The following is a 72089-nucleotide window of genomic DNA, read 5'->3' as shown; positions in this document are numbered from 1 at the left end:
TCTAATGGTATCCGTCTACCAGTATCTGACAATCCACGTGGATCCATTTGGAACACTTGGACTCGTCACTACCGGCAGATGTCTGGCGGCCTGTGTCGTTTGTTGGTGTGTTTCATTTACCATCCCCTGCGCCTTGATATCTATACCCTTTCCCGACGCGCATGCCAGCGCAGCGTTCAACGCGGTGAGGGGCCTGGTCCTGATTTTTACTGGACTGCTCTACTGCGGTATCTACAGAGCTGTGTCTCATTCATCCGATACGGAGCAGCGAAAGAAGGAAAACAAACATGTACTTAAGACATTTTGCATAATCTATGTTTCACTTCTCTTGCTCGGTGTAATGAATGCAGTGTTTTCAGTACTTGTGCTCAAAATTGGCGATAGCCGTGTAATTCTTTGCATGTACCACATCCTGACTGCATTAGTTTCTATCTCAACTATATCCAACACCCTTTTGTATTGGTGGCGTTTGAAGGAATTCAGACGTATTTTGCCAAAGTGCAAGCAAAAGAGAGGCATACATCCTCAACCGCTATGGGAATAAGCAGAGAAAAACAAACAAACCTTCACCTTTGCCTTTTTAAGTGCAATATCTGTCGCTTCTGGGGAAAAATATGTACATATGTCCTAAAAGCCATTGAGACTTTCTGATGAACATTATGTTTCTCCTCATTTTACTGTCAGCAATCTCATTGAGGAATTTGTACTAATTCAATTCAATTCAATTAAACTTTATTCAATTCAACTTTATTTTTATTTCCATTAAAAAAACAGGGAAAATATATACAATGCATTAACAGAACATATTTGCAATAGTTTCAAAAAGTTCATTAACAAAATACATGTGATCATGAGTAACAACATAATTGCATTTATAAGGTATATACATATACGTAGTACAAGAATGGGAATGGAAATGGAGGGTCCCTCTAAAAAGCCAAGCTTGTACAATATGGGACCCTCAGAAATACATAAGAGAACGAATAATGACTTCATGAAACTACAAACATATATGGTCAATAGCACAAACAGGGTATGCAATTGTGTAACAGGGGAAAATGCAAAAACTTGGTGAAAATGCTTTTTTTGCTGTTTGTTGTAGCTGAGTGTTCAAATTTTCATTTCATGTAAAGAAAGAGTCAAAATTTTGCATTAAACTGCGCATGAATTAGTGTTTTAATTAGGGGTGTCGAATTACATTGAAAAGACTAATATATTGAAAAAATTAATTAAAAAAAAGGAGAATTTTTTTTTCATCTGATGTTGCTGTTAGATATTCCTGATAAATATCCCTTTCATTCACCACCAGCACATAGCCATGCATGTCACAGAATATGAATAAATTTCATATTTTCACTTCTCGAAATGGATGATCAATTTTTTAGGCATTATTTTGAATTCAAATAAAACCACTTTTACATATTTTATCATATTTCACTTTTGCCAAAGAGTGAAGAAGCGAAACTTTCAGGAATAGGTAACAGACATATAGTGGCCAATATTACAAAGTTTTATGAAACTAGGGTTGGTACTTTGGAAAATATGATATTTTTCATCAAAAAAAATTATCTGTACAGTTTGACCTTGAATGTGTGTACAGTGTTTGGATCCATTCTCATATTTGTAAACACAGATAGAAGAATGAATATGAGATTTATGATGACTTGAGCTGATATCCAAGCTGTGACACTCAAACAATGACATATTAAGACAAAATACTATGTTTTTGCTTATGATATCTTTAGAAATTGAACAAGCATTGAAATATGAACGCTGAACACTTATCATATGACCTTCATGCAGTATAACATGGGCGTGGATCGGTCTTTTTTATCCTCGGCAATTTGTAAAAATATAAAAAAATAAGTTTTTATTGCTCAAATTTGCTAAAAGTTTCACACAATAGATTTCTACATATGTACAATTCATGGCTAAAAAAACAAGGATATTCAATAAGGGAAAAAGATTCTTTCAAGTAGTCAAATTAGGATATACCTCACTGAAAATACTGAAAAACGGCTGCACTTATTTTCCTCAGCATTTGAAAATGGCTCAAAACTCAAAACTGGCTGAACATTTATTGGCAAACAGCACACCATATTGTAGTGTGTCTTCAGTACTTTAAGGAAAAACAGAAAAATAAGCTGTTTCTCCATGTATAGCTGTACAGCATGGGTTAAAAGGTCACAATGTCACAAAAATAAGCCAGCATTACACTCCTACCAGGACGGGACTTCAGACCTCATAACTTTTTCCAGCTGAAAGATCCACTGTTTTTTATTGCATGCAAGCAATGCCAGGAAAAAATCCATTAATTTGATACCAAACACATAGGGGTAGACCTAAAATATGGACCTCAAATCCTGATTTTACGTAAGTTGTAAAACGCTTTTTTTTGACGCATTACGTGGGTTTTGGGGGACTTTTTGGTAATTAATCTTTAATAGTTAACAGTAAATGAGAAGAAATTAGCTATTGTCTTACCACATGTAATTACTGATGTCTTAGCATGCTGCATATGAATTTTTAAGTCAGTTGGTGCATTCTTTTAGAAGTTACAATTTTTTAAAGTGAGAAAGTCATGATTGCGTACCCTGATTGTGCTTATCACCACATATGAAACAAAATCAAAAGAACCAATGTCAACTGACATGAAATGAAGTAACAAAAAGGAACGAAACAAAAAAAAGAAAAACAAAGAGAAGAGAAAAAAAAAGGAAAAAAGGAAAAATGAAACTGCAACACACGCCGTCGTAGACACAAGCAAACTGAATTCCAGGATGTAGGAGTAATAAGACGCACCCTGGAATGACATTGCGAAGAATTGGGCATATATACCGGAAAGAATGCAAAAGAGCTGACATGATAAGGAGAGAATAGACACAATGATACACTGTTCAATAACAGTAACATCTGAGGAAGACTTATATTGTAATTGACAGATAATTTTACTCTAATAAAAACAAATAATTGATATGTAATTGATTAATGCATGTAAAAGAGAAAAAGATGATGACTTAATTGAGATAGTAAAACATACCTAATTCGGTTGTATATTATAGGATTTCAATAAAGATAATTTCAATTTATTCTTAAAAGAATTCAAAGTTCTTGCTGTAACAATATCGTTAGGAAGTGAGTTCCAATATTTTGGCCCATCGTAGATAAAGGTGTTCTGAGCCAGCAGAGTTCTTAAAAAGGGCAAATGAAATTCATTTTAACGCCTGGTTGGATGATTGTGAACGGAATGACTTCTTGGAAACATTGTTTAAAATATATTTGGAAGATTATTTTCATCATAGTTATACATAAATTATCCTAAATTATACAAATACAAATCCTTAATTTTCAATATTTTGTTTAAAAAAATAATGGGTCAGTATGAGACAGAAATGCAGTCTGACATATAATACGGGGAGACTTCTTTTGTAATAGAAGTAATTTATCTAAGAGTGTTTGATTTGTATTTCCGGACGCAAGAATATCATAATTCAAATATGGCAATATAAGAGATGAATATGATGTAATCAGGGACGACAAAGGAAGACAAAATCTGATCTTGTTAATTATACCAATATTTCGTGAAATGGTTTTACATATACTATCAATATGGAATTTCCATGAAAGCTTATTATCAACTGTTATTCCCAGAGATTTAATATGGGAAACGTATTCCATTGGAGTCCCATCAAAAACAATGTCGGCCGGCAGTGTCTCTATAGAGTTGCTAAAAACATATACAAGTATTTGTTTTTTGAAGATTAAGAGATAATTTATTTGCCTTTATCCATTGGGCGACATTTTCTACTTCAAAATTTATAGTGTTTACAAGAGTAAGAGGATTATTGTGCGAAAAAAAAGTAAATTTCAGTCATCCGCAAAAAGAATGAAGGAAAGAACATCTGATGACCTACAAAAAAAAAATATAAACAAGAAACAAAAGCGGACCTAATAAACTTCCCTGTGGGACCCCACATTTGATATCTAACATTTGTGAATTACAACCATTTAAAGAGACATATTGCTTCCTGTTCATGAGGTAGCTCCTGAGCCACTCCAAGGCCTTCCCACGCACTCCGTAATGCTGTAATTTATTAAGTAAAATATCATGATTAATGGTGTCGAAGGCCTTGGAGAAGTCCAGGAACAAACCTATTAGATGTGAAGATCTGTCAACAGCATGTGCCACTTTTTCCACAAAACTTAATAATGCATGTGTAGTGCTATGTTTTTCCCTAAATCCGAACTGAGAATTTGAAATTATATTACTAAATTTTAAAAAAGTAATTGTTCTTTAATTAACAATTTTTTCAAGAATTTTGGACAATGTACATAATAAAGAAATCGGTCGGTAATTATTGACAACTAATTTGTCACCTTTTTTAAACAAGGGAATGTATATGTGTATAGACTATAGAGTATCAATGTTTGGTGTCATATTCATTTCTATTCATAAAATGTTTCTTTGTTCTTTTTGAATGATAGATACAAATTACATGAAATATATCTATATGTATTGTAACAAAGTCATTTTGCGTGAATCTTATCGATGCCGCACTCCTGTAGAAAGTTGCTGTCTGTAATGAATATCGTGAATTTGGCAGTAGCAGTGATTACCGTGTATAACTCTATACTTATACCACATGTGGCATATACATTATGATTATAACTTCCATCTTAACTAGTTTCCCTTTAAGTTCGAGGTATTGAAAGGATTGTAGGCCCCCCATTTCTTTATTTATCTAATATGTTTAATATGTGTTCTGTATACACGATATATCTCTTCAGTACCTTAGAATTGCTCTGCAAGACAATCCTGTATTACATTAATAAATCAAAATGCAATTTTTCAATTCAAAATAATTTTTACCATTGGAATTTCAGAATTGCTTTACGTCTTACATAAAAGAATATATATTTATTAAAACCAGTAAAATATCACAAATGCCTGAAGGATCAATGAATTGTGATCCATTCATTACTCTCCACTACCCCCCCCCCCCCTCCCCGTAACTGCCCCTATTTTCACATCATACTCGATGCAGCAAAGTACATAGGCTAAAAGAAATGTTAAAAAGAATAGATGGACTGCAAGGATATATCAAAGTTAGGTATTTACTCTGCCTCTGTTTGTTTGACTATGGAAATGGTACTGATTTAGACATGAAAAGGTAGTCTATTAAACTGTAATGTGCCCCGACAAGAAAATATTGACCTCATGTATTCTGTACGTGGTGCACAAGGTTCAAAAAGAAGATTGTTTGCAGCATGTATCGTGCAACATGTCTTTTACACCCTTTGACTTAAATGCAGAAATTGACAAAATCTCTTCAATCATTCAATACAGTTTTGTTTGACATCCACTGAAGTGCCATGACCCCCAATGATTACAGATATACTTTTTTAAATTTACAATGGTATATTGTTCAGATAGCAAATGTTAACACTTCGATTGTACATATACAAGACTCATAGATACATAGATACACGTACACCTGGATACATGAATTTGGAACCTTGTACACCACGTAGAGAATATATGAGATCAATATTTTCTTGTCAAGACTCCTGAAGAAAGCGTAGGACGCCAAAAATTTGCTTGTTTGCTTACTGCAGTCTTGTTCCATTTGATCCCATGTTTGATGACACCACTGAAAATTAAATAATTCAATAAAATTGAAAGATCAAAATTGCGCAAAGATTGATGAAATACAAATCAAAATTACTCGAGCTTACATGTACACTAATCTGACATATGAATAAATAAAGGACAATACATATAGATTATACCATGTCAGTTTCATTTGTCGGAAGTGAAAAAATGAAAAATTATAAAATCGGCTTTTCGGAGAGGGTACAGTTTCATACACACACGTACTTTCTCAAAATAAGGAAGGAAAATATAGCCGACTTTATGCTATCGTTCAAAATGAACCTTCAGATTGCTCAGAAAGACGGTGACATCGAACCTCGACCATTAAAGGCACAAATGCACCTGTGGAGTTCTTTTGTGTATCCATGACAAATCTGACGGCTGTGCGAATAATCAAAGGCATGGCAGTAGGAACTCCATCTCTTGAATCTCCATGGTATGACGAACAATCGGAACAAACGTGAAAGCTTATTCAGTATAACAGGAAAGTAAACACTACGTACTTAAGACTTTGGAATTTATGTCATCTTCATTTAGCCCAAAGTAATCAAGTATATATACCGTGAAGACAATTAGGACCTACTAATATTGACTTTAAATAGAAGACAGTCTGAATGAGAGAGAGAGAGAGAGAGAGAGAGAGAGAGAGAGAGAGAGAGAACGGGATGATTCATAAACAGATTTGTCGTAAAACAACTATCAGTTTAGTTCGTCCTTGCAGGGCTTACATGTTTTGGTCCTTTAATGGAGGTTCAGGACGCTGAACTTTCATGAATTCATTCTTGACTTGATGTTCATTCTGTTGTATATTGACGGGGAAATCTTAAAATCAGGGAATATCCCTCTACTTCTTGAATAAGAAACCAAAAAAAAAAAAAAACGAAATACTTCAACTGATCATTTTTTTTTGATAATCTTGAAATTACCAATCAATCATGAACTCAACAGTGTCTTTAGCGGGCCAAACAGAGCTACCGAGTGATCACTTGACCGAGTCCTACTACTTCGACTGCTACAGCGTTACATATGAAGATTTTCGAATCTTTCAGTCTTTAGTTACAATCACAGCAGTTTGTTTGAACGCGTCGACACTTGCTCTCATTTCGATCAATAAGAGTTTGAGGACGCAACAAAACATTTTCCCTTTCAATATCGTGCTTGCTGACCTCTTGACGATAATTCTTCTTTCGCAGACACTTTTGTTGGACACTCCGTTTGTTGAGGTAAGTTTTTTCCACTTTTCCGTACCTGACATAAGGTTGCACATAATATTTTCTAGATTCCTAAAAGATCTGTCGAATGAATCAGTAGATTCGCCAGTTGAGGTTGAGCCTAATATCAAAGGAAAGACTGTATGACGTTGAGCCTGATATTAAAGGAAAGACTGTCTTCGAGTCCACTCTTCCAACATATATTATGAGGCCTATGTTTCACTATGCTGAGACCAGTGGCAAGAAGTATTAGCAATTACGCCATCTAATGTGGAAAATGGTTGTTATATGGGCTTTAGAATGTACTTACACCGCTGCTGAAATGGACGCACACTTACGCACACTTCCGAAAACCTTTGTCAAAGGTTTCATTTCATTTTCATTTCATTTCATTTCATATCATTTTATATCATTCTTCTCCTTTTCCCAACAGAACATCACACAGTATAGATTAGGAATCATATCACAATCGTATACATACAACTTGCAAATGATATCAAATGATACAATAATAACGTTACATATATATGCATGTATACTTGCAAAATAATACAAGGTTATGTTTCAGTTGGGAGAAAAAAAAAAGAACTGAGAGGTCCACTAAAAAGCAAGCTTGTAGAGTGTGAACCACTCAAGAAAAATCTAATGAAATACTTATTTGCATATGCGTAGCACAAGCATAATTTAAGACAAGACGGAACAAAATAGGAGACACACAGCAACATGACACGACTAGACAGAATAGAAGGAAAAAATGGAAGGAAGAAAGAGAATGCCTACACCCTGATCAAGGAAACGAAAGAGGGAATTGAAGAGGTGCTTCAAACAGCTGGTGGCTGCATACAGCCGTGCAGAGATTATGATGGCTATTTCATTATAATAAATTCAGAGATTAATTGGATGGATGGTTGGATGATGAACCCTGTGATTATTGGGACTTGATTAATAAAAACGAAACCTCAGCGAGGGTTTAACAGAAAGGATTTCATCTTCCGCTTAAAAGAATACAAAGAAGGAGAATTTTTTATTTCGCAACTTAATGAATTCCAGAATCTAGGGCCTGTGTATATAAATGTATTCTGAGCCGATAATGTTCTCAAAAGGGGTAAATGAAACTCAGTAGATTGCCTGGTGGGATAATTATAAAAAATTGATTCCTTGTAAACATTGAATTGAATATACAGGGAAGTGCATTTGCGTTGAAATTAAACATAAGCTGTCCAAGTTGAAAAAAAATACAAATCTTTAATTTTTAAAATCTTATATCTAGTGAATAATGGATCTGTATGGGAACGTGGCGGGACGCCAAAAATAACACGAAGTGCCCTTTTTTGTAATAACAGTAGTCTGTCTAATAAAGTTTGATGAACGCTACCCCATGCTAAAAGACCGTAATTAAGATAAGGTAAAATTAAAGAGGAATACAACGTCAGCAAAGAAGACAATGGAATATGAAACTTAAGTCTATTAATGACACTAATATTACGTGAAATTACTGTGCTAATGTTAATAATATGTGGCCTCCATGAAAGTTTATCGTCTTGTGTCATCCCAAGAAATTTTATATGAGATACGCGTTCTAATTGAGTGTCATAAAAAATAATCTCTTTACGTAAAACTTCTATAGAATTACTAAATAACATATATTTAGTTTTCAAAAGATTAAGAGATAATTTATTAGCTCTTATCCACTGGGTCACTTTTTTCAATTCGAAATTAACAATGTGCACGACTTTATCTGGATATTGATGTGAAAAGAAAATATTTGAATCATCAGCAAAAAGTATAAATGACAACACCTCGGATGATCTGCAAAAATCATTGATATAAATGATAAAAAGTAAAGGTCCTAATAAGCTACCCTGTGGGACGCCACTCTTAATAAATTCGAGACTTGAAACGTTCTCGTTGAGAGATACGTATTGTTTGCGGTTTTGCAGGTAGCTCCTGAACCACTCCAAGGCCTTCCCCGTTATTCCGTAATGAGACAACTTGTAAAGTAAAATTTCATGATTTATTGTATCGAAGGCCTTGGAGAAGTCCAGGAATACACCAATTAGATGAGAATGATTATCAATAGTATGCGCTGCGTGGTCGATAAACTTCAAAAGGGCATGAATGGTACTGTGTTTCTGACGAAACCCAAATTGAGAATTTGTAAAAACATTATGAAAAGTTAAAAAATTAATTGTTCTTTTAAATATCAATTTTTCCAAAATTTTAGATAAAGATGAAAGCAAAGAAATGGGCCTTTAATTACTCATATCAGAACCATCTCCTTTTTTGAATAAAGGGAAAACCTTAGCTATTTTCATAAAATCAGGAAAAACACCACATGATATAGATCTATTAAAGTACTGGTCAAATACTGGATTATTATTATCAAATACTGGTCAAAAAGTGGATAGAGGTGGAGCAATTCTCAAATGTCTGGTAAAAAATCACGGAATATATCTCACAAAGCCAGAATCAAAATAAAATTCATCGAGTGGTGTTCGTGGTTGATATGCTTAAAGTTCAATGCTCCCTTCCCATCAACCTCCCCCCCCCCCTTCTTTCGATGGGAACAGTCATGGGTTTCTGGTGTTGAGTGGGTTTTCATTTCTTTTTAACAGACATGGGGGAGTGTAATGAACCTAAGCAAAACTTTGGGTGCTACTTCACTTTCTAACGCTTATTGAAACAACAAAAACAAAAGTATCTTAGGCAATTTTCTTATGTTCATCCGATGGTAAGGTTCTTACGCCGTTAAAAATGCAAAAAATAACCCAATCAAGTCAATATTTTTGCAGGGATAAAAAAATGTTCCTTACTCTAGTAAATTTGATATGGTCTAAATCACATTTGCCTGTCCAATTTTTTTTTTGTTACAAAACTTTACCTAGATTTTGATTAAACATTATTAGATTATGCTGAAGGGAAGTTGATATGGTTTTGTCAAAACTGTTCTACAGATCCAAAATTTGTTGAGATATATTACCAAATAAAAATCTGCAAACGAGGTTATTTCAGCGTTTTGAATCGTGATGAGCAGTTGAATTTCCCTCACATTTCATTCTGCTAAAAACAAGCTACACAATAACTTCCTGAAAAAAAAAGATCAGCTTGAACATGAACATGAACACGAATCTGAATTAACAGGTGTGTGTTTGTTTGGTTAACGGTCATACCGTCAAACAGAATACAATGCATGTACACTGGAAATACCTCCGTAAGGATAGATTCATATCTTTTTATTTCAAAGTTTTACTATTTTGTCATTTTTTCTTGGTGTTAATATTGACAAGTCTTCTAAGTTGGAAGAATCTGATTGTAATGATATTATATCTCTTTCCTCCCACACAGGTTTGTGACAACTCGTGTCTCAGGGTTTTAAGTGTCATGACCAATACTCCAATCATCGCTTCATACATCAGCATCTTATTGGTATCGATCTACCAGTATCTGACAATCCACGTGGATCCCTTTGAGACACTTGGACTCGTCACTACCAGGAGATGTCTGGCGGCCTGCGTTGGTAGTTGGTGTGTTTCAGTCATCATCACATGCGTCACCGTACAGTTGCCCGACGCGTATGTCGCTATGGCGTTTAACGTGGTCAGAGTTCTGGTCCTGATCTTAACAGGACTACTCTACTGCGGCATCTACGCAGCCATTTCTCATTCGTCAGATACGGCCATGCGAAAGAAGGAAAACAAACACATACTAAAGACATTTTGCATAATCTATGTCACGCTCCTCTTGTTCTGTGTAGTGAATATCGTGTTGTCTGAAGTAGTACACTATAATCCCGATTACCGTTTTGCTCTGTGCACATTTCACGCGTTGCATATTATAGCTTCCATCACAACTGTAATCAATTCCCTGGTGTATTGGTGGCGTTTGAAGGAATTCCGACGTATCATACCAAAGTGCATGCAGAAGAGTACCATATATCCTCAAACAATATAGAAGCGAGTCACGAACAAACAACAACAACAGCATGAATTTACTCTTCTTCTTTGGTTTCCATGTCTGTTACTTGAGATTATTACGCCTATTGTATACGCCACTTACTGACTTAATAGATAATTGATTGTGGAGTAGTAATGAACGAAGCTCTGTCGACCGTTGACTGCATGCTGTTTTTTTATGTTTACTCTGTCTTTTGCCGGTAAGTTGTGTAAATACCCTGCCGACCATTATCGTTCTGGATGGTCTTAATGGAAGTGAAGTCAATTTCAGTTGGTGATGGTAATTCTAAGTGGTCAGGAGATATTGCGCTATATGTCTTTTACAGCCTTTGGCTTAATTGCAAAATTTGTCAAAACCTTTTTAATGCAGTTTTGTTTGAAAAGCCTTCCGAAGTGCTAGAGACCATAATAATGACGACAAAATTGTTTGTACAATTTCTTAAGATGGAAATTTGTATACGTAGTAATTGGTAAGCCTTTGTTACCAGTTAGAAATCATGCATTATGATTTTGTTTTGACGTTGATATCCGTGTATACTCTACAATATATTAGAACTATGGGATGTTCTGAAAAAATCTGAAGAGAGCAGTGTGTGGCTATACGTTCTCTTTAGTATTATTATGAAGCAATTAACGATTTTTCTCAGTGTGCCCAGCAGTTTGATTGTTTACATATACTTTCTGTATTAATTTTGAATCTAAATTCAAGCAATGTTTTAATCTACAATCCATTAAAATGAAATCAAGAAAACGGTACAAAGATACTTCTGAATTTATGTTTATTCATTTCATTATGTATGTGTGATAAACATATGGGAAAAATCAAAACCATAGATCCGCCGATAGTTACGAAACGTGTTATCCAATTTAAAGAAATTACTGAAAATCTTGTTTTGAACGAGCTTAAATTACTTGATCAAGACAAAGGATACGGTATTGATGAAATGCATCAAATTGCTGAAAGCATCCGCTAAATTGATTTCAAAACCATAAAAATTTTATCTTCAGCTGGGATAAACAAACCGGAAAATAACCAGTTGGTTTTGAAATGGCTAGAACATATCGGTACCAAGACAGATTCTTCTGACTTCCGGTCTACTTCGGTTTTGTCTCCTGTTAGCGAGATAAATGAACAGGGAATTCACAGCCTTTACAATCATTTGAAAGAACACAATTTGTGTGCACAATGTCATTCAGGTTTTCGACCACTGCATTCAACGCACATGAGTTTCCTTTTTCGTTTTCTTTTTTCCTTTGTCTTTTTTTTTATTTTGATTATTTTGTTATGCACAGTTGAGTATATTCCTGTCATGCCTGAGAAACTTCGCAGTGTACATTCATAATAGTGATTGTTGTTATTATTCTCATTACTATTAGTGTTATTATCATTATTATTATTATCATCGTCACCATCATCATCATCATTATGTAATGCAAATAACTGACTACAACGGATTGAGAAGAACAATAATTGATAAGAATAGTTTTGCTTGACAAGCTTACGTTAGTATTGAAAACGACAGGGAAAATGTAAACATCAATTGCTATTTATACAAAATTTAAATGTAATTTTGGTAAGCCTAAAGGTTAGCACTGAAATGTACACAAAAAAGGAGATGGAATAAACAGAATTGTCAACGTGGTTTTGAACGTGGATGGCGTGTGTTTGCTGTTGTTGGTACAATACGAAGTGAACTAGAATGAAACTAATAAAAAATATTTGTTCCTTTGTAACATCCTAAATCACCATAGCCAGGAACACCTATCCTTTGTGAATTGCTTTGAATTACTTTGAATCAATGATTTTTATTCTGGCCATCGATCAGCGACTAAATTGCTTCTAGAGAATCAGTCACACGTACACTCAGACGTGCGTGGGTCGATAGAAAGTGTGTTTTGTGATGTTATGAAAATTGCTGATTTCAACGGGTCGGGAAAAAAATAATCTGCGTCAAGTGCTGCAACGAATTCATGTTTAGAAAAGCAGGGCGAGATGTTTTTGAATGCGCAGTTAAGTCAATCCATGTATCCAGCTGGATAAACGTGTGGTCAATTGAGGGGTTCTTATCTTCAAACGTGCAGCAATGTGCTGGCAATATTTTAAGCGGAAGATGTGGGGTTGCGTCACTTAACGTAGAGTAACAAACAAAAGTTTTTTTTTTTTTCTATTTAACGATGAGCAAGCACAATTATGTGTTCAAAAGAAGATGCTGGGAAGAGAAGGAGGGATTGGATAGAGCTTTTAAAGATGGGAAATTATTTCCTTGTCACTTATTAGGGGGAGTGAAAGACAGAATGATTACTTGATTACTTATGACGAACATCCGAACAACGTAAATGTCCGTTAATTACCATAATCACGAAAGGACTGTCGTCACCACCGTTTTCCTTTTACCTATAATCTTCATTGTCTGACCGAGATACTTACTATAATGTACACCGAAGGCCATTACGACTAATTACATTAAGAGAGATCTAGATCAAAGAAGTCGGCTCAAATGACCGATTATAATGACAATAAATCATGCTATATTACATTTTCAGGTCCTCCTTTTCATCGAGATCTAGAAGGTCTAAAAAAAAAATAGAGAGCTGTGACCACTATAATCTGCGATACATTAATGATATCAATCGTTTCTTATAGTTGTGATCGTAATTTTTCTATACAACTATAGAGAAAAATAAATAATGAAAAATAACACAATTTGTGACCCATATATCCAGCAAATGTGGGGGAATTACAAAAATCTCACGAATACAGAGTTGATATAATAATCATGGTCAGGCGTGTGCATGGGTAACAAGAGCTTCTGAGGTAAATCTAGCAAGGAATACATGAATGAGGTGCGCGGTCTTCTCGTTTAATACAGTCAGAACAGCTCCTCTTGAATAATTGCATGTCTGTCCATGAGTGACTCATTCATGCATCTATAAACACATGGATTGGATTGAATTGAAAAGGTCTTTGTTGAAAATGTGACTGGCGACCAAAGGTCGTATTGCACAGATATACATCATCATACAAAAACATACATTGAAATACAAGAAATAATTTCATAACCATAAGTAAAAACATCATATTCAAAAAATGCATGCAAATAAAACTAATGTAACTTTACAAATATTATTACTTGAATATGGCGTACATCCGGATGAAGGTCTGGTCAATTAACCGCTTCTGTAATGTATTAGCACAATTTATGAATGTTTCTTCGGTCCAAGAATGGAGCATTTCATACACCTCTGAGTGTTCTCCTCCATTCAGTTCCCGAGTCAAGAATTCATTTATTAGCTGCTATTCATAGGAAAAACCTCCGGTAAGTTTTGTGGTTAAGCACGTATAACATCTGAACAAATTACAAAACCGGCCTATTGAAAAAGCTCATACCTTCAAGCCGGTAACAAAAATGAACTGAGCATATTTTAGTGGAAATTAGAACAAGATTGTTTCAGATCAAAATAGAATACAGCAACAAAAGAAATACTGTTGTTTCTATATTGATCATAGTAAAAGGAAGGATATGGTAATCAAGAAGATGACAGGAAGAGGAGAGGAGAGGAGAGGTGGAAGAGAACAGAAATCTGAATATTGAAAAAGAATATTTTCTGATTATGCTGGTGGTAAATGAAATAAGACAGTGCATACCATGGCAGAGTTACAGCTCGTTATTCCGAAGGTTCGTTATTCCGAAGGCTCTTTATTCCTAAGATTCGTTATTCCGAAGGTTCATTGTTCCGAATTTCATTTTCGGATTAACAAATCTTCGGAATAACGAACCTTCCGAATAACGCCACAAATTTTCGGATTAACGAACCTGTAGGTATAGGGAATTTGCGTGTTTCGGATTAACGACCCTTCGGAATAATGAACCTTCGGAATAGCGAACCTTCGGAATAACGAACAGCACCCCCATGCCCATGGCAAACATGCACACAACTCCACTAAGTGAAAGACAATAAACTGCAACGTGAGTGCCAACATTAGACACTTTAGACTTTGGCATTTGCATGGTCTCCATTGTCTGACCGAGACAACATCTAATTATGACTAATTGACTTTAAAATGGAGGAAGAAAACAGGAATGAAAAGGAGGGAGGAGAAAGAGAAAGAGGATGATTCATGATGTCTGCTTACAGTGGCAATTTACAAGATAATTCAAGTTGCGCTCCTCCTTGCTTAATTGAATTTCAAACAGTCTCCGAAAAGGTATAGCAGACTGCGTTGATGCTTAATTCTCTCGCATAAGAGTTCATCCTTATTCCATGTTTTCATCACTGATATGGATACTTTTTACCAGTTTTAGTAATCGCGATTTTCATGTTCATACAGTGCAATGAAAACATTTGAGAATAATTTCATGGATCGAAAAATGATACTTTTGGTTCCAAATGGAGTGTCACAGTGTTTGTAATTGAAATATGGCGCACTCGTAATACATATTAATGAGAGCTTATTAAAATCGGCAAATTATTCTGTCTGAAGGAAGAAAGCGACAACAAGATGATTATATAAACATATAATAAAAAACAAACAAATCGATGAACTGATGAGTGGATAGTTTCATAATCTTCACATCGGAAGACCATCATGAACTCGACGGTGTTCTTAGCAGGCCATACAGAGACTTTGAGTGGTAACCTAACCCAGTCCATCTTCTACTTCTGCTACAACGTGACGTATGAGAATTTTCGAATACTTCACTCCGTGGTTATGATCATGGCGGCGTGCGTAAGCACAGCAACACTGGTGGTCATTTTGTTTCATAAAGGTCTAAGGACACAACAAAATATCTTCCCTTTCAATATCGTGCTTGCTGACCTCTTGACGATTTTCTTGAATTCGTATGTGCTGGTGATGGACACGAAGTTTGTTGAGGTAAGTTCCCCCGCTGGTTCCATTAACTTGTTTCTTTTCTCTCTCTCTTGCGGAGGATGTGAAATATATTGTAAGCTACTTCAACGATATATATCGTGGTGAGGGAGCAGTCGAAAAACAAGGTTTCTAAATATAGAAAAGATATATTATATGACATGTGTTACCATGAGTCATAATGGCGCATGATTTTTTTTTTTTTTTAATAGAAACGTAAATGACGCTCTTCGGCAGTGAAAATCATCAACAACAAAGATGACATTGATTTCCAATACTGGGATTTCAATTACTGGAGTGAAGACGGTGAGAAAGCTCTTTTTTGCTGGATTTTGGTAATGTTCAAAACATTGACACATTATAGACCAAGTTCCGGTTGTCAGTGGGTCATTGGTGGCCTCATTTTGTCATCATCGCCTCCAATCAGAAACAGACATGACAAAGGGAAAGGAAATTTAATAGAATACAAAGACAACAAAATCACCACTATAATCATGTACTGCCACGGTATATGTGTGCAAGACGTGAGTTTGAAAAGTTTGTATTTTTCCCTCAAACTTAGGTATGTGGCGTCACATGTTTCAAGGTCGTAAGTCTTATCTCCGCTGCTCCCGCCATCGCTTCATATATCAACATCTTACTGGTATCCGTCTACCAGTATCTGACAATCCACGCGGATCCCTTTGGGACACTTGGACTCGTCACTACCGGAAGATGTCTGGGGGCCTGCGTTGGCTGTTGGTGTTTTTCATTCATCATCACATGCGCCTTTATACCCTTCCCACACGAGCATGCCACCGTAGCGTTTACCTCCGTTAATGTTCTGATCCTGATTTTTACCGGACTGCTCTACTGCGGCATTTACAGATCCGTGTCTCATTCATCCGATACGACGCTACGAAAGAAGGAAAACAAGCACATACTAAAGACATTTTGTATAATCTACTTCACACTTCTATTGCTCTGTTTAATGGATATCGTGATGTCAGTTATAACACTTTGTGTTCGTGATTTCCACATGGTCACGTGCACTGTCTACGTTTGGCACTTGGTTGCTACTTTCAGAACTTTATCCAATTCCCTCGTATATTGGTGGCGTTTGAAGGAATTCAGACGCATTTTGCCAAAGTGCAGGCAAAAAAGAGTCACGCATTCAACAGAACACATGTAGAAGCAAACAAGAAGCACAAAAACCTCTACCGCTTAAATGCTTATTCATATTTTGGGTTGTCCAATACTCCAGAAGCTATCACAATTTCTTTTGTTTCCATGCACCAAAGTCATTCGTATATATACTGTATAGCGAGTCATATTTCCTGAAGTAGCAGGAAATATAATTGTTTTAGTTGATCTTTAGATCGTTTTCCGATCAACGCTTCTGAAATTACTTTCAGCCTTTGAGCGAAAGTCAACACAAATGAATAAAGGTATAGGAGAGGTAAAATGTGTCTCGCGGTTTTTAATTGTGCATTTTGTAGATCCAGGTAATTATCCTTATACGTTGATGTGTTCATATTCAGGATATAGATGTTCATATGTTCACACTTAGGCGACGTGAACATAACCATATACATACTTTTTCACATCCCTTTTTTATATTGTTTATTCATGATTAAAGGAACGATCGGTGTCCTAAAAAATCATCAACGAAAGAGAGACCAATTTAAGCAAGAGGAAGTCTTTATGGGAGGGGTATTACCCCTTTCCCGGTGTAAATGTTCCAGAAATTGATTGTTAAACTGGTATTTTGTGGCACGTAAACATGATTCAACAAATGGGTGTTCACATAAAGGTCTCACTACAAACGCAGCAGATAGCTTTGAAGGGTTGGTTTAGTTTTAATTGAAATGGGGCGTTAGGGTTTTAACATTTTTGATAATGAGTTTAAGAGATAATGAGAAACCTAACATGAAAAATAAAAGAGCATATAATTCAAAGAGGAATTCAAAGTTTATTTGATGAAAATGGGTTTTTAAATGGCTGCGATATCAAAAACAAAGCAATTCTCAAAAGGTGGGACTCCTTATTATTACTCTCTAAAAAGGAGAGTGAAAAATCTTCACTCTCGAAAGAGTGAATAACAGACAAGAGTGCGGTTTCGAGTGAAATTGGAGTAAATTTTTAAATCACTCTAAAATCTTCGAGTCATCCCTGAGATCACTCCAAAACTAGTGAAAATTAACATTTTCACTAAAAATTCACTCCAATTTCACTCGAAACGCACTCTTTCCTGTTATTCTCTCCTTCAAGAATGAAGATTTCATGCTTTTCGTTTTTAGAGAGTATGATTGCTTTGTTTAACTTTTTTTTTTGGATATCTCAGAATCAAAATCTCAAAATCGGGTTTCATTAAGTAAACTTTGAATTCCTCTTAGATATTGGAAGCTCTTTAACATTTCATATAGTGGTTCTAAGTATCTCACAAAAGGTTAAAAGCTGAATCCTCATCTCAACTACTATATACCACACTTAAAGGGACGCAGTCCTCACGAAATTTAAAAAAATATGTTGTTGTTGGTACCTCCAATGAACTACTTTCATCAAAAACAAACTTTCAAATCACCAAACAGGCTCGTACATTTCGGTTTAAAAAGACTGTGTGACTCTGCAAATGAGCAAGTCTTGGCGGAGAGTCATACGTCATCGATGCACAACTCTTTCCAGCGGTGTTCTGCTCGTCATCCCTAGTTATTTATATATACATGTTTACTATTTATTTTTATACTAATTGTATATGTAAATAAGCTTGAAATATTTTGTTTGAAATAATAAAACCACATATTGTCACATTTCATGAAAAAATCAGATATGATCATTTTGAACACTTAAATTGGTTTTCTGAGTCACGGCTGTCAACTTGAGAGTAGGGCATCAATGACGTTGCACCTTTTGGCAGGCTCTTACACGATCGCTTGCATGAATTATTTTTTAAAAATCGCGTACGGAGACAATTTTTGATGTCCACGCGTATAAATTGGTGAAAGATTATATTTTTTACTCTTCATAATTATCAGTACAGTGAAAATCTCAGGACTGCTTCCCTTTAAGAGAACAGCACATTTGATTACTTCAGAAAAAACACGCTTATTTGAATTTGGGTTTTTTTTATCTAGAGGGAACTTGCCATAATAATATCCTCAACCCCCTGTTCCATCTCATGTGAAATTTGTTAATTACTGGTTGTCACGTTTCCACGACTGTTACTCTTTAGTCAAAAGCAAACATACTGCATACTTTCGTTTGCACACAAACTATTATTTCACTTGACGTGGTGAAAACACAACCCGTTAAATTTTATTGTCAGGTACAGGTTCGTTATTCAAAGGGTCATATTTCAATGGTTCGTAAATCCGAAAATAAAAAAGGGTTTCTTATTCCGAAGGTTCATTTGTTCGTAAATAAAATGAAAAGGGCTCGTTACCTCTCCAAAGCCCGAAAAATAATTATCACGCTGTATACTGAATATCCTAATCTTTGGTAAAGAAAATTAGAAACTGCCAAACATGTATTATATTCCTAATTTTCCTGCCAATTGTTTTTCTTTCAATGTAGCAAAATGCGCTCCAGCTAGAAGGTTGCAAGAGTAACAGAAGTGTAAATGACACATATAAAGTGTGTGTTCAAAGAGAATTATACGATGCAGATATACTTGATTTGGCTTCGATTATTCAAGAAACGGACACCGAAGGAGACAGTAAATCATGAAAGTCGTACGTGTAATCTTGGAAATTTCCACATGTTGAACTTCGAATGTTATTATTATAGGAAGAATAAAAACCTTGTTTGAATTACAAATAGCCTACTCGAGACTCCTTTATCTCCTTATGTGTGTGTGTGTGTGTGTGTGTGTGTGTGTGTGTGTGTGTGTGTGCTTGTGTAAAAAAAAAGAGCACATTGTATATATACAATTGGTACATAAACCAATTTTTTTTTTTTTTTTTTTTTTTTTTGTGGACCGGAACACTGACGTATGCGACTGCAAACGACTGAAAAATGTGAATAATAGTAGGTATAATATAAATATACACCCTCCCTCCACTTGAACGCTGCATGATCGATTAGTCATGTCTCCTTGTCCATTGAGATCACGAGTAACCAGTCTCCAACACATTGATAGCCCTCGTCACCCCTCCCGCACCCCTCTCGCACCCGGCCCTCCTGGCTTTGTCATGTTTTCTTCAAATGACTGTACCACAAAACCTCTCTGGAGAAGAATGGACAGAGCTTCGATCTTCTCGAGCTCCTCTCGCTAATCCGTAAACAGAAAAGACGTTCCAGTAGCATACCTCAGTGCACCGAACTGCTTCTGTAGTTTCATTGTTGCTATAGGCATAATACATTCAGGTAACGCGCAAGATCAAACTAAGCATGTAAGCGAAGGTTGTTCAGGGATGTTCTCATGCACAGAAAAACAAAATGCAACATGATTTGCTTCACTCTCTGATGAATGTCGGTATACAGGTGCATGAAAATTGTTCAAATGTGAACTCTGGCTGTTAGAAAGACTGATGGACATGGAATCTATTACACTTCGTTGATCTGACGGCATGATTGAGCATCAATCTCTTGGAGAAACCGGTATGTTCACTCACTTTCAAGCTATAAGCTTTGGATATTCATGTTTTACATTCGATAAAGTCACGATGTCAGGATCGATCATAATCGTAGTAACAAGAATTCTTGATCCAAATGAAGTTTAATTTCACGTATATGGATACATGTGGGTATCATAAGGATGATTCTGAACACAGGCTTTAAGCCTCCATTATTCAGATCCAGATTTGGTCTTTCTTGAAGTAGGCTTAGTTATGGCCAGGTGGAGTGGCTTCAAAATTGAACTTGATAGATTAGTGTCATAATTGATGGCTTCGTGTCATATAGAACATGATTCTATGTTCATATAATCACTATCAGTATAGTCTTGTATAAGCCTATTTACATGTATCATTGGATTTCTTCCTGTATAGTCATTTTAAACTACCATAACAGTTAGTCGCGAAGATGTTACGGCAATTTCATTGCCCCATAGCATCCGGCGAAGTGAAAGATGCATACAGAGTGTAGTGTAAAGGTGTGTACACTAATGTGCGCCTCATGCACTAACAAACAACCTTACACATGAGCATAATGAAACAACACGAGCGCTATAATGTTGTCAAACTGATTACAAAGTAGTAGGTTGTTAGTGTTGGACGTAAATACTGACAGGGTCGAAGTAACACAGTGTAGTCATTATTTTTTTTAAACGACATGGACTTTAGAGTTATACGACATCAGACACAACTTTTTTTTTCTCTCTCTCTCTCGACCCTGGTGATGGAATCCATGTAAAAATGATTGGTAATGTTGTGCAAAAAATATGTTGATCAGAAAGTAGCGAGGAAACGGTGTAGACAAAAGACCAGTTTTGAGAAACGGTTGTAATGAAAACAAGAATCAATGAGAAACACTAAGAATTAATTCTAATACTTCTTATTTTAATGAAAAAAGTGATCATAACAAAATAATGATAGCAAGAAAAAAAAAACTATAGCTATAAGAGTAGTCTAATACTATTGTGCTTCTATCGTCATCGTAATGAAAGATAATATCAAATATAGAGATGAAATCAAATAAAGACAATAGAATGTTTACTGATAGTAAGATCACCAGGAGGATTTAAGAATATCGGGTGCCAAAAGGTTAGGTACTAATAGATTGCAAAATGCAATGCGTAAAGTAGCTACATTAGTTTTCAAGGAGTCACCTTGGTAGGCTCTATACTTTTTTGAACCATTTCAGTCTTAAACAAATATCTCTCAGTTAGTCACGTTATATTGTTCTCTGCCTCAGTAATCGTATATGCGTGACACGAGGAAAGCTGTTTTAAATGACCTTACACAGACTGTTTTTCGAAACTTGTACTAAAAGGATTTTGGAAAAATTGATTCTAAACACAATATCCAGGGGCCAACCCAGGAATTCCGTAAAAAAAGGGGGGCGCAAAGTACGGTGCTAATTCCGGGTTTCATCAGCTGACAAGCAAAAAAAAAAGTCGTTTGGTTTTTTTTTAAATCTATGTTATTCAATCACGGGGTTAAAAGACCTCAATCAGCCAAGAGGCCGTTTTTCAGAGAGAGACCGTGAACAGAACATTTGACATAAACAGAACAAAGCAAAGATACAGAACAAAACAAAATCAATTCAAACATAGAGGTGTTACAAATATCAACAAAGAACAAAACGCAACATAACAAAACAAAGAATAATCCTTAACAGGAATTTTCTCTTACCACTTCTGGGGTTGCAAAAAAAAGGGCCATTACTGCTCATTTTCTGGCCAGCTTTCTCGCGCCACTTCCGGGTTTTCACAAAATTAAAGGTGGGCGCCTATTGCCCTTCCTTTATTTTTTTTTTCATTTTTTTCTTTTAATTAAAAGAAATAACAAAATAAAAGATGCACGCCCAGGCGCCCCCCCCCCCTTCCCCTCCCGATCCGCCACTGATTCCGAGCTCTTCCCGAAACGAGATCCATCGCTTTTTTCCTTCCTTAAGCTCTTAACAAAGTCTACGAAACAATCCTCTCCGAGGCTTTATCATAATAGCTGCTTAGGACTGAAGCCAGACTAGTTGCAGTCCCAAATCAGTGACAGGTCGTTTCTTAATTCTGACAGCTTCAGCTGAAAATGTACGCTCAATGTGGTCATCCTTAAATCCCATCCACACAATTCGACGAATTGCACACGAAGCTTAGTCAGTCGAGGGTACATTCTAGACCCAAAAAAAAAAGAAAAAAAAAGAAAAAAAAAACAAGAAAAAACCCGTTTGTGCGCTCTGAATGCCGATTGGTATAGAAAAGTCCTATAACAGATAGCGCTGTAGGCACTGTTTTCAAAGTCCCTGGCACAGAAACACAGAAAGGGTTAAAGGTCGTGAGAAACGGCGCCTTGCCACGAGAAACGCACACACAGTGTCACATCCATCCTGCTATTGATTCTCTGTAGTCATTTTTTGTTGGTTTTTGTTTTGTCTTGTTTTGTCTTTGTTTTTGTTTTTAGGTAGTGAGGTATATCACGCATGGGCATGAGTTTTATCTTAGGTGCATGCGTATGATCACTTAAAGCAGGAATATTATCAAGCCACAGTGCCTTTGTTCTCTCGTCTTCCGCCAGTGTAATGTAACGACTGGATCACTTTCTAATAGCCTACCGCCTACAAGAGGAGACTTTATACTATTATACCCATCCCTATATATGTATATTATATATGTGTGTGTGTTTGTGTGTGTGTGTGTGTGTGTGTGTGAATTTTAATGAATATGATTATAATAGTATATCGGAGGGGATTTAAAGTATGTGATAAATTCTTTAACCTATATCACACGATGGTACAGAAGAGGAGGGGTGGTGATGACTGATGAAGAAGGGCGACGTAAAGGAGAGGATGGGGGGGGGGGGGGGGGGGGAGGCGTACTCCATAGCTGCAGTACATAATATTATTTCTTTTAAAATGTTCCCCGGCAGATATGATTAGAAGAGCGAGCCATCCCGCGAGCTTCTAGTGACGTCAAGAAAGAAGAAGGCTTGACACCGCTCTTGCAACACGCAGATGGGCTAACGGCATACGATGGCTTATGGAGCCTTTCGAAACGGCGGGTTTCCGACCTATTACCCGCCAAATCAGACGGCAGTGACAGCTGACGTGCTTGTCGTCGGATTCATCTTCGCTTTCCTTATCAGCAGCTTTTCTGTCTTCATCATCCTACCGGGAATTAGAGGATGGAAGGTATGATCTTTTTTTCCCAGCTAATTGCGCATTTGGGGAACAAACAAACAAAAACAAAAATGACTCAGATACGATATATTTTGTTCGAACAATCTGGACCCTGCTAGGCCTATGTATGCAACGCATGCAGGATTGCCTGTCAACATAATCGTATGGCCAGAATTTACAAAAAGATATTTTAAATCAAATCCACGGGGATCATGGCACATTGAATCATACATATAAACTTTTGTTTTATATGTTATGAGTTGCAAATAATGTTATTCTTCTGCCATCTTCAGCTACCAAAGGCATTCCATTTATTACCAAGGATCAAATTAATCATCTTCCATTTTGTCCACTGTTGTTGCATATAGATTAGGAATGGATAAGTGTCACTCTCTGTCTCGAAGAACATGCTGAATATTAATGTCCAAAATTCCCAGGACTCGGAAGTTCTTTACCTTTATGTGTTTTTCGTGTTTCTTGTTTCTCCTGATTCTCATCGAACCAATTTAACGACAATACAACGACAATATCTTTAATAAATATAGCAATTCTCTACATTTATTGCAAAATTATTTTCTCTCTCATTCCAGCGTGTATTTGCTGCTCTTCGGATCATCATCAGCTTTTTCGTGGGATCTTCAATCATCAGTAAGTACATTCATTAAACATCGTGTAGTTGTCGCGCTAGGAAATTCATTTGGACGTAAAATGGCTATGTACCATTTTTTTTTTTTTTTTTGGGGGGGGGGGGTCGAATTGTCGACGAGCTCTTAGACTATTGTCACATCATATCCCAACCATAGCCATCAGGTATCAAAGTTGACATCTATATGGGTCAAAGGGGCACTGGGGAGAACACATAGCCCGATAAGGGTATAATTTTCATAATACATGTAGTATATTAATTGTTATTATCATCATTATCATCATTATTATCATTATTATAATTATTGTTATTATTATTATTATTATTATTATCATCATTATTATCATTACTACTACTACTATCATTATTATTATCGTTATTATATTGATAGAATGGCCATTATGTAGTAATGGTGTTATATGGCTCAAAACGGCAGTGATTGGAAAAAAACCACAATTTTTCGTCAATGCCGATTGAGTGATCACACTTCGCTCACCTTAAGGGCATTGATACCCGATGATGGGAGACTTGCGTGAATCAGACGGGGTTCGAGTGGGGTTTATGATTGTGTGTAGGACTCGATCTACTGCTGATGTGAAATGATGTCAAAATGCATTAAAACAACACATGGAGGTAGTAGCATATCTTCTTAAGACGCAAGTACTTTATCATGAGAAGCAGAAAGTCAGTTAGTCACCCAACCAAACCCTTCAAAAAAGGGATGCACACAAAGTGCACACAAATAAACAAGCAAATGATTTATTGTACCAACTTTGTTGGAAGGCCTATAGTTGTGTGCGAATTGACGCACAACTTACATACTGCCGCGTGTAGACCCTTTACTGTTCCTTAACAACAGGGCGTCAATCAATCAATCAATCAATCAATCAATCAATCAATCAATCAATCAATCAATCAATTATTAATGACAGTGGAGGCTCTGAGACTCAGAGAATTGGAGACTAGTGGCGTGAGTATTTCAATTTTGACCGCGCAGTTGATGGTCGATTCATGTTTTTGTGCTCATGATCACACGACATTTCTCGCAGACAATCACTTTTATTAGTGTTTGCAAGTAACATATCATAATTTGAGGTAGCCATACACGTGCACAAAAACCGGCTGATATTTATACTAATACTATCTGGTGAGACGTACACGGGTTGCAGTCATTGAGTTGACTTTTCTTTACCACCAGGAGATTGACAAAGCATGAGTAATGATAACGATAAGAATAACACTGACACTAGTATCTAATCGTTTATTTTGTAGTCTCTAATTACGGTCAGGACTGGGAGGTATCAGCCATCCACAACGCAACGACAGCCTACAGAGCCTGGAAAGCAGGCGAGATACACGCTGACATCGGGGTGAAAATCGGCTTGAGATCAGTAAACATTACCCTGAAAGGTAAAATAAAGTGATATTGTCTACTGTTTGTTGTATCGGACTATGTAGGTCTATATAGCACTGTCGTTCAACTTGGTGATCAGTATATGGATTTTAAGAAGGCGCGTAATACTAACAAGTTTCTATATTGTTTCATAATCGGGGAAACAATGAGAGAGGAAGAGTAATTAGTACGTCACTGAGTAATGTGATACTGTCACTTTCTGGCGACAAAACCAAAAACAAGCAAGCAAAGATTTGAAAAAAAGATGAATAAAGAAAAAAAAGATGAGGATATTGTTCCATTAAACATTATAGATTTTATAGATTATATAGATATATAATTTGAAAGTAAACGCAACTCTAGAAATAAAAGTCAAGTAGAACAAGTACAGTCCTGTGAATGTCGATAGGCAGATCAAACGCTTCGCATGAAACCGAAATTGAAACTGGTTGTGAGAACACAAGCACCATAACATTTGGAGCATTCAATTTCGCGGCCTACCGAGCACCTTAATAGTTTATGTGCAAAGGAATCGTGCTCTAAAATTCATTCTTCGTTTACAAACAACTATAGCGACTTACACCATAATTTTCACCACGTTCCATCCTCATTAATATTCGCAGGTGTGCCCGAATACCAAGATGGCGACTCACCGGCGGCAGGCGAGCGAGTAAACTACAACGAACGGTTTGACTTCAACGGACCGCAGGGCAGAAACGGCTTTGGACGCTACTGTAAGCTCTTTTCCAATTCTGGAATCAGACTTCAGCAGTAATACAAGAAGTAATAGCCCCTAATAACTCCAGTAACTGCAATGCTGTTGTCTGATTCATGTGCTGATCCAGCTATTCAGAAAGAAGACTAAAAGAAAAAAATACAATGTATGAAATGCATATTCATTACATTGTGAAGAAAAAAACATAAACAATAGGATCGTATAGCTACATTAGGCAATGTGTCAAATGTTCTGTTCGGATGTTATAGTATTACTTTCTTTACGAAATTAGCATTGCTCAGACGGTAATGAATTTAATCAAATAATCTTTAAATCACATCCATGATTGTCAAGAGTCTACTGTTTTTCTACCTTCTTACCCACTCAAAGGTTAGCCTACATTCAAGAATATGAACAGAAGTTCTTATTTCTGTGTTTCTTTCTTTGTTTTTACATTTGCCAATAATAACTTACAACTCGTTATTTTCGATCTTTGTTTATCTCTCGCCAGCCGGAAGAGTTAATCAGGAATTTCGTGACGCGCAGTACCGCGGATTACCATACCCAATACTGTGGATTGCCGAATATTTCACTTTGGACGGCGAGCTGATTCGGTGGGGGCGCTCTTATCGTCTAGCTGGATACTACACATCGATAATTGTTTGGTATGAAGCACATTCTAGTTTTTCTGTTTATTTTTGAAGTTTATACAAGTTTGATTTATTCATCCGAACAAGCAGAGCTATGAAGAAAGAATTATAGTTCATAACTTCTTACACATGATTAATTGGCATTATTTCATTTTTGTGACAATAATTCACTTCGTTTTTGTTTTTGTACTGTTTCTGCAACTTAAACGTGTTTGTATGTCATTGCTATAATTATACGATGTACTTTTTGGCTCTGCTCTTTCTTGTACAACATGTATATGTTTCTTAAATTTCTTTAAACTATCATACCTTTAAATACTTGGTCAGAAGGAAACTTTAGCTCACGGTTGGCTGCTCTCCTTCAGCTTATTACATATTTTAAACATTCTGTACTGACTGTAAAAACTTTGTACGTCGTCATAATTGTTTATCATTGTCATTGTTGGATGTTTTATGCTGAACAAATAATTTTGATTTAATTAATTCAATTCAGTTCACTTCGATTCAATTCAATACAACGAAATGCAAACACGGTTACAATTAATGATAAATTTGATCTAGTAGGCCTATTAAGAAACTTTGTCTTTGCTACACTCGAGGTCCTTGAATTGAAAGTGCTATAAAATAAGTTGTTAGACAGAAGTGAACCATATTACAACGGTTGATGCTGTGTTTAAAAAACAGCAACAACAAATGTTAAAAGCAAACTGCTACTACGCCTCCAATCCACGACGTCGATTGAATCACCTCAGGAGCATGTCATGTTTGCTTATATCAATTGCGCACAGGTTGTCCTTCCCGCTGTGGCTGATGGCGAACATCGTTCTAATGTGTGGCGTGATATCGACAGGTCTCTGGCTCCTATTCTTCACCGGGTCCTGCTTGTTGGGTGGAAACGTCTTATACGCCACCATCAGATACGGCTCGACACTCTCCATCCCCTTCTCGTCCGATCACGTGCTCACTTTCTCATTTGGCTGGTCCTTCTACCTGTGTCTAACCGGAGGTTCGTTTATCGTTTTACGGCTCTTTGATGATAGCGGTAATAACGGTGTATTAATGATAAAGAACATGATTGATTCAATCCCTGAAAATGGTTCATTAACGTATTGAATGAATAACATAGGTCCCTAGTACGTGTTGTTGGTTTCCAGTGTTAGACATACAACAACATATGCACTCTTAACTTCCAGATATTCGGATTTCTTCCTATACCTGTATTCCATCCATGAGTGGTCGTATGTACGAATAAGTCAGACTGAACTACCCCTCGCATCGATAAGAAATAAATGTATTGTGTATCTGTTTTACAAGTATCCAGTGGCGGATCCAGAGGGGGGGGGGGGCGCAATTAAGAGGCGCACGCCGCCCCCCCCCCCCTTTAATCATCGTTAAAAACAAGAGAAATAAAAAGAAAAAAATTAAATGACACCCGGAAGTGGCACCAGAAATATTAGTTCCCCCCCCCCCCATTTTCAGAATTCCTGGATCCGCCCCTGAGTATCTGTATATATCTTTCATTTATTGTACAGTATTGAATACATGTACTAACGGCGTTTTTTATGCAACCGCAGCGACACTTACTTGAATCGGATCAACTTATCCGATTCTTTATACTTTCTGCCAATTTGTTCAAGGCTACGACGAACAACACACATCTCCATTCGAATGCAACTTTTAAAGTACTGCCCCTCACCATATTGACACAAAAGTATCATGGTCATCATTGCAAAAGACATTAATTCATCTGCAGCTTCCTCTGGTGGATTAAGCATATTTATTATCGTTTTATTTTAAGCTAATGATTTCTAATTCGGTTATTGATTCATTCATATTCGGTAGCTCTTCGATCGAAGAATATGTGAAAATTGATTTTAATAGACAAGAGAAATTTTCAGACCTTTTGAAGGTTGTCTTTATTCAAATCTTATATTTTCTCATTGTTATTTTTAGGTCTCTTGGCGGCAATTGCTTCGAGCCTTGGTCTTCTCTTTGACTGCCTGTATCCGGCCGAAACGAGTATTTTCTTCGGGAACGATGAGGACTTTGAGGCCAAAGTCGAGTACTACCATGCGGAGTCAAAACGAGCTGTGTTGTTATCACGACAGCGATGGGTTTCGTCCCTCCAAAGGGTCATACTTCGACGTTCAAGGGAGGTGACCCCGGTGACGTTGGCCAGTAAACGACGTTTCACCATACAGAACATAAAACTGGACAACTCGGAGGTAATAATATACACGTACCTGGATTATGTGTATATGTATTTACAATGTATATCTATCTATTTATCTATATAATATATATATATATATATATATATATATATATATATATATATATATACATATACAATTTATATACATATATATATATATATATATATATATATATACAGTATACCTCTTCATACGGATCTCATGGTTAATACCTATACAGGTCTATGTACTAAACACTCACATACAGTACATTGACATAATAGTATGCGTGTGTGTGTGTGTGTGTGTGTGTGTGTGTATGTTTGTATATTGATCGACAATAACTTTTAGACTTTTAGTAATTTTTTTTTTCATTCTACAACTTCAATCATGAATAATACATGTATTAAATGAGCGTTTTGTTTTGTTTCGTTCAGTTTATGCATTATGTGGTTCAGTTATTCTTGACTCTTTGATTTTCTTCATGTGCAGAAATTGTTTATCAAGGACATAAAGGCCAGCAAGATTAGTTTTGGAGACGCTGTGATGATATCAACAAAGAATATGAAACGACGTGAAACGGTAAATACACGTAGGCCTACATGTACAAACAAACTTCATCTTTTTTAAGAAGTGTCAGAGACATATTCCCCCGAGTCATAAAAGAAGCTGCGGCCACTCAATCGAAATTTCCCTCCTTTATCTAATCGCACACTTCATTCTGTTCCCATAGCATCTTCACTAATCTAATTTACATGTCCAGAAATCCAGTTACAAGGAAGGTGTGGGGTTTTCCAGAACGGTGGTACACTTGTACAAACATACGGGATTATAGCACGAGATAACTATATTGAAACGCTCCTCCCGAGCGCTCTATTCATCTCCAGCCTGGAATAGACCTTTTTAAAAGCAGTATAGAAACAGCATTAGGTTCTGCAATTTGGTCCACCACGAAAATATTTCTGTCAAGACTTACGTAACGTTGTACGCATTATTAAGTACAAAATCAAGAAACAGATGCAATGCTGTATCTTTTTTCGCCGCAAGACCGTGTTAGTCTTAAAATACTCGCTAACTTCAAATGAAAGAGAAAAGACAAAGATCTAATGGATAAATCGAGGGTTCGCTTGAGATAAGGACCACTTTCACAAACTTTCGTCATTTATGTCTGCTCTATCATTTGATTCTTTCAGCTGCTGGAGGATCTTGAGCCCACTGCGATGCATATCTGACAGAGCATACAGCAAAATATGTAGCAGTGTTTGTTTCGAGTCCTACACATTGTACAGAGGATCTGTGCAGTATATCGAGGACTGTTCCTGTGCCACGTTCAACAGAGCAAACAAATCCACGACTAGGCTTGAGTATAGTCCGGTGAAGCAGAGGATCTAGGACTGGGTGCGTGTTGCATCAATCAGAGACGAGAATCTCGAACTGTTTGGCGTCTCCTACTGCAAAAATCATGAGATTTTGGTCGATACCAGCATTTCTTGTTCATATCAATTGATTTATTCATTTATTTTTGCAATCAGTGCCGACCGATCTCGTTCCACACAACAGAGTGTTTCAGGTGTTGGATGTACAATTGTTGCAGAAAAGCAGAAAGTACTTTTTCTGTCCCACGGATAACGGGATTGTTAAAGTCCCTCAGAGCAGAGGCGCTTACTTTGCACTTGTTTTTTATTCACTGGTAGACAAAATAGCGAGTTTATTGGGATAGTGCATCTCTTGTCCACTGCTTATATGAGGATTGAGTTTAGCATATTCCCCGTTTCAGAGAGCACGGAATGATAACCCTGGTTATTCTCTAATACATGTTCTATGTGACATTAATAGCCATGCTCGTTTTTATGTTCCATACGGAGCCGATAATGCCAAAGGGGTCAATTACAGTGTAATGTATCATAAATCTAGCAAGTCTCATACTCTGGGAGTGAAAGGATGCAATTTTGTGAGACCTTATCGTCAGAGTACTGTACTTCTGAAACGAGATAGCGACATGTGCAAACAGTTTGGTGTTAGGGGACGATCACATCCATTCAATTGTAACTTGTACATTCATTAGTCAGTTTGTCTTTTCAAGTCTATGGGATGTGTAATGTGATGTTTACCGATTTGCTACAAGTTGTACATGTATCCATGAATATTTGCCGGAAGTTTGTCTCCTTTGTAAATAGTGTAAACATTATTTTTTTTTTTTTGTATACAAATTTGTCTTGAAGTTTTACTTGCGGCATTTGAAGTGCAATACTGATGTTACCTTGATGGGGAGTTGTAAAACATTTCAAAGAGAGTGTGTCCTGCAGTTTGTGGGACTTTTAGGACATTTAATTGGTGCTCTGTTCTCTGTATTCAGCGGAAATTACGCTGGAAGTTAGTGTATTTTATTCTGTATCTTATTTAGCAACATTTGATTTGATCTTGTTCGTTTTAATCGGATCCCCCAGTTATAGTATGGTCTCAAAATATCTGTACTTATGCTTCCCCTAATCTGATTTTACCACGGGACCTGCGGCTCTATACAAGCTTGCTTTTACGCAGGCCCCATCATATTTTTCGCATTATGATCTCAGTTTAACTCGCATGTATACAGACCTTGTGTATACCAAGACAAACTTTTGAACATTCCGGTGAAGTTCTATTTTGAATTATGTTCTGTATAGATTTCGCATCAATTTACTTTATATTGTATATGTGAGAAATATGAAAATAAATTGAAATTGAAAAAATTGAAATAGTGCATGTATGTGGTTGCTGATACAATGTATGATTCATTCTGTGAATGAACATGTGATAAAATCGTAAATCGCACAAGCAAAAGGCAAACAGCACTAAGTTACATTCGTATCCATACTAACTTTATTGTGAGAAAAAAAAATGTTCCTGCTGTTGACAAAATAACAATTTTAACTCTTCTAGAACATACACTGTATTTGTATACATATGCAGCAGTGAAAAGGTGCAATTTTCACTTACCCTTTAGTGTATCTGGACTTACGATACCAATTTATATCAAGTCATATTTCTCTCCTCTCTTCAAAGTTATATACAGATTTGATACTGCAAACTTGATGTTGGTATTGTATTATTATTATTATGTGTTTATTTGTATGTATGTGTTCATGCAGGGCCTCCAAGAACAACAGTGTTTAACCCACTGACGGGGCCACCCTGTGAAAATAAAACATATAAATAAATTAAATAAATGAATAAATAAATAAATAAATAAACAAATGGAAAGATAAGAGGACAATCTAATGACCTCTTGGAAAAGAAGATGATCGATTAGTTCTGATGCATACCAGCATCTGCAAACTTCTCAGGAAGAGCATAAAATGAGAACGGGGAAAAAAACCCCAACTCCATAACTCAGTTTGTCTCCAAATTTACAAGAATAAAACACATTATGATCCAAAAAGAAGTACATTGCATTGATGAATTGCTACACGTGTACATCTCCTTATTTGCTTACCTTCTACATACCAGTATACTGTACTGTAAAACCAGAAATTTTCGTGTGCATCTGAATTTTTGCAACATCAAAATGCACATCAAAGTTCTTGTCTACACTATATGCATTGAAAGTCAGTGGCAATTTGTGAAAATGTCATGCTGCAAAAATGGCCGTTGGCTCCAATTCACAAAAATTACAAGCTACATTGTATGAATGTTTCCAGCTTTACAGTATATTGTACAGTATTCCTTGGAAGATCTGGATACAAGCCTGATCTCCTTAAGAGTCTAATCCAACATGTCCTGGAGTTCAAAGTAGGCAAGTTACTATGAGATGACCCAATGGGAACCTGGTATACCAGTTCCAAAGACAAAGTACATGTAGTTGTCATCTTGGATTATTAATGTCGACAAAGCTTATCTACCCACGTCCAGTGTCTAGTTCCTCCATTAGCACAAAAGGCATTCTGTATTTCACAGGTTGGGTATTCCTGTCTGCCTTCAATATACTCTAAGCATTGAGAATTTAGGGTTTCTGGGATGAACACTGAACTAAGGCTCTCTAAAGCTCAGTCGGTAGAGCACTGGGCTAGCAATCCGGAGGTCTTGGGTTTAGATCCCGATGGAATCCCATTTTCTTTGCTCAATTTTTCACTACTAAATGATATTAATACTTGTCACAGAAGCTATGATACATAATTCTCATCCCTGTTTTGAGCATATATACATAGCACCAAATCCACGACAGATAACAGTATGCACATCAGACAATACCCTTTTGATACACAACAGCTACACTGTCTGTAGAATCGTGGTGGAATACTAATCTTAAAAGGGTCAACATGTATCACTCTCAGTATGCTGCTTGGTGACAGAGTGTAACATCAGAATGTCATCAACAGCACCTACACAAGTGACATTGTATAACCATATGACATTGGTCATTACGCAGTGGTGTCATACAGCAACGCTGCACAGTGGCACTGGTCTGACAGTCCCTGACCAGTAAAAATCACTGTTGGACCAGTAACCTCTTCAGGAATGGACCAGTAAAAAATGGAAAAACTGGGTACCTACTGGTCCTACAGACAGGTCGGACCAGTAGAAAAATGGGTTAGTGTGCAGCCCTGCATACAGTTACAGGTGACTGTGTACCCAGAGATCAAGAGGAAAATCGCAAACACTATGGGCATGCCATGTGAAACTGTCCCCCAAGCAAACTCATATGTGGGAGCTGGTGGATTTTCAGCAATGGTCAATGACCCTGATTAAGTCTTGCATGGTCCTAATTCATCAGATGTAAACTCCTCCGGAGATCCATCTGATGTCACTGGTGAAAGCACACAACACATCACTATCTTTCGTCCTACATGTATGTTTTGTTCAGCAGATTACTAGAGCTGTCCGTTATGTCCTGTCCTGTCCAATATTCTGACACTTTCTTTCAATCACTTGGTGAGAATGACATCAAAGTTGTTCCAATGCCCAAGGATAACTTCACAGGACAAAGACCATACAGCAGGATAGCGCAGTTCTTCCCATAGTGATAACACCTGTCATACTGGGTAAACCTTTCTTTTCAACATAGTTCATCCTTCTTGCAACGTCACAGAAGGCAAGTGCCACATGGCATGACATGTCGATACGTATACCAGGTACACACATCTCAGTCCCTTTCAGCACTGTGATACAAGTGTTGTACTGTCAAGCTGGTCTGTACATGTATTACTTCCAGTCTGATGTTGAATGTCTCATGGCAAGCATTGTGTTGATGTCCCACATCAATGATCGCATCTGGTCCATGACTTGCCTGAGTTGGCGATTCTTTGCTTGCACTTGCTGGAAACAGAAGGCATAAAAATCATCCAGTATCAACATTGTGGAGATATTATGTCAATGTATTAAATTTACAATGACATCTATACAGACCTCACAAAACAAAAGCAGAAGAAGAAAGGACTAGTTAAAGCACAAAACTTACTATTTATCTGAGAGTGGTGTCTGAAGCATGAAATCGTTTAAGGATTCTCACATAAACAACACAAAACTAGAAGAGATGATTTGAGAAACAACTAAATTTATGAACAACACTTCATCCTGCACACGGCAGAATGCTGTTAACACACCTCTCTGCGCATGGCAGAATGTTGTTAACCCTATGCGAACTCCCACAGCCTAACGACAATCTCCCATGCGCAAAAAGACTTATCTTAATTATCAACAAGTACATGTATTTTCAAAAAAGGGAAAACAAATAATGCAGCCCTGAACAAGCAATTAAATCACAATGAAATGTAGCCAGAGTTCTTGGAATAAGGTCAATGTACCAAAACATGAAGTATGAATGTACTATACACAAGTGTATATGAACATGTCAATGATAATCTTCAGTGGATAAAGCCAGAACAACAAGATAACGTGAAACATCATGGACTCTCCATTATACAATGTAACTAGTCTTGTCTTGTCAGGGCCTGCAAAACGATATCTTGTACTATACAAGGAACTTTAAATTTAGAGCAAGATACAGGTAGATAAGTTTGTTAATTAGTGCTTGTAAATATCATCAGTGTTTATTTGTAAATCCACCCCACTGTACCTGCATTATTAGTCAAATGCAATGAAAATAAGAATTTGTGGAGTATCAATATGGGGCAACAAACAAAAATCATACACTGTAATTCAAGAACTCACCTGAATCAATTCAATCTTTTCTTCATTCATGTACTGCACCCTCTCACGAGAGCCAAGGGCTGTCAGGTCCTTGCTGTTTGGAGTGTCTTTCCACGTTATCAGATCCTGTAAGAACACAGCATGGCTTACGGACATTATGTAACTTCTCTGGTGTCCTTACAGAGTAACAGAACTTGCACAATAAACTTAAAATTGATTCAATGTGAGCTAAATGATATTATGTGAATAACTGACATATAAACATAAACAGCTGCCTTGTGAAGCCGCTGCCAATTTTAATTCACATCGACACAAATATACTGTATTTCATGGATATGATGTGCATGTATCAAATGCATGTTCTCTCTAACAAAATGAAAGTGATTAATTACTACTGAATAATCATTATCAATATGAAGTTAGGTACATACACAGTCAGGGTTAATGACAGAGTGGTGTCTATGGCTTGTCAAATCAACGGCGGAGTGTAACTGAGCTGAACTGGTGAGTACATTCAATTCAATGAGCATGATACGACAGGTTTTTGGTTTGTTTTCTTTGTTTGTTTTGGGGATTTTTTTTCTGACATTGAGACTATTTCAGCTGTAACTGGTGGGTAAATTCAGTCCAATGTGCATGATACGACAGGTTTTTTGTTTGTTTTGTTTGTTTGTTAGGGGGATTCTTTTTTTACATTGAGACTATTTATAAGCTGTAAATTTAAACAGCAATTTATCTCATTTTTACCCTGTCACAGCCTTAAAATGTCAGGGTTACTGAAGTATTCAAATTTATGAAACATTGGATTTCTAACTCGCACCACATTCAAAAGCCACAAGATGATGGGATACATCTGTATCACACTGTACCAAGGGAATCATTACTCACTTCACTGGGAGTGTGTGTTCCACTGGCAGTGTGTATGCCGCTAGAAATCTGAATGCACTTGTCGTAGAGGAGACGCAGTTTCTTGAAGTGAACCTCAATGTGTTTGGTGATATCTTGCAGTTTGGACACCTTTTCTTGGTGGCTCTGCTGGGTGTTGCTCCGGCCATTGGGCAGCTGGAAGAAATGAGAGAAACCAAAATCTCTCAGAGGATACACTGTATTAATTTTTAATCTGGAATACCTAATGGAATCTGCTGAAATGATTACATAGTCCATTCTGATTGGTTAGTTTCAAATAGATAGAAGAAAATGATTTTTACACATTAAACTAATAATAGATCATTCAAAGTGGGTACTCTCCTCCAGGAATATTGAGTCTTAGACTAATAACATTATAAATTATGCTAATGTACGGAATCTTCTCATTGGAAGAACCCTTGTATCTACGTCTGGGTTGCAAATCAAACTTTGTGGGGGAACAAAAGGGAATGAATGTACATTGGAATATACTCTTAACAGTACTACCCTCTTTGTTGTTGTGATATTCGGTAACATCTATCTTTTAACCTTTTTGATTTCAGATGTTTTGCACAAGTGAAAAAACACAAAATTAGAGAGTAGACCCTATTTCTCATGATGTATTAAAGGTTTGAACAGTAACTTCACTTCAAATTAAATCCCACCTACATATTGTAACATGAAGTCATTTCAATCACTTATTACACTATACATGCAATACATTGTGTGAAGAATACACATACCATGCATACAATGTACACTGTATTTTATTTCTAAATCAACTGTTCTGTGGAATGACATATCATGTCTTCTTTCACATTACTCCATCAGTACCTATATATTATATTTGCATATATTACAACTCCTGTAACATATTTTGTACTGTAGGCAGGAGGGGAAAAAACTCTACATGACTACCACATGAACTTAAAATGTCATGTCTCTCAACAGGGGCAGAAATTGTGAAACATACTGAGCATGCATTTTTATCATTACATTTCATTTCCACAACAATCATAATGAAATAAATTTGCCTGTATCTACATCATAATTTATATATTCTGTACCTGAACACCCTTGAGATTGCTGAACATGTCCTGCATTTCAGCCACTAGATCCTGGACAGTTTCCTGTCCCATGCGACAGAGGGTGGCAGCATTGACCTCCTTGGTTGAAGATCCTCCTAATGACTGTCCCACTCCAGACATGATTTCAGGCAGATGAAATCTGAACTTGCCTACAAAGGAAGAGCGAGGATATATAATTTGAATTATTGGTAATTGATCGATTGTATCAAGCTGAAGAAATTCAGTACTGTCTATACCTGCTTGTTAATATCCCAAGTGACCTGAAAGATAAATTTGCTCTGGTTAGGAAAAAACAAAACAAAACACCAAAATAAAAAAAATACATGAAAGGTCATGCATCGTACCAGCTGTCTGGCCAAAAAATGTTTCACATTCCAACTTCATCTTGTTGGCCCTCTGCTCTCACTTTCTACTTCTGACTTCATTCTTTTTTCCCAGAAATGGCAGTAATTTCTTTTTGCACCTTTATGTAGTTTCTTCTTCTTTTTCTTAGATCTTCTTCTTCTTCTTCTTCTTCTTGGCAGTTCACTTCTTTCAACTTAATTGAAGATTCTGCCTTGAACATCCTCTCATGAATGTGCACACTGTATATAGTGCCATGGTCATGGACACATGTACCTGTATCACTTACAAATTTCTTTAAAAAAAAATACATTGTAACACAACCAGGAGACCACAGCCAAGAAACAGAGTGAGAGCAGAAAAAGCTCTGTTTTTCTGCAACGCCATCAGAGGATTATCCTCTAAAACATTGAATCAACTTTATCCTTCTTGGTCTGCTGCTTCATTACTGCATCTCCTTGTCAAAAAGGGTATCTTAATTAGAGAGAGTCTGCAAATAAATTTACAACTTTTAGAAGTTTTACAAGCACCCATGCCATGGGCATGGTTACAACTACTTTGCACCAAACAAACAAATCATCTTAACTTCTTACTGTACCCATGCCCAAAATGTTAATTGTTAATGAATGAGAAGTTCAAATGTTTAATAGTACAGCAGGAGACATTTACTCAAATTTACTGTCTTTTTATCTCTTGATCTCAACCACTTCGGAGTGTAGCAGCTCAACTTTTCTCTGTTTCTCTCTCCTCCACAATCTCTCTCTCCCTCTCTCTCTCCGCTCCGATTTCTCCGTCTTTCCCACTCTCTCTCTCCTTCTCTCTCTGTGGGTCAGTAAAATTTATCATCTCCGCTGGTTCTCTTCAAAACAATTCCAAGGTAACCGCTTGTCAACACTGACCACTTGTTTCACTGTCTGATACCAGAGGGGTGAGTCACCTCTCTGCTGTTCTACGTCGTCGGGTGCCCGTGCATTGGCCGCTAACGCAATGCAATTTGTATTGCATTAGCGGCCAATGCACGGGCACCCGACTACATGTATAAATACCGACTGCTCTTTGTGTAAAAATGCAGAGTGTGTTACAATTTCATCATGAGCGACTTGCTCAGACAACTCGCCTCGGCAGGGCCTCAATAAAACCTCATCTACAATGTACGCTCAGAGTGCTCGATGTCTTCATTTCCTATAGTGTATTTGACTTTAATTAGTGAGTAGGTGTTGCTACCACTACACAATAATCATCAGCATACCACTCGCTAAAAGAGCAAATCAAGATTAACATCCATGGTGGAATGTTACACCACTAGTAGCACAGCATCCTTGACCTAGCATTGCACCATGATCAATGAATATCTCCTCACTCACCATGTACATGTACTGCATATCATGAACTGAACCTCAGAAAATGCAGAAGAAATGAAAAAGAGTAATATGAACAAAATCTTCATCGTATGGTGGTGATACTTCCCTGACCCTGGTTCTAATCGACCCTGATTCATCATGATTGTGATGTGACAGCTAGTGCAGCGGCACACAAACAAACACATGGCACATTTATACACACCATCATTAGTTTATACACTCAATAGCAAAAATAAACCTCACTCTCAGACTCAGGTGTGATGTTCACACAGACAGCAAATTAAATAGGTGGGACAGTACAAATTCTGTGTCGCCCTGCCTGGGCCTAACGTCTGGCCTTCTACACAGCCCAGTGAGCGTCTGGTCGGGCTAGTCTGGCCTAAACTATGTAAAAGCATGCAGCAGTTTCGACTTACAAATATCCGCAAATAGAGAATAAAACCAAACGGAGATGTTGATTCTTCCAGAGCAAAGAAGCTATTTGGAAGAATCTCGCTCAGGTACCACGCGAATGAAGATCGTGCGTACACTATGTGCTGCCTGCTACAGTTACACGACACGGTCGTAGCAAAAATTGTAATTTACAGCGTTACGTTCAGCGGGCGGCGAGCGGCATCATGGCGTTATCCATGTGTGTCAGGTGCGCAACTACCTTGACAAATTCACCTCGTAACAGTTATGCATGTGTATCTCATTACCTGTTTCTCAAGATAAGAGGCACAGGAGCCCTAGTCCCTACGTCTGGATATGCCAAGAAAGCAGGTAATATTGTGCCAGGATAGTTCTTTTAGTTTCGTATTTTGTTAATGTCATTGCATATCACTGTGTGGTCCCATACATGAGCTTTCATGTAAGTTATTGAATGCATTCCAATGCACGTACATGTATTAATGCCATGCATTTTTTTTTCAAGTTCATTGCAATTGAGTCCCTTATTTGCAATTATCAATTATCAAAGCCAATTATTAAAAATTTATGCAAAGTGCACTGCCAACCTCTCTACAAAAGTGACAGAATAATCAACTTGTTGATTGTGATGGCTAACCTGATCTGAAGAAGAAGAAGAAGAATCTTATTATTAAATCTAACACTGAGAACACAACAACCACGACAACAGGACACTAAAGCCCATGCCCAAGGTTATTTACGAATATTGTAGGTTGTTCTAGGTTGTATGCATTCACATTTGGTGCACCTTCCTAAGAGTCCTTGGCCAGAGTAATTATACTACTGTAAAAATGGAAATTTTTGCGGTGTTGAAATTTTCTTGCATTTTGCGCAACCTGAAACTAGCGCGAAAATAAAAGCGCACAAATATTTTTGCCTACCATATGTTCCAGTACTGCAGTAGTCGTCTTGATTTTGTGGAATTAAAAACATGCGAAACTCTTCTTACCCCGCTGAGCGTGTGGCATGAAAATATCCACTTTTTAGTTTTACAGTAGTTAAGTCTTTATTTAAGCTTTGTGCAATAGCGTTAAAGTGCACATGTCATGTCATTGCATTGCCATCCAGTCATAATGATATTACTGGTAGTGGTAGTTTAATAGTACTTAGTAGTGGTACATTGTACCAAATTACTTCCCATACTGTATAAGCTGTTATTTTTGCGAATTTTGCGAAACACAGTTGGATCGCCAATTTAATAACACGCAAAAATGTCTTTATGCGCAAGGGTAGCCCAACCAGACGCCATGCAAAGCATGGCCTGTCGCGACACTTGTGTACAGCGACAGGGCTGTGTATACGTGTAGTTAGCGCTAGGGTAATAGTGCATTTACGTTAGCATCGGCATTAGTTCGCGAAAACTACATCTCACGAAAATGTCTATTACCTCCTCATTCGCAAAAATAACAGTGTATACAGTACATGTATTAAGAATAAAAGACAAGGACAGTCAGGCTTTAAACTTTATTGCTGCATTAGTAGAGCTCTACGTGCATGTTGCGTATATGCACCAGTTCAGTTGACAAGGCCAAGGTCATATTAATATGCATGGTGATGTACCTTGTGTGTTGCGTTTGTGCACCTATCATAATGACAATGTGACTTGTGCCACCAGTACGACAGCAGACTGTAAATGTTCGATAGTTGTCTTGTATTGACGACTGAATAGGCAAGAATTTAATCATGTGCGAAATCTACATTGTAACTCTCCTTTCTCCTCTCTACCAACACAACTTTCCTCTCTGAACTGTGGCTACACATGTAGTACCTTTTCATTATCACTTTCAATATCAAAATTGGAATATGAGAAATTATATTGTTAACTCAATGAATATATCGTTAGACAGCTAAATGTAATGACAATGTACAAGGGGAATAGGGTGGGAATAGGAATCGATACAAAGTGTCATAATTCTGTAGTGTTTGACTGCGATCCCATCATTTTCCAACAAACAGCATCAAATGAAGTCTTTGCACGTAGAACATGGCCTTTCACTTCATGAAATTAATTTTTCACCATGAACATATCTATTAAAATTTAGTGTCACTAAAATGCCCTGTACTTTCCTCTCCTCTCTGTAGCCAAGGGAAAGGGAGCTGGCGCCAAGACAGAGCGGCTGTATGATATTCTGCAGGTCAACACTGATCCCAAATATTTGGTTGAGAACTGTGCGGGCTCCAATTACTTCAAAGAAGGCACAGATGTTGAATTGAAACCTGATGAGGAGTACCCAGACTGGCTTTGGGACATCCACACGGGGCCAGCCATACCGCTGGAGGAGCTCGACCCGGAGACACCCAAGTACTGGAGGAGGTTGAGGAAGATGCACATGAAGAGAAATAACAGACTCTCCAAGGGAAAGAAATTTTGATGTGTTTCCACCATGTTGCTCCAGTTCTTGTGGAACAACTTGCTGATACATGTACAACTGTACTGCAAAAGAACTGTTATGGCCAGTCTTGCACAAGTTTTCTTTTTTTTTTTTTTAATGAAAGCAGAACTTGTACATTATCATGAACTATGTCGTAGACTGTCCAGAGACTGACAGGAGATTTTGCCTGAAGTGTGACTTCCGGATACCATTCAGATACATGCAAAGCATGAGATAAGCTGGGCTTTCCACGCCACTTCAGATCCATGAAGTCTAACTACAGTGGAAACTCGATATAACGAGATGGTCGGGACCAAGTCATTTTCCTCGTTATATCCGATATCTCGTTATATCAGTAGGCATAAAAGAAGGCATAACATAAAGACATTAATTTGCACATGTGGGACTACCCATCATATTTCAATCAATACTGATAACTTGATATTGTGTGTGGGGGGGGGGGGGAATTACTCACCTTTATGGGTAAAAAGATGTTTTTCGCCAAGGAAATCCAATATCAAGAATGTGTTTCTCATTAATTGTAGATGTTTGAATTTGTAAATTTATATAGCTTGCGATTGTATCAAGATTGTCTGTGGATTGGTAAGTGGTTGTCGTATGGGTGTGTGTTGTGTGGAAAGCTTGAATAATGGTCTGCACAATGCTGTGTGTGTATGTGACATATTCTGTACATTATGACTGCGTGTGTGTGAAGATGGGGGAATTCCCTACGTAGAAGGCCAATCACAGCATCAGATTGCCTCACACCTGCTGAACGTCATGATGATGTCATGTATACATATGGCCGTCCCACCACATTTTCTGCATGTATCAGTGTGCGCGCACACACACACTTACACGTACAACATGCAGTGCTATAGCTGGAGTGCACTGAAGAAAATGATTATGTGTGTACAAGACAGTTTTTAGCGCATCAAGCTTTACAATCTCGGAAGATGATAGCACAGGCGAAGTAAACGCTTTACCGAAGGCATTTTGCTTTACCTCGCTATAGCAGGTTTGATTGGCTATGTTTTTCTATGTTTGGAAGTCACAAAATTTATCTCTTTATAGCAGTTATTTCGTTATAGCCGATCTCGCTATAAGAGTAGCATTTTACATAAACTTGTGTGGAAGGAAATTTGGGACCGGGAAAATTTCCTCGTTATAACCGATATCTCGTTATAGCAGTGTTCGTTATACCGAGTTTCCGCCTGTACATGTATTGTTTTTCTTGCACCAGAAGTCAGAAGCAGGTCAAATTATACCCAAGACCAAATAAGATATGTCATGATTATGACTGTTTTGTAATCACACCAATGTGAAACATTCTGTAAACTTAAATTTGCCACCATCTAAACTCTGTAACTTTAAATATGCTACCGTTGTACTTTACCCTCTAATGGGACAATGAAAAAGACCATACTTCGCTGTGTGCTACACTTCGCACACTGGCTTCAAAGTTCTCTTGAAGGTCATTAACAGAGCAAAGCAAGTTCAATTCACCAATGAAAACTTGCAGATTTAGTAAGGCAAAACACAAGATACAAATTGTAAAAGAAACTGTGAGAATTTTCTCATTAAAATGGAAGATCATTGGTTGATGCATAAAATACATGCATGTGGGACTATAAATGTCTTCCTTTTGAGAGTATACTTGACAAGTGTCAAATACAGAATATTTTGAGATGTGACTTTGTAAGGAAACAAATCATTGAATTGGGAATTTCGTTTTCATTTCTTATGAGGCAAGTCACAAATTTAAAATGAAACTATGTGAATACAAGAAAATACTGATTCCATAGCATGACTTTACAAATGAAGAGCAAAGTAGACAATTTGGTTCACAATCATGTTTTAAAACGAAATGAGTGTGTGTAATGACTCTCGGTGTTATAACGGTGATGAAATCGAATTAGCCCATAATGAAAGTTTCACGGAATTTCCAGTAAATTGGGTATTTGGTAGTAACGACGCAAAGTAGAGGAACATCGGGCAAGTATATTCGATCTGGTATGCAAGGTGAGAAAATTCCTTGTATTTGTTCTGTCAATTTCGTCGATTTTGTTACTCGTTACAAATCTGTGCAAGGTTCGACAAAATGACAAGAATCCGTTATTGGGTAAATCGTATATTACTTTGAAAACTGGTTTGAAACCGTTTTCAACGTAAAACCGTCAAATTTTCGTGCAAGGTAAACGAAATAATTATTTTTCAAATAACGGTGTGTTATGAATTGAAATGAATGATAAATGGCCAATATAAGATGCTTGATAGTCTATTGCAGTTTGCCACAAGTACCAAAGTATTTGAAAGTAATAGAACGAATGAAAGGCCTTTGGCAGTAACGACGCAAAATAAAGAAACATCGGAGAAAGAAATCCGTACTGGGTGAATCGTACATGGCATTGAAATCGGGCTTAAACCCGTTCCCAATGTGTAAAACCGCTAAATGTTCGTGCAAGGTGTACTAAATAGTTGGTTATCAAGAAAGAGAACGCTATGAATTCAAGTGAATAACAAGTGACAGCTGTACATTACATTGAAAACGGGCTTGAACCCGTTCCCAACGTGTAAAACCGTTAAAATTTCGTGCAAGGTACTAAACTAATTGATTATCAAGAAAGAGAACGCTATGAATTCGTGAATAACAAATTACCAATTTTAGATGCTTGATAATCTAATTACTTGCAGTTTGCCACAAATACCAAAGAATTTGAAAGTAATAGAGCGAATGAAATGCCCTTTTTCTTCTCTATCTTTCATTCCGTGTCCTGCGGTTTTTGTCCTTTGTGTCTTTGCCAATGACGCAATGTATATTAAATTATGTGTAACAACATATGTAACACAGCACGAATTTTGTGAATTAGGTGCAAAGCTCTTTCTTCTTTGTTGAGAGGAAACAAATCATTGAATTCGGACTTTCTTTTTCATTTCTTATGACGCATTCACAAGCTTTAAAGAAACTGCGTGAATACAAGAAAATAGTGATTCTATAGAATGACCTTACAAATTAAGATCAAAGTAAACAATTTGGTTCACGATCATGTTTTAAAACAAAATTATTCTGTGTAATGATTCTCGAACGGTGATGAGATCGAACTAGCCCATAATGAAAATTTCACTAAATTTCCAGTAAATTGGGTATTTGGTAGCAACGACGCTAAGTAGAGAAACATCGGTATATTCGATCTGGTATGTAAGGAGAGAAAATTCCTTGTATTTGTTTTGTCGATTTCGTCGATTTTGTTACTTGCTAGAAATCTGTGCAAGGTTCGACAAAACAAAAATAAGTTATTAGGTAAATCGTACATTACGTTGAAATAGGTTTGAAACCATTTCCAACGTAAAAGCGTCAATTTTTCGTGCAACGTAAACGAAATAATTAATTTTCAAGAAAGACTGCGCTGTGAATTCAAGTAAATGATAAATGACCAATGTAAGATGCATGATAGTCTATTGCCGTTTGCCACAAGTACTAAACTATTTGAAAGTAATAGAACGAATGAAATGCCTTTTTTCTTCTCTATCCTTTAATTGCGTGTCCTATGGTTTCTTATCTTTGCGTCATTACAACCAATAACGCAATGTATAGTAAATTATATGTAACAATGTTTTCACACACCGCGAATTATGTGAATCTGGTAGAAAAGCTCTTTCTTCTTTCTTGAAAGGAAACAAATCATTAAAAATGTAAATTTTGTTTTCATTTCTTATGACGCAAATCAGAAGTTTAAAAGAAACTGCATGAATACAAGAAAATAGTGATTCTATAGCATGACAAATAGAGATCAGACAATTTGGTTCACGATCATGGTTTCAAAGTCTGTGTAATGAGTGTCGGCATTATAACGGTGCTGAAATCGAATTAGCACAATTTTCGAATTTCATTGAATTTACGGTAAATTGGGTATTTGGCAGTAACGACGCAAAGTAGAGAAACATCGGAGAAAGAAATCAGTTACTGGGTGAATCGTACATGACACGTTCCCAGTGGTATAAAACCGTTAAATTTTGGTGCAAGATGTACTAAATGATTGGTTATCAAGAAAGAGAACGCTATGAATTACAATGTACATTTCATTGAAAACGGGTTCGAAACCGTTTCCAACGTAAAACCGTCAAATTTTCGTGCAAGGTAAAAGAAATGATCAATTTTCAAGAAAGAGTGTGACAAGTGAACAATTGCACATTACATTGAAAACGGGCTTGAACCCATTCCCAACGTGTAAAACCGTTAAAAATCTCGTGCAAGGTATACGTAATGATTGATTATCAAGAAACAGAACACTATGAACTCGTGAATGACAAATTACCAATTTTAGATGCTTGATAGTCTAATTACTTGCAGATTGCCACAAGTTTCAAAGAATTTGAAAGTAATAGAGAGAATGAAATGCCCTTTTTCTTCTCTATCTGTAATTGCTTGTCCTATGGTTTCTTATTTTTGCGTCATTACTACCAATGACGCAATGTATAGTAAATTATATGTAACAACATATGTAACACAGCGCGAATTTTGTGAATTAGGTACAAAGCTCTTTCTTCTTTGTTGAAAGGAAACAAATCATTAAAAATGTGAATTTAGTTTTCATTTCTGATGACACAAATCACACAAGTTTAAAAGAAACTGCATAATACAAGAACATAGTGATTCTACAGCATGACTTTACAAATTAGGATCGCACAATTTGGTTCACGATTGTGGTTTCAAAGTCTGTGTAATGAGTCTCGGCATTATAACGGTGCTGAAATCGAACTAGCAGAATTTTGGAAGTTTCATTGAATTTACGGTAAATTGGGTATTTGGCGGTAACGACGCAAAGTAGAGTGACATCGGAGAAAGAAATCAGTTACTGGGTGAATCGTACATGACACGTTCCCAGTGGTATAAAACCGTTAAATTTTGGTGCAAGATGTACTAAATGATTGGTTATCAAGAAAGAGAACGCTATGAATTACAATGTACATTTCATTGAAAACGGGTTCGAAACCGTTTCCAACGTAAAACCGTCAAATTTTCGTGCAAGGTAAAAGAAATGATCAATTTTCAAGAAAGAGTGTGACAAGTGAACAATTGCACATTACATTGAAAACGGGCTTGAACCCATTCCCAATGTGTAAAACCGTTAAAAATCTCGTGCAAGGTATACGTAATGATTGATTATCAAGAAACAGAACACTATGAACTCGTGAATGACAAATTACCAATTTTAGATGCTTGATAGTCTAATTACTTGCAGATTGCCACAAGTTTCAAAGAATTTGAAAGTAATAGAGAGAATGAAATGCCCTTTTTCTTCTCTATCTGTAATTGCTTGTCCTATGGTTTCTTATTTTTGCGTCATTACTACCAATGACGCAATGTATAGTAAATTATATGTAACAACATATGTAACACAGCGCGAATTTTGTGAATTAGGTACAAAGCTCTTTCTTCTTTGTTGAAAGGAAACAAATCATTAAAAATGTGAATTTAGTTTTCATTTCTGATGACACAAATCACACAAGTTTAAAAGAAACTGCATAATACAAGAACATAGTGATTCTACAGCATGACTTTACAAATTAGGATCGCACAATTTGGTTCACGATTGTGGTTTCAAAGTCTGTGTAATGAGTCTCGGCATTATAACGGTGCTGAAATCGAACTAGCAGAATTTGGGAAGTTTCATTGAATTTACGGTAAATTGGGTATTTGGCGGTAACGACGCAAAGTAGAGTAACATCGGAGAAAGAAATCAGTTACTGGGGGAATCGTACATGACACGTTCCCAGTGGTATAAAACCGTTAAATTTTGGTGCAAGATGTACTAAATGATTGGTTATCAAGAAAGAGAACGCTATGAATTACAATGTACATTTCATTGAAAACGGGTTCGAAACCGTTTCCAACGTAAAACCGTCAAATTTTCGTGCAAGGTAAAAGAAATGATCAATTTTCAAGAAAGAGTGTGACAAGTGAACAATTGCACATTACATTGAAAACGGGCTTGAACCCATTCCCAACGTGTAAAACCGTTAAAAATCTCGTGCAAGGTATACGTAATGATTGATTATCAAGAAACAGAACACTATGAACTCGTGAATGACAAATTACCAATTTTAGATGCTTGATAGTCTAATTACTTGCAGATTGCCACAAGTTTCAAAGAATTTGAAAGTAATAGAGAGAATGAAATGCCCTTTTTCTTCTCTATCTGTAATTGCTTGTCCTATGGTTTCTTATTTTTGCGTCATTACTACCAATGACGCAATGTATAGTAAATTATATGTAACAACATATGTAACACAGCGCGAATTTTGTGAATTAGGTACAAAGCTCTTTCTTCTTGCAGATTGCCACAAGTTTCAAAGAATTTGAAAGTAATAGAGAGAATGAAATGCCCTTTTTCTTCTCTATCTGTAATTGCTTGTCCTATGGTTTCTTATTTTTGCGTCATTACTACCAATGACGCAATGTATAGTAAATTATATGTAACAACATATGTAACACAGCGCGAATTTTGTGAATTAGGTACAAAGCTCTTTCTTCTTTGTTGAAAGGAAACAAATCATTAAAAATGTGAATTTAGTTTTCATTTCTGATGACACAAATCACACAAGTTTAAAAGAAACTGCATAATACAAGAACATAGTGATTCTACAGCATGACTTTACAAATTAGGATCGCACAATTTGGTTCACGATTGTGGTTTCAAAGTCTGTGTAATGAGTCTCGGCATTATAACGGTGCTGAAATCGAACTAGCAGAATTTGGGAAGTTTCATTGAATTTACGGTAAATTGGGTATTTGGCGGTAACGACGCAAAGTAGAGTAACATCGGAGAAAGAAATCAGTTACTGGGTGAATCGTACATGACACGTTCCCAGTGGTATAAAACCGTTAAATTTTGGTGCAAGATGTACTAAATGATTGGTTATCAAGAAAGAGAACGCTATGAATTACAATGTACATTTCATTGAAAACGGGTTCGAAACCGTTTCCAACGTAAAACCGTCAAATTTTCGTGCAAGGTAAAACAAATGATCAATTTTCAAGAAAGAGTGTGACAAGTGAACAATTGCACATTACATTGAAAACGGGCTTGAACCCATTCCCAACGTGTAAAACCGTTAAAAATCTCGTGCAAGGTATACGTAATAATTGATTATCAAGAAACAGAACACTATGAACTCGTGAATGACAAATTACCAATTTTAGATGCTTGATAGTCTAATTACTTGCAGATTGCCACAAGTTTCAAAGAATTTGAAAGTAATAGAGAGAATGAAATGCCCTTTTTCTTCTCTATCTGTAATTGCTTGTCCTATGGTTTCTTATTTTTGCGTCATTACTACCAATGACGCAATGTATAGTAAATTATATGTAACAACATATGTAACACAGCGCGAATTTTGTGAATTAGGTACAAAGCTCTTTCTTCTTTGTTGAAAGGAAACAAATCATTATAAATGTGAATTTAGTTTTCATTTCTGATGACACAAATCACACAAGTTTAAAAGAAACTGCATAATACAAGAACATAGTGATTCTACAGCATGACTTTACAAATTAGGATCGCACAATTTGGTTCACGATTGTGGTTTCAAAGTCTGTGTAATGAGTCTCGGCATTATAACGGTGCTGAAATCGAACTAGCAGAATTTTGGAAGTTTCATTGAATTTACGGTAAATTGGGTATTTGGCGGTAACGACGCAAAGTAGAGTAACATCGGAGAAAGAAATCAGTTACTGGGGGAATCGTACATGACACGTTCCCAGTGGTATAAAACCGTTAAATTTTGGTGCAAGATGTACTAAATGATTGGTTATCAAGAAAGAGAACGCTATGAATTACAATGTACATTTCATTGAAAACGGGTTCGAAACCGTTTCCAACGTAAAACCGTCAAATTTTCGTGCAAGGTAAAAGAAATGATCAATTTTCAAGAAAGAGTGTGACAAGTGAACAATTGCACATTACATTGAAAACGGGCTTGAACCCATTCCCAACGTGTAAAACCGTTAAAAATCTCGTGCAAGGTATACGAAATGATTGATTATCAAGAAACAGAACACTATGAACTCGTGAATGACAAATTACCAATTTTAGATGCTTGATAGTCTAATTACTTGCAGATTGCAACAAGTTTCAAAGAATTTGAAAGAAATAGAGAGAATGAAATGCCCTTTTTCTTCTCTATCTGTAATTGCTTGTCCTATGGTTTCTTATTTTTGCGTCATTACTACCAATGACGCAATGTATAGTAAATTATATGTAACAACATATGTAACACAGCGCGAATTTTGTGAATTAGGTACAAAGCTCTTTCTTCTTTGTTGAAAGGAAACAAATCATTGAATTGGGAATTTCTTTCTTCTTTGTTGAAAGGAAACAAATCATTGAATTGGGAATTTCTTTCTTCTTTGTTGAAAGGAAACAAATCATTGAATTGGGAATTTCGTTTTCATTTCTTATGAGGCAAGTCACAAATTTAAAAGAAACTATGTGAATACAAGAAAATACTGATTCCATAGCATGACTTTACAAATGAAGAGCAAAGTAGACAATTTGGTTCACAATCATGTTTTAAAACGAAATGAGTGTGTGTAATGACTCTCGGTGTTATAACGGTGATGAAATCGAATTAGCCCATAATGAAAGTTTCACGGAATTTCCAGTAAATTGGGTATTTGGTAGTAACGACGCAAAGTAGAGGAACATCGGGCAAGTATATTCGATCTGGTATGCAAGGTGAGAAAATTCCTTGTATTTGTTCTGTCAATTTCGTCGATTTTGTTACTCGTTACAAATCTGTGCAAGGTTCGACAAAATGACAAGAATCCGTTATTGGGTAAATCGTATATTACTTTGAAAACTGGTTTGAAACCGTTTTCAACGTAAAACCGTCAAATTTTCGTGCAAGGTAAACGAAATAATCATTTTTCAAATAAGGGTGTGTTATGAATTGAAATGAATGATAAATGGCCAATATAAGATGCTTGATAGTCTATTGCAGTTTGCCACAAGTACCAAAGTATTTGAAAGTAATAGAACGAATGAAAGGCCTTTGGCAGTAACGACGCAAAATAAAGAAACATCGGAGAAAGAAATCCGTACTGGGTGAATCGTACATGGCATTGAAATCGGGCTTAAACCCGTTCCCAATGTGTAAAACCGCTAAATGTTCGTGCAAGGTGTACTAAATAGTTGGTTATCAAGAAAGAGAACGCTATGAATTCAAGTGAATAACAAGTGACAGCTGTACATTACATTGAAAACGGGCTTGAACCCGTTCCCAACGTGTAAAACCGTTAAAATTTCGTGCAAGGTACTAAACTAATTGATTATCAAGAAAGAGAACGCTATGAATTCGTGAATAACAAATTACCAATTTTAGATGCTTGATAATCTAATTACTTGCAGTTTGCCACAAATACCAAAGAATTTGAAAGTAATAGAGCGAATGAAATGCCCTTTTTCTTCTCTATCTTTCATTCCGTGTCCTGCGGTTTTTGTCCTTTGTGTCTTTGCCAATGACGCAATGTATATTAAATTATGTGTAACAACATATGTAACACAGCACGAATTTTGTGAATTAGGTGCAAAGCTCTTTCTTCTTTGTTGAGAGGAAACAAATCATTGAATTCGGACTTTCTTTTTCATTTCTTATGACGCATTCACAAGCTTTAAAGAAACTGCGTGAATACAAGAAAATAGTGATTCTATAGAATGACCTTACAAATTAAGATCAAAGTAAACAATTTGGTTCACGATCATGTTTTAAAACAAAATTATTCTGTGTAATGATTCTCGAACGGTGATGAGATCGAACTAGCCCATAATGAAAATTTCACTAAATTTCCAGTAAATTGGGTATTTGGTAGCAACGACGCTAAGTAGAGAAACATCGGTATATTCGATCTGGTATGTAAGGAGAGAAAATTCCTTGTATTTGTTTTGTCGATTTCGTCGATTTTGTTACTTGCTAGAAATCTGTGCAAGGTTCGACAAAACAAAAATAAGTTATTAGGTAAATCGTACATTACGTTGAAATAGGTTTGAAACCATTTCCAACGTAAAAGCGTCAATTTTTCGTGCAACGTAAACGAAATAATTAATTTTCAAGAAAGACTGCGCTGTGAATTCAAGTAAATGATAAATGACCAATGTAAGATGCATGATAGTCTATTGCCGTTTGCCACAAGTACTAAACTATTTGAAAGTAATAGAACGAATGAAATGCCTTTTTTCTTCTCTATCCTTTAATTGCGTGTCCTATGGTTTCTTATCTTTGCGTCATTACAACCAATAACGCAATGTATAGTAAATTATATGTAACAATGTTTTCACACACCGCGAATTATGTGAATCTGGTAGAAAAGCTCTTTCTTCTTTCTTGAAAGGAAACAAATCATTAAAAATGTAAATTTTGTTTTCATTTCTTATGACGCAAATCAGAAGTTTAAAAGAAACTGCATGAATACAAGAAAATAGTGATTCTATAGCATGACAAATAGAGATCAGACAATTTGGTTCACGATCATGGTTTCAAAGTCTGTGTAATGAGTGTCGGCATTATAACGGTGCTGAAATCGAATTAGCACAATTTTCGAATTTCATTGAATTTACGGTAAATTGGGTATTTGGCAGTAACGACGCAAAGTAGAGAAACATCGGAGAAAGAAATCAGTTACTGGGTGAATCGTACATGACACGTTCCCAGTGGTATAAAACCGTTAAATTTTGGTGCAAGATGTACTAAATGATTGGTTATCAAGAAAGAGAACGCTATGAATTACAATGTACATTTCATTGAAAACGGGTTCGAAACCGTTTCCAACGTAAAACCGTCAAATTTTCGTGCAAGGTAAAAGAAATGATCAATTTTCAAGAAAGAGTGTGACAAGTGAACAATTGCACATTACATTGAAAACGGGCTTGAACCCATTCCCAACGTGTAAAACCGTTAAAAATCTCGTGCAAGGTATACGTAATGATTGATTATCAAGAAACAGAACACTATGAACTCGTGAATGACAAATTACCAATTTTAGATGCTTGATAGTCTAATTACTTGCAGATTGCCACAAGTTTCAAAGAATTTGAAAGTAATAGAGAGAATGAAATGCCCTTTTTCTTCTCTATCTGTAATTGCTTGTCCTATGGTTTCTTATTTTTGCGTCATTACTACCAATGACGCAATGTATAGTAAATTATATGTAACAACATATGTAACACAGCGCGAATTTTGTGAATTAGGTACAAAGCTCTTTCTTCTTTGTTGAAAGGAAACAAATCATTAAAAATGTGAATTTAGTTTTCATTTCTGATGACACAAATCACACAAGTTTAAAAGAAACTGCATAATACAAGAACATAGTGATTCTACAGCATGACTTTACAAATTAGGATCGCACAATTTGGTTCACGATTGTGGTTTCAAAGTCTGTGTAATGAGTCTCGGCATTATAACGGTGCTGAAATCGAACTAGCAGAATTTTGGAAGTTTCATTGAATTTACGGTAAATTGGGTATTTGGCGGTAACGACGCAAAGTAGAGTAACATCGGAGAAAGAAATCAGTTACTGGGTGAATCGTACATGACACGTTCCCAGTGGTATAAAACCGTTAAATTTTGGTGCAAGATGTACTAAATGATTGGTTATCAAGAAAGAGAACGCTCCTATGGTTTCTTATCTTTGCGTCATTACTACCAATGACGCAGAATATAGTAAATTATATGAAGCAATGTTTTCACACACCGCAATTTTGTTAATCTGGTAGAGAGCTCTTTCTTCTTTGTTGAAAGGAAACAAATCATTAAAAATGTGAATTTAGTTTTCATTTCTGATGACACAAATCACACAAGTTTAAAAGAAACTGCATAATACAAGAACATAGTGATTCTACAGCATGACTTTACAAATTAGGATCGCACAATTTGGTTCACGATTGTGGTTTCAAAGTCTGTGTAATGAGTCTCGGCATTATAACGGTGCTGAAATCGAACTAGCAGAATTTTGGAAGTTTCATTGAATTTACGGTAAATTGGGTATTTGGCGGTAACGACGCAAAGTAGAGTAACATCGGAGAAAGAAATCAGTTACTGGGTGAATCGTACATGACACGTTCCCAGTGGTATAAAACCGTTAAATTTTGGTGCAAGATGTACTAAATGATATGAATTACAATGTACATTTCATTGAAAACGGGTTCGAAACCGTTTCCAACGTAAAACCGTCAAATTTTCGTGCAAGGTAAAAGAAATGATCAATTTTCAAGAAAGAGTGTGACAAGTGAACAATTGCACATTACATTGAAAACGGGCTTGAACCCATTCCCAACGTGTAAAACCGTTAAAAATCTCGTGCAAGGTATACGTAATGATTGATTATCAAGAAACAGAACACTATGAACTCGTGAATGACAAATTACCAATTTTAGATGCTTGATAGTCTAATTACTTGCAGATTGCCACAAGTTTCAAAGAATTTGAAAGAAATAGAGAGAATGAAATGCCCTTTTTCTTCTCTATCTGTAATTGCTTGTCCTATGGTTTCTTATTTTTGCGTCATTACTACCAATGACGCAATGTATAGTAAATTATATGTAACAACATATGTAACACAGCGCGAATTTTGTGAATTAGGTACAAAGCTCTTTCTTCTCTGTTGAAAGGAAACAAATCATTGAATTGGGAATTTCTTTCTTCTTTGTTGAAAGGAAACAAATCATTGAATTGGGAATTTCGTTTTCATTTCTTATGAGGCAAGTCACAAATTTAAAAGAAACTATGTGAATACAAGAAAATACTGATTCCATAGCATGACTTTACAAATGAAGAGCAAAGTAGACAATTTGGTTCACAATCATGTTTTAAAACGAAATGAGTGTGTGTAATGACTCTCGGTGTTATAACGGTGATGAAATCGAATTAGCCCATAATGAAAGTTTCACGGAATTTCCAGTAAATTGGGTATTTGGTAGTAACGACGCAAAGTAGAGGAACATCGGGCAAGTATATTCGATCTGGTATGCAAGGTGAGAAAATTCCTTGTATTTGTTCTGTCAATTTCGTCGATTTTGTTACTCGTTACAAATCTGTGCAAGGTTCGACAAAATGACAAGAATCCGTTATTGGGTAAATCGTATATTACTTTGAAAACTGGTTTGAAACCGTTTTCAACGTAAAACCGTCAAATTTTCGTGCAAGGTAAACGAAATAATTATTTTTCAAATAAGGGTGTGTTATGAATTGAAATGAATGATAAATGGCCAATATAAGATGCTTGATAGTCTATTGCAGTTTGCCACAAGTACCAAAGTATTTGAAAGTAATAGAACGAATGAAAGGCCTTTGGCAGTAACGACGCAAAATAAAGAAACATCGGAGAAAGAAATCCGTACTGGGTGAATCGTACATGGCATTGAAATCGGGCTTAAACCCGTTCCCAATGTGTAAAACCGCTAAATGTTCGTGCAAGGTGTACTAAATAGTTGGTTATCAAGAAAGAGAACGCTATGAATTCAAGTGAATAACAAGTGACAGCTGTACATTACATTGAAAACGGGCTTGAACCCGTTCCCAACGTGTAAAACCGTTAAAATTTCGTGCAAGGTACTAAACTAATTGATTATCAAGAAAGAGAACGCTATGAATTCGTGAATAACAAATTACCAATTTTAGATGCTTGATAATCTAATTACTTGCAGTTTGCCACAAATACCAAAGAATTTGAAAGTAATAGAGCGAATGAAATGCCCTTTTTCTTCTCTATCTTTCATTCCGTGTCCTGCGGTTTTTGTCCTTTGTGTCTTTGCCAATGACGCAATGTATATTAAATTATGTGTAACAACATATGTAACACAGCACGAATTTTGTGAATTAGGTGCAAAGCTCTTTCTTCTTTGTTGAGAGGAAACAAATCATTGAATTCGGACTTTCTTTTTCATTTCTTATGACGCATTCACAAGCTTTAAAGAAACTGCGTGAATACAAGAAAATAGTGATTCTATAGAATGACCTTACAAATTAAGATCAAAGTAAACAATTTGGTTCACGATCATGTTTTAAAACAAAATTATTCTGTGTAATGATTCTCGAACGGTGATGAGATCGAACTAGCCCATAATGAAAATTTCACTAAATTTCCAGTAAATTGGGTATTTGGTAGCAACGACGCTAAGTAGAGAAACATCGGTATATTCGATCTGGTATGTAAGGAGAGAAAATTCCTTGTATTTGTTTTGTCGATTTCGTCGATTTTGTTACTTGCTAGAAATCTGTGCAAGGTTCGACAAAACAAAAATAAGTTATTAGGTAAATCGTACATTACGTTGAAATAGGTTTGAAACCATTTCCAACGTAAAAGCGTCAATTTTTCGTGCAACGTAAACGAAATAATTAATTTTCAAGAAAGACTGCGCTGTGAATTCAAGTAAATGATAAATGACCAATGTAAGATGCATGATAGTCTATTGCCGTTTGCCACAAGTACTAAACTATTTGAAAGTAATAGAACGAATGAAATGCCTTTTTTCTTCTCTATCCTTTAATTGCGTGTCCTATGGTTTCTTATCTTTGCGTCATTACAACCAATAACGCAATGTATAGTAAATTATATGTAACAATGTTTTCACACACCGCGAATTATGTGAATCTGGTAGAAAAGCTCTTTCTTCTTTCTTGAAAGGAAACAAATCATTAAAAATGTAAATTTTGTTTTCATTTCTTATGACGCAAATCAGAAGTTTAAAAGAAACTGCATGAATACAAGAAAATAGTGATTCTATAGCATGACAAATAGAGATCAGACAATTTGGTTCACGATCATGGTTTCAAAGTCTGTGTAATGAGTGTCGGCATTATAACGGTGCTGAAATCGAATTAGCACAATTTTCGAATTTCATTGAATTTACGGTAAATTGGGTATTTGGCAGTAACGACGCAAAGTAGAGAAACATCGGAGAAAGAAATCAGTTACTGGGTGAATCGTACATGACACGTTCCCAGTGGTATAAAACCGTTAAATTTTGGTGCAAGATGTACTAAATGATTGGTTATCAAGAAAGAGAACGCTATGAATTACAATGTACATTTCATTGAAAACGGGTTCGAAACCGTTTCCAACGTAAAACCGTCAAATTTTCGTGCAAGGTAAAAGAAATGATCAATTTTCAAGAAAGAGTGTGACAAGTGAACAATTGCACATTACATTGAAAACGGGCTTGAACCCATTCCCAACGTGTAAAACCGTTAAAAATCTCGTGCAAGGTATACGTAATGATTGATTATCAAGAAACAGAACACTATGAACTCGTGAATGACAAATTACCAATTTTAGATGCTTGATAGTCTAATTACTTGCAGATTGCCACAAGTTTCAAAGAATTTGAAAGTAATAGAGAGAATGAAATGCCCTTTTTCTTCTCTATCTGTAATTGCTTGTCCTATGGTTTCTTATTTTTGCGTCATTACTACCAATGACGCAATGTATAGTAAATTATATGTAACAACATATGTAACACAGCGCGAATTTTGTGAATTAGGTACAAAGCTCTTTCTTCTTTGTTGAAAGGAAACAAATCATTAAAAATGTGAATTTAGTTTTCATTTCTGATGACACAAATCACACAAGTTTAAAAGAAACTGCATAATACAAGAACATAGTGATTCTACAGCATGACTTTACAAATTAGGATCGCACAATTTGGTTCACGATTGTGGTTTCAAAGTCTGTGTAATGAGTCTCGGCATTATAACGGTGCTGAAATCCAACTAGCAGAATTTTGGAAGTTTCATTGAATTTACGGTAAATTGGGTATTTGGCGGTAACGACGCAAAGTAGAGTGACATCGGAGAAAGAAATCAGTTACTGGGTGAATCGTACATGACACGTTCCCAGTGGTATAAAACCGTTAAATTTTGGTGCAAGATGTACTAAATGATTGGTTATCAAGAAAGAGAACGCTATGAATTACAATGTACATTTCATTGAAAACGGGTTCGAAACCGTTTCCAACGTAAAACCGTCAAATTTTCGTGCAAGGTAAAAGAAATGATCAATTTTCAAGAAAGAGTGTGACAAGTGAACAATTGCACATTACATTGAAAACGGGCTTGAACCCATTCCCAATGTGTAAAACCGTTAAAAATCTCGTGCAAGGTATACGTAATGATTGATTATCAAGAAACAGAACACTATGAACTCGTGAATGACAAATTACCAATTTTAGATGCTTGATAGTCTAATTACTTGCAGATTGCCACAAGTTTCAAAGAATTTGAAAGTAATAGAGAGAATGAAATGCCCTTTTTCTTCTCTATCTGTAATTGCTTGTCCTATGGTTTCTTATTTTTGCGTCATTACTACCAATGACGCAATGTATAGTAAATTATATGTAACAACATATGTAACACAGCGCGAATTTTGTGAATTAGGTACAAAGCTCTTTCTTCTTTGTTGAAAGGAAACAAATCATTAAAAATGTGAATTTAGTTTTCATTTCTGATGACACAAATCACACAAGTTTAAAAGAAACTGCATAATACAAGAACATAGTGATTCTACAGCATGACTTTACAAATTAGGATCGCACAATTTGGTTCACGATTGTGGTTTCAAAGTCTGTGTAATGAGTCTCGGCATTATAACGGTGCTGAAATCGAACTAGCAGAATTTGGGAAGTTTCATTGAATTTACGGTAAATTGGGTATTTGGCGGTAACGACGCAAAGTAGAGTAACATCGGAGAAAGAAATCAGTTACTGGGGGAATCGTACATGACACGTTCCCAGTGGTATAAAACCGTTAAATTTTGGTGCAAGATGTACTAAATGATTGGTTATCAAGAAAGAGAACGCTATGAATTACAATGTACATTTCATTGAAAACGGGTTCGAAACCGTTTCCAACGTAAAACCGTCAAATTTTCGTGCAAGGTAAAAGAAATGATCAATTTTCAAGAAAGAGTGTGACAAGTGAACAATTGCACATTACATTGAAAACGGGCTTGAACCCATTCCCAACGTGTAAAACCGTTAAAAATCTCGTGCAAGGTATACGTAATGATTGATTATCAAGAAACAGAACACTATGAACTCGTGAATGACAAATTACCAATTTTAGATGCTTGATAGTCTAATTACTTGCAGATTGCCACAAGTTTCAAAGAATTTGAAAGTAATAGAGAGAATGAAATGCCCTTTTTCTTCTCTATCTGTAATTGCTTGTCCTATGGTTTCTTATTTTTGCGTCATTACTACCAATGACGCAATGTATAGTAAATTATATGTAACAACATATGTAACACAGCGCGAATTTTGTGAATTAGGTACAAAGCTCTTTCTTCTTTGTTGAAAGGAAACAAATCATTAAAAATGTGAATTTAGTTTTCATTTCTGATGACACAAATCACACAAGTTTAAAAGAAACTGCATAATACAAGAACATAGTGATTCTACAGCATGACTTTACAAATTAGGATCGCACAATTTGGTTCACGATTGTGGTTTCAAAGTCTGTGTAATGAGTCTCGGCATTATAACGGTGCTGAAATCGAACTAGCAGAATTTGGGAAGTTTCATTGAATTTACGGTAAATTGGGTATTTGGCGGTAACGACGCAAAGTAGAGTAACATCGGAGAAAGAAATCAGTTACTGGGTGAATCGTACATGACACGTTCCCAGTGGTATAAAACCGTTAAATTTTGGTGCAAGATGTACTAAATGATTGGTTATCAAGAAAGAGAACGCTATGAATTACAATGTACATTTCATTGAAAACGGGTTCGAAACCGTTTCCAACGTAAAACCGTCAAATTTTCGTGCAAGGTAAAAGAAATGATCAATTTTCAAGAAAGAGTGTGACAAGTGAACAATTGCACATTACATTGAAAACGGGCTTGAACCCATTCCCAACGTGTAAAACCGTTAAAAATCTCGTGCAAGGTATACGTAATAATTGATTATCAAGAAACAGAACACTATGAACTCGTGAATGACAAATTACCAATTTTAGATGCTTGATAGTCTAATTACTTGCAGATTGCCACAAGTTTCAAAGAATTTGAAAGTAATAGAGAGAATGAAATGCCCTTTTTCTTCTCTATCTGTAATTGCTTGTCCTATGGTTTCTTATTTTTGCGTCATTACTACCAATGACGCAATGTATAGTAAATTATATGTAACAACATATGTAACACACCGCGAATTTTGTGAATTAGGTACAAAGCTCTTTCTTCTTTGTTGAAAGGAAACAAATCATTATAAATGTGAATTTAGTTTTCATTTCTGATGACACAAATCACACAAGTTTAAAAGAAACTGCATAATACAAGAACATAGTGATTCTACAGCATGACTTTACAAATTAGGATCGCACAATTTGGTTCACGATTGTGGTTTCAAAGTCTGTGTAATGAGTCTCGGCATTATAACGGTGCTGAAATCGAACTAGCAGAATTTTGGAAGTTTCATTGAATTTACGGTAAATTGGGTATTTGGCGGTAACGACGCAAAGTAGAGTAACATCGGAGAAAGAAATCAGTTACTGGGGGAATCGTACATGACACGTTCCCAGTGGTATAAAACCGTTAAATTTTGGTGCAAGATGTACTAAATGATTGGTTATCAAGAAAGAGAACGCTATGAATTACAATGTACATTTCATTGAAAACGGGTTCGAAACCGTTTCCAACGTAAAACCGTCAAATTTTCGTGCAAGGTAAAAGAAATGATCAATTTTCAAGAAAGAGTGTGACAAGTGAACAATTGCACATTACATTGAAAACGGGCTTGAACCCATTCCCAACGTGTAAAACCGTTAAAAATCTCGTGCAAGGTATACGAAATGATTGATTATCAAGAAACAGAACACTATGAACTCGTGAATGACAAATTACCAATTTTAGATGCTTGATAGTCTAATTACTTGCAGATTGCAACAAGTTTCAAAGAATTTGAAAGAAATAGAGAGAATGAAATGCCCTTTTTCTTCTCTATCTGTAATTGCTTGTCCTATGGTTTCTTATTTTTGCGTCATTACTACCAATGACGCAATGTATAGTAAATTATATGTAACAACATATGTAACACAGCGCGAATTTTGTGAATTAGGTACAAAGCTCTTTCTTCTTTGTTGAAAGGAAACAAATCATTGAATTGGGAATTTCTTTCTTCTTTGTTGAAAGGAAACAAATCATTGAATTGGGAATTTCTTTCTTCTTTGTTGAAAGGAAACAAATCATTGAATTGGGAATTTCGTTTTCATTTCTTATGAGGCAAGTCACAAATTTAAAAGAAACTATGTGAATACAAGAAAATACTGATTCCATAGCATGACTTTACAAATGAAGAGCAAAGTAGACAATTTGGTTCACAATCATGTTTTAAAACGAAATGAGTGTGTGTAATGACTCTCGGTGTTATAACGGTGATGAAATCGAATTAGCCCATAATGAAAGTTTCACGGAATTTCCAGTAAATTGGGTATTTGGTAGTAACGACGCAAAGTAGAGGAACATCGGGCAAGTATATTCGATCTGGTATGCAAGGTGAGAAAATTCCTTGTATTTGTTCTGTCAATTTCGTCGATTTTGTTACTCGTTACAAATCTGTGCAAGGTTCGACAAAATGACAAGAATCCGTTATTGGGTAAATCGTATATTACTTTGAAAACTGGTTTGAAACCGTTTTCAACGTAAAACCGTCAAATTTTCGTGCAAGGTAAACGAAATAATCATTTTTCAAATAAGGGTGTGTTATGAATTGAAATGAATGATAAATGGCCAATATAAGATGCTTGATAGTCTATTGCAGTTTGCCACAAGTACCAAAGTATTTGAAAGTAATAGAACGAATGAAAGGCCTTTGGCAGTAACGACGCAAAATAAAGAAACATCGGAGAAAGAAATCCGTACTGGGTGAATCGTACATGGCATTGAAATCGGGCTTAAACCCGTTCCCAATGTGTAAAACCGCTAAATGTTCGTGCAAGGTGTACTAAATAGTTGGTTATCAAGAAAGAGAACGCTATGAATTCAAGTGAATAACAAGTGACAGCTGTACATTACATTGAAAACGGGCTTGAACCCGTTCCCAACGTGTAAAACCGTTAAAATTTCGTGCAAGGTACTAAACTAATTGATTATCAAGAAAGAGAACGCTATGAATTCGTGAATAACAAATTACCAATTTTAGATGCTTGATAATCTAATTACTTGCAGTTTGCCACAAATACCAAAGAATTTGAAAGTAATAGAGCGAATGAAATGCCCTTTTTCTTCTCTATCTTTCATTCCGTGTCCTGCGGTTTTTGTCCTTTGTGTCTTTGCCAATGACGCAATGTATATTAAATTATGTGTAACAACATATGTAACACAGCACGAATTTTGTGAATTAGGTGCAAAGCTCTTTCTTCTTTGTTGAGAGGAAACAAATCATTGAATTCGGACTTTCTTTTTCATTTCTTATGACGCATTCACAAGCTTTAAAGAAACTGCGTGAATACAAGAAAATAGTGATTCTATAGAATGACCTTACAAATTAAGATCAAAGTAAACAATTTGGTTCACGATCATGTTTTAAAACAAAATTATTCTGTGTAATGATTCTCGAACGGTGATGAGATCGAACTAGCCCATAATGAAAATTTCACTAAATTTCCAGTAAATTGGGTATTTGGTAGCAACGACGCTAAGTAGAGAAACATCGGTATATTCGATCTGGTATGTAAGGAGAGAAAATTCCTTGTATTTGTTTTGTCGATTTCGTCGATTTTGTTACTTGCTAGAAATCTGTGCAAGGTTCGACAAAACAAAAATAAGTTATTAGGTAAATCGTACATTACGTTGAAATAGGTTTGAAACCATTTCCAACGTAAAAGCGTCAATTTTTCGTGCAACGTAAACGAAATAATTAATTTTCAAGAAAGACTGCGCTGTGAATTCAAGTAAATGATAAATGACCAATGTAAGATGCATGATAGTCTATTGCCGTTTGCCACAAGTACTAAACTATTTGAAAGTAATAGAACGAATGAAATGCCTTTTTTCTTCTCTATCCTTTAATTGCGTGTCCTATGGTTTCTTATCTTTGCGTCATTATAACCAATAACGCAATGTATAGTAAATTATATGTAACAATGTTTTCACACACCGCGAATTATGTGAATCTGGTAGAAAAGCTCTTTCTTCTTTCTTGAAAGGAAACAAATCATTAAAAATGTAAATTTTGTTTTCATTTCTTATGACGCAAATCAGAAGTTTAAAAGAAACTGCATGAATACAAGAAAATAGTGATTCTATAGCATGACAAATAGAGATCAGACAATTTGGTTCACGATCATGGTTTCAAAGTCTGTGTAATGAGTGTCGGCATTATAACGGTGCTGAAATCGAATTAGCACAATTTTCGAATTTCATTGAATTTACGGTAAATTGGGTATTTGGCAGTAACGACGCAAAGTAGAGAAACATCGGAGAAAGAAATCAGTTACTGGGTGAATCGTACATGACACGTTCCCAGTGGTATAAAACCGTTAAATTTTGGTGCAAGATGTACTAAATGATTGGTTATCAAGAAAGAGAACGCTATGAATTACAATGTACATTTCATTGAAAACGGGTTCGAAACCGTTTCCAACGTAAAACCGTCAAATTTTCGTGCAAGGTAAAAGAAATGATCAATTTTCAAGAAAGAGTGTGACAAGTGAACAATTGCACATTACATTGAAAACGGGCTTGAACCCATTCCCAACGTGTAAAACCGTTAAAAATCTCGTGCAAGGTATACGTAATGATTGATTATCAAGAAACAGAACACTATGAACTCGTGAATGACAAATTACCAATTTTAGATGCTTGATAGTCTAATTACTTGCAGATTGCCACAAGTTTCAAAGAATTTGAAAGTAATAGAGAGAATGAAATGCCCTTTTTCTTCTCTATCTGTAATTGCTTGTCCTATGGTTTCTTATTTTTGCGTCATTACTACCAATGACGCAATGTATAGTAAATTATATGTAACAACATATGTAACACAGCGCGAATTTTGTGAATTAGGTACAAAGCTCTTTCTTCTTTGTTGAAAGGAAACAAATCATTAAAAATGTGAATTTAGTTTTCATTTCTGATGACACAAATCACACAAGTTTAAAAGAAACTGCATAATACAAGAACATAGTGATTCTACAGCATGACTTTACAAATTAGGATCGCACAATTTGGTTCACGATTGTGGTTTCAAAGTCTGTGTAATGAGTCTCGGCATTATAACGGTGCTGAAATCGAACTAGCAGAATTTTGGAAGTTTCATTGAATTTACGGTAAATTGGGTATTTGGCGGTAACGACGCAAAGTAGAGTAACATCGGAGAAAGAAATCAGTTACTGGGTGAATCGTACATGACACGTTCCCAGTGGTATAAAACCGTTAAATTTTGGTGCAAGATGTACTAAATGATTGGTTATCAAGAAAGAGAACGCTCTGAATTACAATGTACATTTCATTGAAAACGGGTTCGAAACCGTTTCCAACGTAAAACCGTCAAATTTTCGTGCAAGGTAAAAGAAATGATCAATTTTCAAGAAAGAGTGTGACAAGTGAACAATTGCACATTACATTGAAAACGGGCTTGAACCCATTCCCAACGTGTAAAACCGTTAAAAATCTCGTGCAAGGTATACGTAATGATTGATTATCAAGAAACAGAACACTATGAACTCGTGAATGACAAATTACCAATTTTAGATGCTTGATAGTCTAATTACTTGCAGATTGCCACAAGTTTCAAAGAATTTGAAAGTAATAGAGAGAATGAAATGCCCTTTTTCTTCTCTATCTGTAATTGCTTGTCCTATGGTTTCTTATTTTTGCGTCATTACTACCAATGACGCAATGTATAGTAAATTATATGTAACAACATATGTAACACAGCGCGAATTTTGTGAATTAGGTACAAAGCTCTTTCTTCTTTGTTGAAAGGAAACAAATCATTAAAAATGTGAATTTAGTTTTCATTTCTGATGACACAAATCACACAAGTTTAAAAGAAACTGCATAATACAAGAACATAGTGATTCTACAGCATGACTTTACAAATTAGGATCGCACAATTTGGTTCACGATTGTGGTTTCAAAGTCTGTGTAATGAGTCTCGGCATTATAACGGTGCTGAAATCGAACTAGCAGAATTTTGGAAGTTTCATTGAATTTACGGTAAATTGGGTATTTGGCGGTAACGACGCAAAGTAGAGTAACATCGGAGAAAGAAATCAGTTACTGGGTGAATCGTACATGACACGTTCCCAGTGGTATAAAACCGTTAAATTTTGGTGCAAGATGTACTAAATGATTGGTTATCAAGAAAGAGAACGCTCTGAATTACAATGTACATTTCATTGAAAACGGGTTCGAAACCGTTTCCAACGTAAAACCGTCAAATTTTCGTGCAAGGTAAAAGAAATGATCAATTTTCAAGAAAGAGTGTGACAAGTGAACAATTGCACATTACATTGAAAACGGGCTTGAACCCATTCCCAACGTGTAAAACCGTTAAAAATCTCGTGCAAGGTATACGTAATGATTGATTATCAAGAAACAGAACACTATGAACTCGTGAATGACAAATTACCAATTTTAGATGCTTGATAGTCTAATTACTTGCAGATTGCCACAAGTTTCAAAGAATTTGAAAGTAATAGAGAGAATGAAATGCCCTTTTTCTTCTCTATCTGTAATTGCTTGTCCTATGGTTTCTTATTTTTGCGTCATTACTACCAATGACGCAATGTATAGTAAATTATATGTAACAACATATGTAACACAGCGCGAATTTTGTGAATTAGGTACAAAGCTCTTTCTTCTTTGTTGAAAGGAAACAAATCATTAAAAATGTGAATTTAGTTTTCATTTCTGATGACACAAATCACACAAGTTTAAAAGAAACTGCATAATACAAGAACATAGTGATTCTACAGCATGACTTTACAAATTAGGATCGCACAATTTGGTTCACGATTGTGGTTTCAAAGTCTGTGTAATGAGTCTCGGCATTATAACGGTGCTGAAATCGAACTAGCAGAATTTTGGAAGTTTCATTGAATTTACGGTAAATTGGGTATTTGGCGGTAACGACGCAAAGTAGAGTAACATCGGAGAAAGAAATCAGTTACTGGGGGAATCGTACATGACACGTTCCAAGTGGTATAAAACCGTTAAATTTTGGTGCAAGATGTACTAAATGATTGGTTATCAAGAAAGAGAACGCTATGAATTACAATGTACATTTCATTGAAAACGGGTTCGAAACCGTTTCCAACGTAAAACCGTCAAATTTTCGTGCAAGGTAAAAGAAATGATCAATTTTCAAGAAAGAGTGTGACAAGTGAACAATTGCACATTACATTGAAAACGGGCTTGAACCCATTACCAACGTGTAAAACCGTTAAAAATCTCTTGCAAGGTATACGTAATGATTGATTATCAAGAAACAGAACACTATGAACTCGTGAATGACAAATTACCAATTTTAGATGCTTGATAGTCTAATTACTTGCAGATTGCCACAAGTTTCAAAGAATTTGAAAGTAATAGAGAGAATGAAATGCCCTTTTTCTTCTCTATCTGTAATTGCTTGTCCTATGGTTTCTTATTTTTGCGTCATTACTACCAATGACGCAATGTATAGTAAATTATATGTAACAACATATGTAACACAGCGCGAATTTTGTGAATTAGGTACAAAGCTCTTTCTTCTTTGTTGAAAGGAAACAAATCATTAAAAATGTGAATTTAGTTTTCATTTCTGATGACACAAATCACACAAGTTTAAAAGAAACTGCATAATACAAGAACATAGTGATTCTACAGCATGACTTTACAAATTAGGATCGCACAATTTGGTTCACGATTGTGGTTTCAAAGTCTGTGTAATGAGTCTCGGCATTATAACGGTGCTGAAATCGAACTAGCAGAATTTTGGAAGTTTCATTGAATTTACGGTAAATTGGGTATTTGGCGGTAACGACGCAAAGTAGAGTAACATCGGAGAAAGAAATCAGTTACTGGGGGAATCGTACATGACACGTTCCCAGTGGTATCAAACCGTTAAATTTTGGTGCAAGATGTACTAAATGATTGGTTATCAAGAAAGAGAACGCTATGAATTACAATGTACATGTCATTGAAAACGGGTTCGAAACCGTTTCCAACGTAAAACCGTCAAATTTTCGTGCAAGGTAAAAGAAATGATCAATTTTCAAGAAAGAGTGTGACAAGTGAACAATTGCACATTACATTGAAAACGGGCTTGAACCCATTCCCAACGTGTAAAACCGTTAAAAATCTCGTGCAAGGTATACGAAATGATTGATTATCAAGAAACAGAACACTATGAACTCGTGAATGACAAATTACCAATTTTAGATGCTTGATAGTCTAATTACTTGCAGATTGCCACAAGTTTCAAAGAATTTGAAAGAAATAGAGAGAATAAAATGCCCTTTTTCTTCTCTATCTGTAATTGCTTGTCCTATGGTTTCTTATTTTTGCGTCATTACTACCAATGACGCAATGTATAGTATATTATATGTAACAACATATGTAACACAGCGCGAATTTTGTGAATTAGGTACAAAGCTCTTTCTTCTTTGTTGAAAGGAAACAAATCATTGAATTGGGAATTTCTTTCTTCTTTGTTGAAAGGAAACAAATCATTGAATTGGGAATTTCGTTTTCATTTCTTATGAGGCAAGTCACAAATTTAAAAGAAACTATGTGAATACAAGAAAATACTGATTCCATAGCATGACTTTACAAATGAAGAGCAAAGTAGACAATTTGGTTCACAATCATGTTTTAAAACGAAATGAGTGTGTGTAATGACTCTCGGTGTTATAACGGTGATGAAATCGAATTAGCCCATAATGAAAGTTTCACGGAATTTCCAGTAAATTGGGTATTTGGTAGTAACGACGCAAAGTAGAGGAACATCGGGCAAGTATATTCGATCTGGTATGCAAGGTGAGAAAATTCCTTGTATTTGTTCTGTCAATTTCGTCGATTTTGTTACTCGTTACAAATCTGTGCAAGGTTCGACAAAATGACAAGAATCCGTTATTGGGTAAATCGTATATTACTTTGAAAACTGGTTTGAAACCGTTTTCAACGTAAAACCGTCAAATTTTCGTGCAAGGTAAACGAAATAATTATTTTTCAAATAAGGGTGTGTTATGAATTGAAATGAATGATAAATGGCCAATATAAGATGCTTGATAGTCTATTGCAGTTTGCCACAAGTACCAAAGTATTTGAAAGTAATAGAACGAATGAAAGGCCTTTGGCAGTAACGACGCAAAATAAAGAAACATCGGAGAAAGAAATCCGTACTGGGTGAATCGTACATGGCATTGAAATCGGGCTTAAACCCGTTCCCAATGTGTAAAACCGCTAAATGTTCGTGCAAGGTGTACTAAATAGTTGGTTATCAAGAAAGAGAACGCTATGAATTCAAGTGAATAACAAGTGACAGCTGTACATTACATTGAAAACGGGCTTGAACCCGTTCCCAACGTGTAAAACCGTTAAAATTTCGTGCAAGGTACTAAAATAATTGATTATCAAGAAAGAGAACGCTATGAATTCGTGAATAACAAATTATCAATTTTAGATGCTTGATAATCTAATTACTTGCAGTTTGCCACAAATACCAAAGAATTTGAAAGTAATAGAGCGAATGAAATGCCCTTTTTCTTCTCTATCTTTCATTCCGTGTCCTGCGGTTTTTGTCCTTGAGATCAGTTAAAACCATTTGAAACCCGGAAAAAAAGCAGTTAAGACCAGTTGAGACCAGTTCAAACCAGTTAAAACCAGCTGAGACCAGTTGAACCCAGTTCAAACCAGTTGAGGCCAGCTGCGACCAGTTGAAACCAGTTGAAACCAGTTGAGGCCAGCTGAAACCAGTCCAAATCAGTTGAGACCAGTTGAAACCAGTTAAAACCAGTTGAGACCAATTCAAAACAGTTGAGACCAGTTGAAACCAGTTAAAACCAGTTGAGAGCAGTTCAAACCAGTTGAAACCAGATGAAACGAGTTCAAACCAGTTGAAACCAGTTAAAAAAAGCTGAGACCAGTTTAAACCAGTTGATATCAGATGAAACCAGTTCAACCTAGTTGAGACCAGTTCAAACCAGTTGAAATCAGTTGAACAAAATTAAAACCTGTTGAGACCAGATCAAACCAGTTCAAACCAGTTTCAACCAGTTAAAAAAAGTTGAGACCAGTTCAAACCAGTTGAAATCAGATGAAACCAATTGAAACTAGTTGAGACCAGTTCAAACCAGTTGAAATCAGTTGAACCCAGTTAAAACCAGTTGAGACCAGTTCAAACCAGTTAAAGCAAGTTGAGACCAGTTGAATCCAGATGAAACCAATTAAAAGTAGTTGAGATCAGATGAAACCAGTTAAAACCAGTTGAGACCATTTCAAATTAGTTGAAACCAGATGAAACCAGTTAAAACTAGTTGAAACTAGTACAACCAGTTGAGACCAGTCAAAACCATTTGAAACCAGAAAAAAACAGTTAAGACCAATCGAGAACAGTTAAGGCCAGCTGAAACCAATTGAGACCAGTTAAAACCAGTTGACACCAGTTGAACCCAATTAAAACCAGTTGAGACCAGTTCAAACCAGTTAAAGGAAGTTGAGACCAGTTGAATCCAGATGAAACCAATTAAAAGTAGTTGAGATCAGATGAAACCAGTTAAAACCAGTTGAGACCATTTCAAATTAGTTGAAACCAGATGAAACCAGTTAAAACCAGTTGAAACTAGTACAACCAGTTGAGACCAGTCAAAACCATTTGAAACCAGAAAAAAACAGTTAAGACCAATCGAGAACAGTTAAGGCCAGTTGAAACCAATTGAGACCAGTTAAAACCAGTTGACACCAGTTGAACCCAATTAAAACCAGTTGAGTCCAGATGAAACCAGTTGAAACCAGTTGAGACCATTTCAAATTAGTTGAAACCAGATGAAACCAGTTAAAACCAGTTGAAACTAGTACAACCAGTTGAGACCAGTTAAAACCATTTGAAACCAGAAAAAACAGTTAAGACCAGTCGAGAACAGTTGAGACCAGTTAAAACCAGTTGACACCAGTTGAACCCAATTAAAACCAGTTGAGTCCAGATGAAACCAGTTGAAACCAGTTGAGACCAGTTAAAACCAGTTGACACCAGTTAGATATAGTGATTCTATAGCATGACTTTACAAATTAAGATCAAAGTAGAAAATTGATTTCACGATCATGTTTTCAAACGAAATTACTCTGTGTAATGACTATCAGCATTATAACGCTGATGAAATTGAATTAGCCCATGAAAGTTTCACTAAATTTCCAGTAAGTTGGGTATTTGGTAGTAACGACGCTAAGAGAAGCATCTTGCTAGTATAGTCGATGTGGTTATACAAGGATAGAAAATTCCTTGTATTTGTTCTGTAGATTTCGTCGATTTTGTTACTCGCTAGAAATCTGTGCAAGGTTAGACAAAATGACAAAAATCCCCTATTGGGTAAATCGTATATTACATTGAAAACGGGTTTGAAACAGTTTCCAAAGTAAAACCGTCAAATTTACGTGCAAGGTAAACGAAATAATTCATTTTCAAGAAAGAGTGTGTTATGAATTCAAGTGAGTGATACATGACCAATATAAGATGCTTGATAGTCGATTGCAGTTTGCCACAAGCACCAAACTATTTGAAAGTAATAGAAGAAATGAAAGGCCTTTTTTCTTCTCTATCCTAATTGCGTGTCCTATGGTTTCTTATCTTTGCGTCATTACTACCAATGACGCAGAATATAGTAAATTATATGAAGCAATGTTTTCACACACCGCAATTTTGTTAATCTGGTAGAGAGCTCTTTCTTCTTTGTTGAAAGGAAACAAATCATTAAAAATGTGAATTTAGTTTTCATTTCTGATGACACAAATCACACAAGTTTAAAAGAAACTGCATAATACAAGAACATAGTGATTCTACAGCATGACTTTACAAATTAGGATCGCACAATTTGGTTCACGATTGTGGTTTCAAAGTCTGTGTAATGAGTCTCGGCATTATAACGGTGCTGAAATCGAACTAGCAGAATTTTGGAAGTTTCATTGAATTTACGGTAAATTGGGTATTTGGCGGTAACGACGCAAAGTAGAGTAACATCGGAGAAAGAAATCAGTTACTGGGTGAATCGTACATGACACGTTCCCAGTGGTATAAAACCGTTAAATTTTGGTGCAAGATGTACTAAATGATTGGTTATCAAGAAAGAGAACGCTATGAATTACAATGTACATTTCATTGAAAACGGGTTCGAAACCGTTTCCAACGTAAAACCGTCAAATTTTCGTGCAAGGTAAAAGAAATGATAAATTTTCAGGAAAGAGTGTGACAAGTGAACAATTGCACATTACATTGAAAACGGGCTTGAACCCATTCCCAACGTGTAAAACCGTTAAAAATCTCGTGCAAGGTATACGAAATGATTGATTATCAAGAAACAGAACACTATGAACTCGTGAATGACAAATTACCAATTTTAGATGCTTGATAGTCTAATTACTTGCAGATTGCCACAAGTTTCAAAGAATTTGAAAGAAATAGAGAGAATGAAATGCCCTTTTTCTTCTCTATCTGTAATTGCTTGTCCTATGGTTTCTTATTTTTGCGTCATTACTACCAATGACGCAATGTATAGTAAATTATATGTAACAACATATGTAACACAGCGCGAATTTTGTGAATTAGGTACAAAGCTCTTTCTTCTTTGTTGAAAGGAAACAAATCATTGAATTGGGAATTTCTTTCTTCTTTGTTGAAAGGAAACAAATCATTGAATTGGGAATTTCGTTTTCATTTCTTATGAGGCAAGTCACAAATTTAAAAGAAACTATGTTAATACAAGAAAATACTGATTCCATAGCATGACTTTACAAATGAAGAGCAAAGTAGACAATTTGGTTCACAATCATGTTTTAAAACGAAATGAGTGTGTGTAATGACTCTCGGTGTTATAACGGTGATGAAATCGAATTAGCCCATAATGAAAGTTTCACGGAATTTCCAGTAAATTGGGTATTTGGTAGTAACGACGCAAAGTAGAGGAACATCGGGCAAGTATATTCGATCTGGTATGCAAGGTGAGAAAATTCCTTGTATTTGTTCTGTCAATTTCGTCGATTTTGTTACTCGTTACAAATCTGTGCAAGGTTCGACAAAATGACAAGAATCCGTTATTGGGTAAATCGTATATTACTTTGAAAACTGGTTTGAAACCGTTTTCAACGTAAAACCGTCAAATTTTCGTGCAAGGTAAACGAAATAATTATTTTTCAAATAAGGGTGTGTTATGAATTGAAATGAATGA

General features: G+C 36.0%; 3 protein-coding genes across 3 annotated transcripts; 2 read left to right on the top strand and 1 right to left on the bottom strand.

Moving 5' to 3' along the window:
- The first annotated feature begins 23292 nt into the window (after positions 1-23292).
- On the top strand, positions 23293-30270 carry LOC139744137 (dual oxidase maturation factor 1-like). Its single transcript, XM_071654591.1, has 8 exons — positions 23293-23451; positions 24030-24087; positions 25358-25495; positions 26102-26212; positions 26705-26858; positions 27632-27849; positions 28797-29068; positions 30232-30270. Exons 1-8 carry the CDS (start codon positions 23293-23295, stop codon positions 30268-30270), a joined length of 1149 nt encoding a protein of 382 aa, XP_071510692.1.
- Positions 30271-34216: 3946 nt separating this feature from the next.
- Positions 34217-39329, bottom strand: LOC139744131 (mediator of RNA polymerase II transcription subunit 30-like). Its single transcript, XM_071654586.1, has 5 exons — positions 39278-39329; positions 37138-37307; positions 36053-36226; positions 35186-35290; positions 34217-34330 (listed from the first exon to the last, which is right to left on the bottom strand). Exons 2-5 carry the CDS (start codon positions 37276-37278, stop codon positions 34217-34219), a joined length of 534 nt encoding a protein of 177 aa, XP_071510687.1. The 5' UTR covers positions 37279-37307; positions 39278-39329.
- Positions 39330-39478: 149 nt separating this feature from the next.
- Positions 39479-41719, top strand: LOC139744136 (large ribosomal subunit protein mL54-like). Its single transcript, XM_071654590.1, has 2 exons — positions 39479-39623; positions 41391-41719. The coding sequence occupies exons 1-2, from the start codon at positions 39479-39481 to the stop codon at positions 41678-41680; spliced, it is 435 nt and encodes a 144-aa protein (XP_071510691.1). The 3' UTR covers positions 41681-41719.
- Positions 41720-72089: the final 30370 nt, after the last annotated feature.

Source organism: Diadema antillarum, unplaced genomic scaffold (assembly GCF_040938485.1).
Source record: "Diadema antillarum isolate AM-2024a unplaced genomic scaffold, OU_Dant_1.0 seq00001139_RagTag, whole genome shotgun sequence".
Classification (NCBI taxonomy): Eukaryota; Metazoa; Echinodermata; class Echinoidea; order Diadematoida; family Diadematidae; genus Diadema; species Diadema antillarum.
The sequence above is the reverse complement of the archived record's forward strand: the minus strand, read 5'-3'. Positions and strand labels throughout refer to the sequence as shown.

Coding starts and splice junctions, on each gene's coding strand:
- LOC139744137 (XM_071654591.1), top strand. CDS start 23,293: ATGGCTTATGGAGCCTTTCGAAACGGCGGGTTTCCGACCTATTACCCG. Junction 23,452..24,029: donor CGGGAATTAGAGGATGGAAG/GTATGATCTTTT, acceptor CTCTCATTCCAG/CGTGTATTTGCTGCTCTTCG. Junction 27,850..28,796: donor CTACCTGTGTCTAACCGGAG/GTTCGTTTATCG, acceptor TGTTATTTTTAG/GTCTCTTGGCGGCAATTGCT.
- LOC139744136 (XM_071654590.1), top strand. CDS start 39,479: ATGGCGTTATCCATGTGTGTCAGGTGCGCAACTACCTTGACAAATTCA. Junction 39,624..41,390: donor TGGATATGCCAAGAAAGCAG/GTAATATTGTGC, acceptor TCCTCTCTGTAG/CCAAGGGAAAGGGAGCTGGC.
- LOC139744131 (XM_071654586.1), bottom strand. CDS start 37,278: ATGTCTGGAGTGGGACAGTCATTAGGAGGATCTTCAACCAAGGAGGTC. Junction 35,291..36,052: donor GAACACACACTCCCAGTGAA/GTGAGTAATGAT, acceptor GTGTTCTTACAG/GATCTGATAACGTGGAAAGA. Junction 34,331..35,185: donor AAAAGATTGAATTGATTCAG/GTGAGTTCTTGA, acceptor TTCTGTTTCCAG/CAAGTGCAAGCAAAGAATCG.